The sequence below is a fragment of the Salmo trutta genome, chromosome 3 (assembly GCF_901001165.1).
Source record: "Salmo trutta chromosome 3, fSalTru1.1, whole genome shotgun sequence".
Taxonomy (NCBI): domain Eukaryota; kingdom Metazoa; phylum Chordata; class Actinopteri; order Salmoniformes; family Salmonidae; genus Salmo; species Salmo trutta.
The window spans coordinates 59,433,550-59,496,716 of record NC_042959.1 but is presented as its reverse complement, the minus strand read 5'-3'; the positions used below and the strand labels follow the sequence as shown (position 1 = coordinate 59,496,716).

General features: G+C 41.7%; 5 protein-coding genes across 5 annotated transcripts; 3 read left to right on the top strand and 2 right to left on the bottom strand.

Annotated features, from left to right (window-relative positions):
* The first annotated feature begins 11,791 nt into the window (after window positions 1-11,791).
* LOC115165007 (transmembrane protein 158-like) lies at window positions 11,792-13,174 on the top strand. The gene has a single exon (XM_029718007.1). The coding sequence runs from the start codon at window positions 11,943-11,945 to the stop codon at window positions 12,636-12,638; it is 696 nt and encodes a 231-aa protein (XP_029573867.1). The 5' UTR covers window positions 11,792-11,942; the 3' UTR covers window positions 12,639-13,174.
* Window positions 13,175-17,451: 4,277 nt separating this feature from the next.
* LOC115181664 (CUB domain-containing protein 1) lies at window positions 17,452-37,560 on the top strand. The gene is made up of 10 exons (XM_029743495.1): window positions 17,452-17,613; window positions 20,793-21,032; window positions 21,323-21,691; window positions 21,870-22,241; window positions 25,945-26,142; window positions 26,509-26,889; window positions 27,854-28,043; window positions 28,219-28,385; window positions 30,844-30,931; window positions 36,945-37,560. Exons 1-10 carry the CDS (start codon window positions 17,544-17,546, stop codon window positions 37,420-37,422), a joined length of 2,553 nt encoding a protein of 850 aa, XP_029599355.1. The 5' UTR covers window positions 17,452-17,543; the 3' UTR covers window positions 37,423-37,560.
* Window positions 31,362-33,836, bottom strand: LOC115181671 (uncharacterized). The gene is made up of 2 exons (XM_029743507.1): window positions 33,519-33,836; window positions 31,362-32,581 (listed from the first exon to the last, which is right to left on the bottom strand). The coding sequence occupies exons 1-2, from the start codon at window positions 33,769-33,771 to the stop codon at window positions 32,043-32,045; spliced, it is 792 nt and encodes a 263-aa protein (XP_029599367.1). The 5' UTR covers window positions 33,772-33,836; the 3' UTR covers window positions 31,362-32,042.
* Window positions 37,561-42,226: 4,666 nt separating the features above from the next.
* On the top strand, window positions 42,227-50,309 carry LOC115181657 (RWD domain-containing protein 1). Its single transcript, XM_029743487.1, has 6 exons — window positions 42,227-42,412; window positions 42,845-42,910; window positions 43,110-43,240; window positions 47,179-47,461; window positions 49,398-49,460; window positions 49,594-50,309. The coding sequence occupies exons 1-6, from the start codon at window positions 42,340-42,342 to the stop codon at window positions 49,704-49,706; spliced, it is 729 nt and encodes a 242-aa protein (XP_029599347.1). The 5' UTR covers window positions 42,227-42,339; the 3' UTR covers window positions 49,707-50,309.
* Window positions 50,310-53,721: 3,412 nt separating this feature from the next.
* On the bottom strand, window positions 53,722-59,956 carry LOC115181647 (amine sulfotransferase). The gene is made up of 7 exons (XM_029743476.1): window positions 59,682-59,956; window positions 58,007-58,168; window positions 56,258-56,466; window positions 55,663-55,789; window positions 55,320-55,414; window positions 55,025-55,205; window positions 53,722-54,392 (listed from the first exon to the last, which is right to left on the bottom strand). The coding sequence occupies exons 1-7, from the start codon at window positions 59,707-59,709 to the stop codon at window positions 54,259-54,261; spliced, it is 936 nt and encodes a 311-aa protein (XP_029599336.1). The 5' UTR covers window positions 59,710-59,956; the 3' UTR covers window positions 53,722-54,258.
* Window positions 59,957-63,167: the final 3,211 nt, after the last annotated feature.

Below are 63,167 nucleotides of genomic sequence, written 5' to 3'. Positions count from 1 at the left end.
CCTCGAGCAGGCAGTTGCCCTTGTTCATTTACTTGGCCAGGTGCCTCCATGTTCAGAAATTGTACTGGTCCTGCATGGTCAAGCTCTTTACATACATGTTTGGCAGCATTCACAGTCATGGACAGCACCTGTCAGGTAACTAAACATACTGTTTGATTGGTCATCTGAGATGTGTGAAACTCCTCCTTCGTTAGTCAAGTTCTAGTTTCACCTGACTGTCAATTGCTGTAATAAATGTATCAAATGTTCCAAGGGATTCATATATGGTATTCATGGTATTATGTTCTTGACTAATTTTGACAATTGAACAGACTATTGTGCATGTGATGACTTATACAATGAAATGACGCTGACACGTTTTGGAGCGAACAACCATTAGACTGAGAATCAACAATCAGTTTAGATCGATAAGATCTATTCACTTGGAAATTGTGCTAAATGTAGGCTACATGTACTTAATCATTTGCAAAGATGTACTGAGACATTGAGACATTTACTTAGGCATTTGCAATTTGATGAAATGAATGAGAAATTCAATTCTGTTGTGAACAATTGCCAAGTGGTTTGGAGGTTTGTCCATGTAGTTTTGAGAATGTAATTTCTGTATCAAGAAATGAGCCAAACCAATGGAGAAAAACTGTAATTGCAATGGCTGGCAGGCACGAGACGGTTCTGCTGGTTACCTTAGCAACCCTTTTATCTCCACACCAGATTATTTTCAGTTAAAGGATTTAGATTTGTGGAACGGGGAGTTAGGCGAACCAACAAACACACACGCACACATACACACACACACACACACACACACACACACACACACACACACACACACACACACACACACACACATAAAGGCTCTCCTCAAACATGTTAGAGTGAAAGATACAAAATCACTAACAACTACACAAAAACTGAAAGGCCTTCTGTTATGTCTTGCAGTATGAAAGGCCTTCTGTTATGCCTCTTTGATGTCGACTTCCATGGTAATATGATGACTGTACAGAGTACAGACTAGTGTTTCCATGCACTCCATCTCCATTACAGAAGAGATAGGTCCAGTGTGGAAGAGGATGCCTGGTCTAATCAGAGGCATTTCTCTATGAGAGATCCCCTGAGCATGCACCTTTGATCTGACTGACTCGCAGACAGAGGGAAGGAACACAGAAAAAGGGAAAATAGAAGTGAAAGATGGAGACGGGTGGGTGGTGAAGGTGATGTGTGGTGTGGTGGGCAGGATAGCGAGCGGCAGAGAAACAGCACAGAACAGAAAGGCTCTGCACTATCCATAGTCTGACGTTAGTGTGCTAAACTAATCCTGGGGTGCCGTGGCCGCTCTCCTTTCACGTTGTATATCAGAGTCAAGAGGACCACGTCCCTGCCCAGGGCACAACTCACAGGATGTGGTTATGAGGAGAAAAAGATGGAATAGGAAAATGGGTTTTTGACACTATTTAAACCGTTTCCTCCTACTGCCCTTTTAAAGAATAAGCTTCCTTCAACTGATCACTGTTGAATGAATGAATGAATGAATGAATGAATGAATGAATGAACGAACAGGACACTGGGCACATAAGTACAGTACTTATGTACATGATACATTCATGAAGGTCAAAATTCTCCTTCAATTCAAGGTGGATTGAGTACTATTCTATCATCTGATCTTAAAAAAAGAAAGAAACAAGGCCAATAGGAGGATTGTTATGAAACTATGACAGGATTGCCTAAGAGTTGTATAGATAGACAATGGATTGTATTTAGAATATTGAGAATAGGATGTCTGAGGGTCACTAATCCTAAAGTCAATCTCCATTGATGTGCTTTGATGTTGTGGTTCAATACAGACCCTTAGGTAAAGACACAAGGTGAAACAGCCTGGGAGTTCACATCACAGTGTGAGGGTGTTCTTTGTTTGGGCAAGGGATTTATCTTCCTGGACTCTGTACTGTTAAAATAGAAAGACTCAAAACACTATCATTGTGTAGTAAAACCATAAATAGTGCACTTGAACTGAGATCTGGTGTTTGGAGGGTGTTTGAATGTAAACGCAATGTAAGTGTTCTGATACACTGAATTGATTTCAAAACAGAATGGAAGAACCCTGAAACACCAAAGTGGTTCTACAATCTGAATAATTGTGTTTTTAAGAGGGTGTTGTTGTATTTTTAGGAGTGTTGTGAAAACCCTTTTTGGTGTTTCAGTGCATGTAAAAGGCAGCATCAAAACACAAAAATAATGTTTTGTTTTACTTTTTCTCTCATTCAATCAAGTGGTTTTACATTTCTAATTGGTTTCTAGCATAAATGTTGATTGATCATTTTCAGTCAATATTTTGATTAACATTTTAAAGAAGACTGTGAAATGAAAATTGTTCCTATATGGTAGACTTTGGGACTTGTTATAGGCCACAGTTGCCAGGCCCATTGTGAGATTATAAATAATGTTACAATCAAAATGATTTAAGTTATAGCAGAGCTAACACTGGTATTCCTGTGAGAAGGTACAGTTGAAGATGGAAGTTTACATACACCTTAGCCAAATACATTTAAACTCCGTTTTTCACAATTCCTGACATTTAATCTTAGTAAACATTCCCTGTTTTAGGTCAGTTAGGATCACCACTTTATTTCAAGAATGTGAAATGTCAGAATAATTGTAGAGAGAATTATTTATTTCAGCTTTTATTTCTTTCATCACATTCCCAGTGGGTCAGAAGTTTACATACACTCAATTAGTATTTGGTAGCACTGCCTTCAAATTGTTTAACTTCGGTCAAACGTTTCGGGTAGCTTTCCACAAGCTTTCCACAATAAGTTGGGTGATTTTGGCCCATTCTTCCTGACAGAGCTGGTGTAACTGAGTCAGGTTTGTAGGCCTCCTTGCTAGCACACGATTTTTCAGTTCTGCCCACACATTTTCTATGGGATTGAGGTCAGGGCTTTCTGATGGCCACTCCAATAGCTTGACTTTGTTGTCCTTAAGCCATTTTGCCACAACTTTGGAACTATGCTTGGAGTCATTTTTCATTTGAAAGACCCATCTGCGACCAAGCTTTAACTTCCTGACTGATGTCTTGAGATGTTGCTTCAATGTATCCACATCATTTTCCTCCCTCATGATGCTATCTATTTTGTGAAGTGCACTAGTCCCTCCTGCAGCAAAGTACCCACACAACATGATGCTGCCACTCCCATGCTTCACGGTTGGGATGGTGTTCTTCAGTTTGCAAGCCTCCCCCTTTTCCGTTCCAAACATAACGATGGTCATTATGGCCAAACAGTTCCATTTTTGTTTCATTAGACCAGAGGACATTTCTCCAAAAAGTATGATCTTTGTCCCCATGTGCAGTTGCAAACTGTAGTCTGGCTTTTTTATGGCGGTTTTGGAGCAGTGGCTTCTTCCTTGCTGAGCGGCCTTTTAGGTTATGTCGATATAGGACTCGTTTTACTGTGGATATAGATACTTTTGTACCTGTTTCCTCCAGCATCTTCACAAGGTCCTTTGCTGTTGTTCTGGGATTGATTTGCACTTTTCGCACCAAAGTACATTAATCTCTAGGAGACAGAACGCGTCTCCTTCCTGAGCAGCATGATGGCTGCGTGGTCTCATGGTGTTTATACTTGCGTACTATTGTTTGTACAGATGAACATGGTACCTTCAGGCGTTTGGAAATTGCTCCCAAGGATGAACCAGACTTAGAGGTCTACAATTTGTTTTCTGAGGTCTTGGCTGATTTCTTTTGATTTTCCCATGATGTCAAGCAAAGAGGCAGTGAGTTGGATGGTCGGCCTTGAAATACATCCACAGGTACACCTCCAATTGACTCAAATGATGTCAATTAGCCTATCAGAAGCTTCTAAAGCCATGACATCATTTTCTGGAATTTTCCAAGCTGTTTAAAGGCACAGTCAACTTAGTGTATGTTAACTTCTGACTCACTGGAATTGTGATACAGTGAATTATGAGTGAAATAATCTGTCTGTATTCAATTCTTGGAAAAATTACTTGTGTCATGCACAAAGTAGATGCCTTAACCGACTTGCCAAAACTATAGTTTGTTAACAAGAAATGTGTAGAGTGGTTGAAAAATGAGTTTTAATGACTCCAACCTAAGAGTATGTAAACTTCCGACTTCTACTGTAGATGTGGAACACCACCTTAGTTCATTTTAACAGTGTGGGAGGTTATATGAGCTCAAAGCAGGAGGACTGTGGGTTATTTCAATGGCTGCAATGAACCAGGATGTCATTTTATTGTGGTTGTTGGAAGGTTGTTTTTGGTTTGGAGGGGACACACAGGATAAGTGACTCAGTGGTTGGGATAAGACTCTCTTTCACCCTTCATTTATTTTTCTCTCATTCTCTCCATCTTAGTTTCACAATTATTGCATGATTCCACTTCTTTAATTTGCAATTTAAGTAATAGATCTCAAACCAATATAGTAAAATAACACAGCCATCTATTCATCAACAATTACTCTGGGATGAGCTAATGACTGACAGATTTGATCAACTCCCTCTTTGCCTTTGAATGTCAGTTCAAACACTTTCTCTGATGCCTATTTCAAACTAAAGTAGTCTCTTCTGCAAGCAGAAGTCTACCTCCACCCACACCCCTCCTCCCTCCCTCCCACCTCTCAGGCTCAACCATGACAAACAACCCATGTTAATCACACCCTCTCGCCATGTTTCAGAGGGTGGTTACGGTTCACACTCACACACACACACACACACACACACACACACACACACACACACACACACACACACACACACACACACACACACACACACACACACACACACACACACACGCGCACAGAACCAGAAGACAACCGATCACACAGCATCAGAGAGAGAATGTTCCTCCTCTGTGTGACTGGATAAAGGAGAGGATGCGGTGGGGTGGTGGGTGGAAGGTGATGGGGGGGGACTGGTCGGTTCCAACCTATCAAAAGGTGACCTTTTGGGGGACGACGTGTGATTCACGTCCACGTCGGCCGCGCTGAGAAGTGGAGGCATCGGCGCAGGCAAGAAGCAATCTCACACCGTCTTGGCTCCCACAGTCCAATGAGGAAGGGCCTGATCAGCCTCTGCCTGCGACCATTGTTCAGAGGGTCTGATAAGTGTGATGATATTCCCAGGGCCTATTTCATGTCGACAACCCCTCAGCAGGCGCCCGGCCGGCCGTGCACTGTGTCCTTCATTGATCTTTTCCCAGAGAAGACAAAGATAGAAAAAGCGGAACACGGTGGTGTGGTGAAGACGGAGGGTTCTGAAAGGCAGAAGGAGTAGAATTGTTAGTTAGTAGAGACCATAGACATCCAAGCTCATTACCATGTCAACTGTAACATTTCCCTTGGTGTTCAAGCAGGTGTGTTAACTATGACCCTGGTGTTCTTATTTGTCAGGTGGAACAGCAAGATCAGTTCTATTTTGAGAACGATTACTTCTCAGAAGCATTGTTATACAGTTTCTTACTTTTCACTAACAGTGGTCTGAATTCTGACAAACCATCATAGTACTGTATTAACAAACTGCATAACAATAAACTCAGATATAAAACTGAACAAAAAAGTAGTTTGGTACTAGTGCCTATACATCACGTGCCAGTACATGAGAAGTTTCTAATCAAATCCATCATTTACCCCAAACTATATTGCCCCATACTAACCCTTCCAGCCCACAACAACCACTGAATCTCCTGAGAGGGCCTTATTAAGAAACACAGAGACATTATAGTTTGTATCGTTCCTCTGATCTTGCCCAGTGCTATTATAACAGGTCAACATGGGAGTTCAGATTCACATCGTCTTGTTTTAATCAGTGTCTTGATGTTGTGTGTCTAATAAACAGTGCTGCTTTGCCTCATCAAGACTGATAATTCTGTTTCCTGTGAGAGAAATGAGCACCTCCACATACAGTACATAATAACACAACGCTTCCTTCCTTCCTCCGCCCGCCATCCCGCACGGCTCCTAACAGGACTCCTCGTTAGTTAATGCTACTAATTAGTGCTCCTTTCTCCTATGGATCCATCTGCAGTCTCACAGACACAGGGGGGAGGAGGAGGAGGGAAGATTGTGTGTACCCTGATCTCTGCAGATCGAAACATTTTGCTACTCACCACAATCACGGTATATGTTGGGGGCATTTGAGTCCGCCTGTCCAACTTCTCAATCTAAATAGTAATGCTTTTGACATGATTGGTTTATTTGAATCCCCATTAGCTTTCACAGGGGCAGCAGTATTCTTTCTGGGGTCCACAACAACAAAAATACCTGACAAGTAAGAAAACACTGATAGACAGTCACACGAATGTAAAATACATCGATATACAAACAATACAACAATAACAAAAAATAATGTATGTGTTAGAGTGTCGGTGTGTTGGTTTGTCAGTCCCCTCATTTATATTGGTGTTGTCACTGTTGTTTTTTAAGGCATGTACAAATGTAATCATATCAAACCTCTCATTCACTGTATGAGTACACAACCACACCAGCCACATTGTCTCACGTCAGATAGCGTCCCTCCTCCACGACGCTCATCCCTCAACCGGTGCAGGTGGAATCAACGTGCTATCTGATGTAAGACAATGCACCAGACATGCAAGTAGCTATAGAAACTAACATAAACCCTAACCTGAACACACATCCTACCAAGAGGCACTTTTCAAGTTTCTCCTAAAGATAGAATCAGATGGACATTAATAATATAACTCCTCTCTAAATCTCTCCACTTCTAAATTGTCCCTCATCTCAACCAATAAGTAAAGGTCAGCTGGTTACCATGGTGATGGGTCAGGGGACTTGCCTTGCCTTTGTTGGAATGAAAAGGAACAGCGGAAGTAAGAAGAATCAAGGGACTCAGTCACAAGGCTCAGATCCACAAAAGGAGTGAGAGCATGGAGGATGTGAAGACAAATTTATCCAATAGCCAATATCTAACGAAACAGGTTGTCTGTGTGAGCCTATAGTACAGAGAAATACTGCCTGTCTGCTCCTGCACAGTCAGAGTGGATGGAGGAGAGACCAGAAGCCACGAACAGGTCTCTTTTTAGCAAGGTCCCCGGTAAAAAGAGATACATTTTGAGAAAATGAATCTTTTATACATTCTACTTTGGCACAAGAGAGACTTTTATCTCTGTCCCATTAGCATTTTTGGCGCTGAAGCAATTTACATTTTTATAGCATAATTAATGAACAAGAAAGTAATTTACATTTTCGCTCCATTCGCCGGGCACATTGTCTGTCTGGAGCATATTTGATATTTGGAGGGGGATGTATTTAGGAATGTGTGGGCGAGTTTGTGTGTCATTGTCTCTGTATTTGTGTATGTCGATCAGTGTCAAGCAATGGGTGTGTGTGTGTGTGTGTGTGTGTGTGTGTGTGTGTGTGTGTGTGTGCGCGCGCATTGGGGAGGAGTGTGTGTGGAAGTTTTCAAGGAAAAGATGGAACAGAATAGGCCTTAATAAACAACAGGGGAGGAATAGAGGACGAGAGGTGTTTTCAGGTGCAAATTGAGGCCAGAGGCGACCTGTCTTTTACTTCAGCTGGTGCTCACATCAAAAGGCTGGAGGCAGTCCTTCACAGCAAATTAAACCATTCAAGCAGCTCAAAGGGAAATATAATTCATACAAGTGTCATACATATTCCCGACAAACATAAAAAGAGAAAGTGTGTCATTAATGTTTAGCTTTTTTCCCTCTCCAGGTTGATGACCCTTGTGATGGTTAACCCTGTAAAGCCGGGATCTTATCTTTTGAAAAGGGCTCTCACGTTGATAGTGGTTTTCTGGCTTAAACATTAAAGGGAAGTTAGAATAAGGAATATCCCATATAACATTAATGTATATCAGTGAAAGAGAGCGACCTGGCTCTATGTATTTTACTGGTTTGTGACTCACTGACATCGTCCCTGGTTAGAGGGGAAAAAGCAGCCCAAGAGTTAACACACAGGAACTTTATTTAAACACACCGAGGAAGATGAATATGGGGATGCACATGGGAATGTACATTGGGATATAAAGTGGGAATGTACATTGGGATATAAAGTGGGAATGTACATTGGGATATAAAGTGGGAATGTACATTGGGATATAAAGTGGGAATGTACATTGGGATATAAAGTGGGAAAGATAGTGGAATGGTATACTGTTAGAAAAAAGAGTTCCAAAAGGGTTCTTCGGCTGTCCTCATAGGAGAACCCTTTTGGTTCCAGGTAGAATCCTTATTGGTTCCAAGTAGAACCGTTTTGGGTTCCATGTAGAACCCTTTCTACAGAGGGTTCTACATGGAACCCAAAAGGGTTCTACCTGAAACCAAAAAGGGTTATTCAAAGGGTTCTCCTATGGGGACAAACGAAGAACCCTTTAAGGTTCTAGATAGCACACGTTTTTGTACTTAGAGCATAGTGGTTCTGTAATGGACAGAAACAGAGGTAATTAATACACACATACCGAATGAATACACCAGGGCACAAATGCATAGATACAGAATCTTACAGAATATAGCAGTAGTAAATGTGAAAGGACTGTATAGATTGCATATGCCATCTGCAGAGTATCACACAGCACAGTAAACTCAACATACAATAGACAATAATAGTAACTAACTATGAAGAACAATATACAAATGTCACACAACTCACTTTGGGCACCCACACCATCCCACAAGTCCAGAGATATGAGTGAGTCCAGTTGTTGATGGGCAGAGACAGATGTTGCTCTCTGCCACTGCTTGAGGGAGACAGTATAGTGTGACCTGCAGAGTCAAGACGATGGGCAGATGTCCGGACCTCTAGTAACCTCCCTAGCGATCTACCAGGGCACAGGTCACACAGGTCACACAGGTCAGAGGGAGTTTGAGACGCAGGTTTCTGTTACCCCCTAGAGTCTAGACTCTCAGGCTCCAGTCATGGGGGATGGGGAGTGGAGTGTGGAGCTTAGAGTTGTGAGGTGCTGATAACAGTCACCGGCAGGGAATTCGTAACAATCCTCTTTACTTTATTTGACCCTGAAATGAATGTGATTTATGCATACCTGTGGTCTAAATGATTAAGTGTTTTGTGGGGTAAATTATATCTGTTTTGAAACTGTCAACTGCAACAAGACAAGCAGTCAGGATGTGTTTTTTTCTCTTCAGCCAGGCTTCAAGCCAGACGTGATATAGACGTCCAGGGGACATTTTCCATTGAACTCTGTGACACCGCTATGTGTGTGAGCGTAATCTAATCAGGTCTGTACAGAACCTGAAGGCACAGAACAGAACAATAGCCTACATGGTGGCAGAGGGGAGGTTTCGGACATTGTCACATGCCAAAATAGCACAGGTGTGCTAGTAAAATATGTAAACGTTGATTAAAGCGCCACAGAAAAATAAAATCCCTGCCAACACTGCAGCCAGCTGTGTCCCAGTAACGTGGCTGTAATTCTAAATCAGGTTTACCCACTCACAAAATGGAGCTGTTCCTAACATATTGAGGTTTATTGTATTTTCCAACATCAAATAGAGTTAAAAAGCAATCCTATGTGTCACAGAACAGCTGAGTTACCCTCACAAGGTGTCCTACCTGCGCTTATAGAGAGAGACAGATGTTTACTGATGTGCCTGGCTACCTTTGAGTGCACCACAGCTACATTTCCCAGTAGAATTTGCCAGTAATGTTCCTTCATAACGGCTGTCTGTCACAAACTGTATATAGCCTTGTTATTGTTATGTCATTTTCTGGTGTTACTTTTAGATAAAAAAATAATAATACTTTCGTTTATTTAGTAAATATTTATTGAACGGCAGGTGGTTAAGGGCTTGTAAGTAAGCATTTCAGCTTACTTACAAGCGAATACAGCATTTTGTTGTATTCGGCGCATGTGGCAAATACAATTTGATTTGATGTGATCCCTACACTTGACATTACTGAGTCTGCTGGTGGTAACACATCTAAACATGCACTCTAAGAAGTCTGACTGGGGCTGAAATAGAAATAATTAACACTAAATACATTATCATAAAGAGAGAGCATCTAACTTGATTACTTCCCCTTAAGGCAATTCATCTGCATTGATTTGATATGCCTTGCTCCTGGCATCCTAAGCTTTGATTTGATATGCCTTGCTCCTGGCATCCTAAGCTTTGATTTGATATGCCTTGCTCCTGGCATCCTAAGCTTTGATTTGATATGCCTTGCTCCTGGCATCCTAGGCTTTGATTTGATATGCCTTGCTCCTGGCATCCTAAGCTTTGATTTGATATGCCTTGCTCCTGGCATCCTAAGCTTTGATTTGATATGCCTTGCTCCTGGCATCCTAAGCTTTGATTTGATATGCCTTGCTCCTGGCATCCTAAGCTTTGATTTGATATGCCTTGCTCCTTGCATCCTAAGTTTTGATTTGATATGCCTTGCTCCTGGCATCCTAAGCTTTGATTTGATATGCCTTGCTCCTGGCATCCTAAGCTTTGATTTGATATGCCTTGCTCCTGGCATCCTAAGCTTTGATTTGATATGCCTTGCTCCTGGCATCCTAAGCTTTGATTTGATATGCCTTGCTCCTTGCATCCTAAGTTTTGATTTGATATGCCTTGCTCCTGGCATCCTAAGCTTTGATTTGATATGCCTTGCTCCTGGCATCCTAAGCTTTGATTTGATATGCCTTGCTCCTGGCATCCTAAGCTTTGATTTGATATGCCTTGCTCCTGGCATCCTAAGCTTTGATTTGATATGCCTTGCTCCTGGCATCCTAAGGGGGATTTCATTGCCATCTTATGCTTGTGTAATTACCATCAACTGGTGTGCACACAGACTCACCCTGAAGAGGCATTTGAGGATAATCAATAGATTGACTAATTCCGTTGAATGAGCACCAATTATGGGACTCTACCTTCTCATAGAATGGAAGAGGTGGCGACAGACCAGGAATCACTGATGGTGTGGTCGGGATTTAAAACAAACAATGGAGAAGTCTATTTTTGTTTATTTGCAGATGTATTCCCTATTATTTACTATAATATAGGTTTATTGTTTTAAATATGGCTGAACAGTCTAGCATGGGAGCCTTCCCCTTCAGGACTTCTTCTTAGTAAGGCTTCTTGGAGTAGGGCGAAGACAAGTTGGCCCTTGACGCTGATCCTGGGTCAGTTTAGCATTTTCCTCACTAATGGGGTCGGGCGAGGGGAAGCTGATCCTAGGTCTGTACCAATGGGGAACGTCACCCTGGAGCGGAATTCTCCCAGTCCATTGTCTGTGGAATTCATGAGTTGCTGTCCGCTTCAATGGTGCTGAATCTCGAATCCGCTTTAGCACCATTGAACATTTTACTCTTTTGACAAAGTAAAAATTTTAGTCATAAGGAGACATATTTTCCTGCATCACAATTCATATTACAGGCCTAGGGCATAGGGACTCAGTTGCCCAAATAGAAAGCAATAAGGGTGATATGTTTTGGAACAATCATACATTACACAATAACTTATCCATCCCAGGGTTGCAGATATCCTACAGGGAGGGAGGAAGAGGAGGGGGAATGCCTTGTATCTTCCTCCCACCATGTCCCTGAAGCACGTATTAAGTGAAGAGAGGCGCGAAGGTTGCAATGCATGTTCCCAGATAGGGCAACTCCTCCTTTCCTTCCTCACACACCTGAGAGTACCAGGGTCCTCGCAGCACACCACAGCCTATCTCTTGCATGCAAAGTAGCGCCCAGTAGCAGTTTGGCAAGAAGCCAGTTACTTTGGGAACCAAATCTAGGGCGGGGGGCGCGCACGGCGCGTGTGACGGGCAGCTGACGTTTCCAACTGTCCTCTCCCGCAACGGAAGATGCACACTATGGATGTTTGTGTAAGCGCTGGAGACGGCCGTTTTCTGCATTTTATTAACGACGGACACGCCTCGTCAGTTGCCTTGCATCCCCACGGAACATCATGCGAGTAGGAGCGACGCACCCAATGCCATGCTGAGCAACTCCCCGACTTTTCTGCTGGCCCTGACCACCGTAGCCGGACTACTCCAGCGGTGCCACGGCTGGAGCGACGAGGACCTCCTGTTACCCCCCATCAACTCCACCAACAGATTTTTGGCCAACTTGGAGGTGGACGTGCACTACTCGAAGAGATCCGTGGAGGAGAGCGAAGCCTCCTCGTCAGACACTTCATTACAGCCGTTGCCACATTGCAACGTCAGCGTGCAGAGACTTTTCCCCACCTCGCTGGTGGCTCGTTGGGGCAGCAACTTCGGTTTCCAGTGCGATGTGTTTATATATACCGCCAATAACAATGGAAGGGCTTTTTTCTCTGCTGCTATCAACAGAGCCATCTCACCTGTTCTCATCGAACACCTCGGAGTCACCGGCGGCCAGCAGGAGTTTAGACTGTGTGTTGGATGTGGCATGTCACGATACCGGCGATTCGGCAAGTCAAAGGCTCAGCAGACGGGGGATCCCATCAATTTCTGCTGTGTTGACTTCAGCCTTGACGAACTAAATGGGGACAAAAGTTGGAGATTGAACCGTAAACCCATCGAGTCAACTCTTGTGGCTTGTTTCATGACTCTAGTGATAATAGTGTGGAGTGTTGCTGCCCTCATATGGCCGGTGCCTATTATTGCAGGATTTCTGCCCAACGGAATGGAACAGAGACGGCCGAGATAAAGAATGATCAAATTCTGGAGATAAGCCCCCAAGCCAATAGGCTAAAAATACTGTAGAATACATATTTCAACGTTTTTTCACATTCTAATCGTATAAAAGAATGTCCGTTTCCAATTTTACCGTTTAGAATGAAAGAGTGCATTTTTGGTTTTGGTCTATTTCCTATTGATAGGCCTTCACTATAAGAAGACCAATAGTTTTAAAGATAGGTTGTGGTATTGTAAATTTAGCCTATGTATTACATTGTCTATAGGATAGGTGCATATGTAGAGTGTGTTAACAACATTTCACTGTAAACAGTGTTTGTATGGTTTTAAATCTTTGTAGGATTATTGCCTATGGGCCTGGCAGTGGTGTAGTGGTGCCTGAAGAAGTGGGTATACTCTAATTTTGGCAAAAATGTCCCAAACGGCCCGCCCAGCGAAGGAAAGGTGCCCTGTGGGAAATATTCTATGAGAAACAATGATAATTGTTCATATTGGTCTTTCACAGTCAGGCCAACCCAAGCTGTACTGTTCATATTGGTCTTTCACAGTCAGGCCAACCCAAGCTGTACTGTTCATATTGGTCTTTCACAGTCAGGCCAACCCAAGCTGTACTGTTGATATTGGTCTTTCACAGTCAGGCCAACCCAAGCTGTACTGTTCATATTGGTCTTTCACAGTCAGGCCAACCCAAGCTGTATTGTTCATATTGGTCTTTCACAGTCAGGCCAACCCAAGCTGTACTGTTCATATTGGTCTTTCACAGTCAGGCCAACCCAAGCTGTACTGTGCAAGTAGGCTAATTGTAGGCATAATATTGAAACAGATAAATTAGTCTGTCAACTGAGTCAGAAATTCAAAGGTTTCAGATCTATTTATTTATATTCAGATTTTCACTCTCAAAGTCACACTTTGTTTTATAGAAAAACAACAAAATTGGATGTTCTAAGTCCATAACAATGCTTTCAAAGACCATAACAATGTCCATAACAATACCACATCAGGAGACTACTTTTGAGCTCTGGGAAATATCTAAGATAAAACTATTTTTGTGTAGTTAGCCTTTAATAATTCCAGTGTGACAGCACCTAGCACTGTGGTTTGTTAGTGGTGTTTCTGTAGCACATGAGATGGAGTTTACAAAACAAATGGCCACTGGATTAATGCAAATAATCCTGATATCATTCTGCCATGTAGGCATAGGCTACTTTGTAGCTAGTTAACATTTCCCAGTTTTTGGGAAAGCCTTTCTGTCTACCAGAAGACGGCTAGGCCTATCATTAGCATCACTATATTTTTCCTGTTCCTTAATTGTTTGAAACCTAGATGTTTTACTCCGTATTATGAGGCATGCCTTACCATTTCTTCAAAGTAGCCTATAGCCAAAATCCCACCATAGAAAGGTGGAGGCAATTATTTGATAAAGACTTCCTCATATGCATTTTCCTGTTCTACTGGTTTTCTTTCAACTTTATTTCATTGTCTAGCAGCCAAATGCATTATCCTATTCATATTAGCAACTGATGAAGGTTGTTGCATCTTTAGATCTCCCATAGTATCTACATTTCTTATAGATATTTCAATCTCCATCCATGAAACCTCTCACATGTGCGGTGCACATTTTAGAATGGTGTTTTCCTGCTAATTGCATTTTGGAACATTCTCGTGTAGGCCTACCGCCATGTGCCCATTGCTGCATCTAAAATGTGAAGAAATAATAGTTTATCAACATTTAACCTAAGCATTAAGAAATACACGCAATGCCCACTGAAAAAGAAGTGGGTATACGGTGTAAACCTGCGCATTCCCTCCGCTACACACACCACTGAGGCCTGCTATTGTTGTGTTTATGTAGAGACAAATTATAGTTTTTCTCATGAACTTGAATGAAAAAGTGTGCTGTAATACGTGGTGGGTAGATCTTGTCAAGAATAAATGCATAAATGTCATAGGCCTACCTGAATTTATTTTGGATGTTGTATCAAATATTTTGACGTATAGGCAACCCCTCTCTGATATTGTTTAATATTATTTATAATGTTAGATTTATCTATATAACACAATTAAAACTAAGCTGATAACATATTTGTATTTATTTGTATGAGATAACATGAATGAATAAATAAATAAAATGTATTTGTTTTACATAATACGGAGGTGAGCAGACCTATTTATTTTGAACTAACGGCTTCGTGACCGATTAGGCGAATAGACTAGGTCAGTGAAATGTGCTATGGCCTGTAACTGAAAGAGAAACGACAACGCTCCATTCTCTGTTTAAAAGAGCTTCAGGGAATAGCAGCTGGGAATTTGCATTCATCTTTCAAATGTGAGTAGGCGATGAGAATATTTAAGTAAGCAAGTTGATGTGCTTATGTGTTTCTGAGTAACACACAAACCACTGTGTACAAACTGGTTGAATTTGTCAACATATGGTGACATGGAATCTACAGCTATTGATTCAATTCAACTCAGGGTTCAACAAAAAATAGACCATACATATAGGCCTAGGGTTTCATGCTTTGGTTGAGTTCAAATTTAATCTTCAAATGAATAATTGAAATCTTGTGTTGGACACGTCTCCATCTCAACCAAAAAGCATGGTTAAAGAGTAGGACTAAATCAAATCAACTTTATTTAAAGTGCATTTAAACGTTGATTAGATTAGATTTAGTCTTATTATTTAACTTAGATTTTTGTTTGAGATGGAGACATGAATCCAACATATAAATGATAAATGTTTATACAAACTGGACATTGAATTGTGTTTGGTTGTCAACGCAACCAAATATCAACATTTGAAGGACATGTATCTTCTGTTTGGATAGTTCCATCTGTGCCACTGAATAAGTCTGCCTTTGATTCCAGTTTGTCTGCAAATGTATAATTTCTATGTTGGATTTAAATCGCCATCTCAACCAATAATCAAAGTTAAAGAATAGGACTAAATCAATCAACCGTTAAATGCACTTTAAATAAAGTTTTATTGGATTTAATCCTATTTAACTTTGATTATTGGTTGAGATGGAGACGTGAATCCAACATATAAAATATTAATTTGTAGACAAACTGGAATTAACGCCAGACTAAGTCAGCGGCACAAAATATAAATCTCCTTCAAATAGTGATATTTGGTTACGTTGACAACAAAACACAATTCAATATCACTTTTGCGATACAGTAAATAGCCTATTAACTTGTCGATAAAGTTAACAAACTGTATATTGGATTCACGTCTCCAACTAAACCAAAAATAAACGTTAAAGAATAGGATTAAGCCAGTGGCTCAGAGGAAACTATCAAAGCATTCGATATCCTTTAAATGTTGATTCTTGGTTGTGTTGTCAACCAAACACAATTCAATATTACTTTTGTAATAGAGTAAATAGCCTACAATTAAGTATATCTTACAAACTAATGTAACAGAATTTATTCAACCTTAAAATGAGTAGCACATCCATGGTCACAACGTGAAGTTAGCCTACTGTAGCTATAAATGGCTTCTTATGTCATCATAGAAAGTGTGCATGTTCAAGATAGCATGCAAAGGTTGCAGGTCTGTGGAGATCTTCACAATTGCTATAATAATCTGTGCAGAATTTCGAACAGCATTGATCACTTGCACTATGCACTTTCATGTAATCTCAGCTGCAATCCAGGTAATTTGGTTGTGCTATGAGATTTAGCACAATGATTACACATTAAAATATCTGACATTGTACTCCCATTTGAACTTTGCTGTGCTTTTAAATGGTTGAAAGTGGAGTGATAACACATTTAGATGACAACTAAATAAAAAACTCATCGTTTTTTCATTGGAATTTGGTTGTGCTTTTAAGATGGTTGAAAGCACAGTGATACATTGGGAATTCAAACAAATTCTGACTGACTTTTTGAGTGGGTGAATAAAGACTGAAATCTCATTGATCAACATCTCAACCAAATATTACCCACATTTCCACGTTGAAATGACATGGTGTGCCCAGTGGGAAGCATTCTTGTTAAATTCTGTTTGTGAAAGGAGAGAAGAATCTCTCTCAACAAGCTCCTTGCACCCCCTTCTGTTGATCCTCCTTGTTGCTCCTGTTCACAGTCATTATCCCCGTCATAGTTTATCCTCGCAGGGAACACTCCTGCATCTCAGGCCCTCACCACCATCTCTCTGGTGAACTCACGGATAGTCAATAACATTGCTTGTTCAATCTTGTTACTTTCACTGTCAGTCCCAATCCCCAGAACTTTAGCTATTGCGTTGTCTAGGAACTTCAGCTATTGCGTTGTCTAGGAGTGTCAGCTGAATTCAGCACATGGCTCTAATGCATAGATGGTATGTGTGCTATATTTGCCATGTGTGCTTGGGTGTTACAGAAAAATGGCTTCTGCTCTGCTGGACAATCTAAGATGGCATTATTATTGAGTTATTACATAATAACAAGTCATTGATTTCGACTTTTGAGCACCGCGTAGTCTAATGATGATCACCCTATTTTTAATGAAGTTGAACTTGTTTGGTAAAGAAAAACGACAGTTCATGGTGTGGCCAAATGATATGTGTCATTGGTCCAGTGAAGCTTGCTATCGAGGTCTAAAAGGCTAGATTTAACTAAATACCTATCAGACCTCAGTCTGTTCATTTTGTATTACGTTAAAGCTTATTTTTCTAGAAACTTTTTTAAAAAACGGCACCGAGTTCAAATATGTTGCAATTCTTCAAGCAACAACTCACCTGTCAAAATGACTGCAAGAGGAACGCCTTACCTGAGACGTGATGTCACACAGCAGGACAGCAAATGTAGGTGTAACCCATTTTACTCAAAGCGAAAGAACTACACGGAGGTCCAAAGCCGTAGTCGCGACTTGTGCCAATTTTAGTTCAGTTATATAGCTTATCGTTTGAGATACCGACGCTGAAAATAAAGGCATGACTTTATCAACGGTCGGCTGGGCTCTGCAGCTTTTGGGGATCGCGTACGCCGTGTTCGTTCTATCAGGTAAGTCACCGCTTATTCAGTTCCATTACATTACACATAATAGAGGAGTTTGTTAAGAGCCGCGATGCTCGGTTCGAACGATAACAAGCGTAGCTTGCGGTACGGTTTTGGAAGCATAAGGACCTTGTCTTTCATTTCGGCTAAATTGATACACATCTTTATAGGGTTAGATTGAAGACATAGTGGACTACCTGTGCTAATTAACCCTCCTGTGGTGTTCGTTTCACGTTAAATTCATTCTGTGTTCCCGGTCCAAAATTACCGCCCATTTATAGCTGATTATAAATCCATAATAATACATATATTATCACATAATGTTGTGTTAGATCTTTTTATCAACTTAAGTTCTTGTGAACATTACAAGTTTTGAACTTCTATTTGCTATTTATGGCCTGTAGGCCTCATTGTCCTGAGCTCATACAACTCGTTTTTGAGTAAAAAAAAGCATAATGTATGGATTATTAAGACTATAATAAATACTCAGATGAAACATATTGTGCTATTTATCACAGACTACTTTGTGTCAAAGTTTAACAAGGACTCTCTCCTCCTCACCAGTGTCATGATCAAAGATATGATCATGAGCCTCACATACAGTAAATCGTTTGGTCATTGTGCTGCCACAGAATGAAATGTGAGCAAGGCCTCAAAAAAGCTTTATATACCAGACCTGCAAGAAAAGTTCTATATATTATTGAAACAATGTTGCAATTGTTTGTGAGAATGCCAACAGATGTGGTTCCCGTGGGGGAAAGATTCTATTGGGGAAAAGTTCCCGTGTGGGTTGCCATGGAAGCCAAGAAGGGGAGTGAGGTGTGTGTGTGTGTGTGTGTGCTCAAACACACATGCATGTTGGGGTCTGGGAGAGGAAGTGTGTCTATCTGATGAATGGGCATGTGTCTGAACTCAGTTTTATACACTAATTGTAGTCTCACCCATTCATTTCTAATGACCGGTCATTTTTGACCAAGAACACCACAGGTGTACAAAAGTGAAATAAAACACTCAACATTTTATGAAAATCATCAAAATGTATTTTGTGTGTTCAGATGCCTTGTGTGGAATAAGTCATGGAACCTTATGACAATCGGATTAAATGAACTACATTTTTCAGAGAGAAACTTGTAAATGGGTCCAATTTGACCGGAACACAGCAGGAGGAACTATCTTCTCCAAACTCCTGTGTGTAGATGGAAGACAGATGCCACAATACTGTCTGCTGCAGCTGTGTTAAAACCAATGAAAACAGTGTACAGTACAGGAAGTTTCTATTTTAATGTGATATGAAATTAGAGGGATTTATGTTTCTAAAACCATACCGTAATTGAGATTCGATTCACGTTTAGATGGAGTATTTGGCTGTTTTGGCTTCCAGAGCCAATGCACCATTAAACAGAACATGTAAGGTTCTTGGACTAAGGAGTAACATTCGGCTCCTTTAGTCCAATATAGGGCTAGTCACTGCTGAGTGTCAGTAAACAGAATTATCATTTTAAGGTTTTGTTTTAATTTGGTAATAGTTTTAAACATTTAGAAGTGAACCGTAATACATTTGTGATTATTGTGATTCTGTAAAAAAAAAACATTTTTAAACTGAAGAATAGGGAAATTATTTTAGTTCCTTTTTATTTCATGACTAGGTCATTGTAATTGTCCCTTTACTATAAAGATTGAAATGTAGATATGTATACAATGAAATGTTCTATGAAATGTTTCCCATGATAAAACTTACTGATGGACACTAACAGTATTATGAAGTTGCAGGGATATTCTTGAATTGGAAGAGGATGTATTCTATAGGTAGACTACGCATTCAATAATTGTTGTTGACACTGGCACAAACACACACAGACAGTTGAAAGGCCAGTCAGTTTCCTAAAACAAAAGTGTGTAGATGGGATGCAAATGACAGACAACATAGATGTTGACTGGCCCATGTTGTGCTTTATGAATAAACATAGGAAAACATCTTTAATGCATGAGTCTGGTTCAGTGGAGAAATAGGAATGATGGGAGGACTGTTGAATGCATCGGTTCTATCCAGAGGCCAACTAAGGAAATAACTTCCAAGTCATCTAATATTTTATTAGGATTCAGGTGGAACAACTGCTTATCAGTTTCTATATGTAGACCAGGGCCACTGAGTTTGCATTGAAGATTACGGGGGGGGTATTTGCATAGGTCAGACAATAGGATCAGCATCAAAAAACAAGGAGGACGAGGATCAGGCACTCTTCATATATTTAAAAGGCCTTAGAGTGCCTTGGTCCTCCTTGTTTTTTTGATGGCCAATTAACCCCTTTATCAAGAGCACTTACAATTTACAAATATCTACTATTATATTCAAGCAGCACATCCCTTTGTTCTTTTTTCTACAATCTGTAGGATCAGTTTGGTTTGTAATGATATAGCTAGGTAGGCAGAATAATGTTTAGTCAAGCCCCCGTAAGTTGTGGCTTACACATCTTATCTCATTGTCAACAGTGACAGCTGGACTGTAATAGCTGTACATGTAACAGTGAGGGACAAACAAGGCTTCCCAGTAACATCTCCAATGTCAAACAGTCACACAATCAGATTATATCTTGGCTATGTTACTAGGTAAGGTTTTGGGGAAAGCATAAGTCAGACAGATAGAAGGAGAGAGAGAGCGCTTGTGTGTGTGTGCTTCAGATAGAGAGGGAGAGACAGATGAAGAGAGTGATTGTCTAAAGATAAGAACGTTTACGGATACAGCCTCACAGATATATGGCAGTCTGAACTGTTGAACGACCAGGCCTATGTTTGTTCAGTAGGCCCTAGCTCACAGACGTGGGGCTGGTTAGTCATACAGGAAGTGGAGCCAAGCTGTTGACATCGATCATCTCCCTACACACTCCCTCAGTCATATGAGACTTTTCTAACACGCTGAAGCAAAAAAAGGACATGAGGTCAGGCTGAGAAAAACATCAGTTGTCTTTTCTGTCTACTGAGTAGTAGTTCTACATGACAGCCAGAGAAAAAAAGGACATTGTTTTGTATTCTAAGACTCTGTTTATGTTTTGTACAAATTAATATACTTTTGATAGAGGTGTGGTTATGTAAAATACCCATGTGATATAGAACAACCCTGCTTCCCCAACTGATGCCACTCTTCTACCTTAATTCATCAATCCCTTCCCTGGTTGTTGTTCATTCAGAGGGTGTGACACTGACCCTCACCCCTGACCAGGGCACAACTCTCAACGTCAGCCAGAGTTCAGAGCGCAGCAGGGGGTCAAAGTGTACTGTATGCACCGGTACAGGCTTGAAGAAGTCCTGCTCCAGGGCTGGACGTGATTATGTGGTGCTGCTGACAGACCCCAAAGCTGCTGTGAACATGAAGTTCACCTGCACCAAACCAGAGGAAGTCTTCACTGTGGAGGTGGTCAGGGAAATAGGTAAGAACTCTCTATGAAAAATATAATGGTGGTGGTTCCATGGTATTTAGAGTGTCCATAGTGTCCTTAGACTGTCTATAGCTTGTCCACATGGTGCAGAAATACAGTGTCATTACAGTATAGGCACATTGTGCACTGTTGTTATATTGCTATTACATAGTGTTTACAAGAGGGATACCTGTGTGCATTTTCATAATACATACTCCATATGTGACTGTGTGTGTGAGCATACCTGTGTGTGTGTGTCTCTCTGTATTGACTTCCTCTAACTCCTACCCTCCTTCCATCAGATTGTACCACAAAGTCCTGTAATGGAGACATCACCCCCATTGAGTCTAGAACCGGAACGCTTCCACTCCAGAACTTCAACCGTACCTTTATCTGGAACCTGAAGGCCCCGGTTCCACGGGCGTTCCATTTGGACTTCACCCAGATGGGGCTGAGACAGATCCTGCCCTCTGAGAGATGTCCAGACCAGCACACGTATACCCTGCTAGCCCTCCAGAGGACAGGGGAGGCTGCCATCGGGACGTACTGCAGGAACGGCAGCGTCTCTGGGGCTCAGGTCTTGAACCAGGGCAGGCTCTCTCTGGAGGTCACTGGAGGACGGAAACTGATCCCCACCATGTTCAACCTGTCTGTTGGAGAGGAAATCAAAAGTGAGTTGGTCAGACAGTGGTTTCAGATAACTGACATAAAATCACATTGTTTTCATTTCATTAATATAAATGGATTACTTATGTCTGTATGTTTTTAGTCATGGCCACAGACATGATTTAATGGACCTGGTTAACCTTGTATTTTCTGACACTTCATCAACATATCATTGTCCCTCAGCACTTGCTGTCCTCAAAGTGACTTTACCGGAAGGGACGTCGTCTTCGGAGTTCCTCTCCCCAAACTACCCGAATAGTTTCCCTGACGATGACCTGATGGAGTGGAAGTTTGTGGTCCCTCCCAAACACAACGCTACGGTTGTCTTCCTGGGTCAGACCCAGCCGCAGTGCCTGAAGAAGGAGCCGGCCGTGGAGTATCGCCACAGTAACGGGCAGTTCGCGGTGGTGAAGAAGCTGTCGGACCCCCAGCCGGCCCAACGTCGGGACTCCTTCTCCCTGATCCTAAGGAACTGTGAGATGAACAGGATCGGAGACGGCTCCACTGGTCTCTCCCTCCGCTTCAAGGTTTCAGCCAAGAGGAGGAGTCTTCCAGGTCACTACAGGACACTGAGTACAATAAACTAGATGGCTTTAGAAAACTTTTACCAAAACCATCCTTGAGTATCCCCAGCAATTTGACTGACTTTATCTTTTCCATTACCAGCATGCCTGATTCAACTGGTCAACTACATCAAACTCTTGATTACTTGAATCAGGTGTGCTGGTACTGGAATAGGGAAGTGGAATGGCTAGGTGTTCTCCAGGAATGGTTTGGAAAACACAGCTTTAGTAAAAAAGGAGAGGATGAATCATGTGTGAGTTTGTGGAAAGCCCTGCTCTTTCCCTCTCAATTCCTAACACGTATGAACACAGAAGGCAATCTTTTCCATTCCAGCCATTACATTGAGGCAATCCTACTATAGCTCCTCCCACTGAGACTCAACTGAAGTCACGGTACCTGCAGTGCATTCGGAAAGTATTTAGACCCCTTCACTTTTCCCACATTTTATTATGTTACAGCCTTATTCTAAAATTGATTAAATCGTTTTTTCCCCTTATCTATCAACACACAATACCCCATAATGACAAAGCAAAAACAGGTTTAGGCGATCACAGCCTCGAGTCTTCTTGCTGATCCTCTCAAGTTCTGTCAGGTTGGATGGGGAGTGTCGCTGAACAGCTATTTTCAGGTCTCTCCAGAGATGTTCGATCAGGTTCAAGTCCGGGCTCTGGCTAGGCTACTCAAGGATGTTCAGAGAATTGCTCTATTCATCTTTCCCTCAACCCTTACTAGTCTCGCAGTCCCTGCTGCTGAAAAATATCCCCACAGTATGAGGCCTCCACCACCATGCTTCACCTTAGCGATGGTATTGTCCAGGTGATGACCTCCCTGACCAAGGCCCTTCCACCCCGATTGCTCAGTTTGGCCGGGCGGCCAGCTTTAGAAAGAGTCTTGGTGATTTGGTCTTTGCTCTGACATGCACTGTCAACTGTGAGACCTTATATAGACAGGTGTGTGCCTTTCCAAATCATGTCCAATCAATTGAATTTACCACAGCTGGACTCCAATCAAGTTGTAGAAGCATCTCAAGGATGATCAATGGAAACAGTAGGCACCTGAGCTCAATTTTGAGTCTCATCGCAAAGGGTCTGAATACTTATGTAAATAAGGTATTTTTTTCTAAAATGTTTTAAATGTACAAACCTGTTTTTGCTTTATCATTATGGGGTATTGTTTGTAGATTGATGAGGAACAAATGTATTGTATCCATTTTAGAATAAGGCTGTAAATGAACAAAATGTGGAAAAGATGAAGGGGTGTGAATACTTTCCGAATGCACTGTATATTAGCATTTTTTGCTCATCTTGTCCAAATTATTATAAAGTATCATGGGATGGGTGACCATCCCTTTAAGGCCAATTGTTGTGTAGTGTCACATGTATTTAGATAATGTAGTAGTAGTGGTAATAGCTAATGTAGTTGTACAGATCCAACATATTCCAATTCATTATAATAACATGGAGCTTTTAGATCAGCGGTAATTTGACAAACCACTCTGTCTTGTGGTTAATGTTTACAACCACAAAAGGGGATTACTGTAGCTTTTATATACAGCCGAAGTCGGAAGTTTACATACACTTAGGTTGGAGTCATTAAAACTCGTTTCTCAACCACTCCACAAATTTCTTGTTAACAAACTATACATCTTCTTTGTACAAGTAATTTTACCAACAATTGTTTACAGACAGATTATTTCACTTATCATTCACTGTATCACAATTCCAGTGGGTCAGAAGTTTACATACATTAAGTTGACTGTGCCTTTAAACAGCTTGGAAAATTCCAGAAAATGATGTCATGGCTTTAGAAGCTTCTGAAAGGCTAATTGACATCATTTGAGTCAATTGGACGTGTACCTGTGTATGTTTTCAAGGCCTGCATTGAAACTCAGTGCCTTTTTGCTTGACATCATCGGAAAATCAAAAGAAATCAGACAAGACCTCAGAAAAAAAAGTCTGGTTCATCCTTGGGAGCAATTTCCAAACACCTGAAGGTGCCACGTTCATCTGTACAAACAATAGTACACAAGTATAAACATCATGGGACCACGCAGCCGTCATACCGCTCAGGAAGGAGACGCGTTCCGTCTCCTAGATTTGAATGTAATTTGGTGCAAAAAGTGCAAATCAATCCCAGAACAACAGCAAAGGAACTTGTGAAGATGCTGGAGGAAATAGGTACAAAAGTATCTATATCCACAGTAAAACCAGTCCTATATCGACATAACCTGATAGGCTGCTCAGCAAGGAAGAAGCCACTGCTCCAAAACCGCCTGTAAAGGGGTGCATAACTGGTGGCAGGGAAGTCAGACGCAGGAGAGCAGAACTAGGTAGTAGCCGGAGCAGTTTAATCCCAAAAAACAACGGCATAAAAATACAACAGAATATGGGTACAAAAACCCGACGCGCATCAGTAAACAAGTGCACAAGCACTTACAATAAACAATCTCACATAAAGACAGGGGGGAACAGAGGGTTAAATACACAACAAATAATGAGGGAAATGGAAACCAGGTGTGAAGGACAACAAGACAAAACAAATGGAAAATGAAAAGTGGATCGACGATGGCTAGAAGACCGGTGACGCCGACCGAACAAGGAGAGGAAATGACTTCGGTGGAAGTCGTGACACCGCCATAAAAGATCCAGACTACGGTTTGCAACTGCACATGGGGACAAAGATTGTACTTTTTGGAAAATGTCCTCTGATCTGATGAAACAAAAATAGAACTGTTTGGCTATAATGACCATTGTTATGTTTGGAGGAAAAAGGGGGGACGCTTGCAAGCCGAAGAACACCATCCCACCTGTGCAGCACAGGGGTGGCAGCATCAGGCAGCATGATGTTGTGGGGGTACTTTGCTGCAGGAGGGACTGGTGCACTTCACAAAATAGATGGCATCCTGAGGGAAGAAAATTATGTGGATATATTGAAGCAACATCTCAAGACATCAGTCAGGAAGTTAATGCTTGGTCACAAATGAGTCTTCCAAATGGACATTGACCCCAAGCATACTTCCAAAGTTGTGGCAAAATGGCTTAAGGACATCAAAGTCAAGGTACTGGAGTGGCCATCACAAAGCCCTGACCTAAATCCCATAGAAAATTTCTGGGCAGAACTGAAAAAGCGTGTGTGAGCAATGAGGCCTACAAACCTGACCCAGTTACACCAGCTCTGTCAGGAGGAATGGGCCAAAATTCACCCAACTTCTTGTGGGAAGCTTGTGGAAGGCCACCCGAAACGTTTGACCCAAGTTAAACAATTTAAAGGCAATGCTACCAAATACTAATTGAGTGTATGTGAACTTCTGACCCACTGGGAATGTGATGAAAGAAATTAAAGCTGAAATAAATCATTCTCTCTACTATTATTCTGACATTTCACATTCTTAAAATAAAGTGGTGATCCTCACTGACCTAAGACAGGTAATTTTTACTTGGATTAAATGTCAGGAATTGTGAAAAACTGAGTTTAAATGTATTTGGCTAAGGTGTATGTAAACTTCCAACTTCAACTGTATACAGCTTTTAACAGTGCAGATTGCCACTGGGGCAGACTTTTGGTATTCTTCTTCCTAAATGTGAAATCCTTGTCTTAATTCTACTGTGGGCCTGCATGAGTTATAGTAAGTTAGTCAGTGGAAGTTGATGTGCAGCTACATGTATTTGATTTGTTACTGTGACATACTTTGCAGTGTTGTGCAACGTGGACCTGAGGAAAGAGCGGAGGCTTTCCCTCCATATTGAGAAGACTAACCTCATGTCTGACTGTGAGCTGAAGCTGAACTCTGTCATCCAGGAGAAAATCACTGTTCCCTCAGGGAAGATCTCTCAGCTGTCCTTCCAGGACTGCCCATGTCAGGAGCTGCTACTGACCGCCACCAGAATCATTGGTAACTAAGGCCTAACTAGCAACACTGCTCTGCTCTGAGTTATATCACCATAAGCATTATTATTAACACTATGCTGCTCGCCCAGTCACTAACCTCTCATTGTGTTGGTCTGGCTTGAAGTCATAGAAGAATAACATGATATACCGTTCAACATGTGTGTGAGTGTGGCCTTAAGCCCTAACTAAACAATCACTGCATTTCAATGCTACATTTTTGGCTTCCCTAACACTTTAAACAATATCTGGAGTGTGGTAATTAGGATGAACAAATACTTTGTCCTTCTTGAGATCCTAAGGCACCACAAACTCATGGTATATATTCAACTTTATTTTGGTTTGTATCCTTTACCTCCTCTCCATTTCTCAGAGTGCCATCAGTGGAGGGGCTGCCCAGCAGCAGCAGCCCCTGTCCCTCTGACGGCGCCCGTCCTGGAGAGGTGTCTTCCCGCCCCCCTGGGCAGTGTCACCTGGATCCTCCGTCCCCCTCAGCATGGCACGGTAGAGCTCCTGCCCACTACTGGCAACCTGAGACAGTCCCTGCCAGAACAACCCTGCAACGGCTCTGTCACTCTCACCGTGGCCGAGGACGATGACGGCACCACCGTGGGTCAGTTCTGCCCTCAGGGAGCCATACGCAAAGTCCAGGTCCACACCAACGTGTCCATCACAGCCTCAACCATGGGAGGGAAAGAGAGGTGGCCATTCTCACACCCTTTACTCAACATCTCCTTCACCAGGGAGATTGCAGGTAACATGTTTTAATTAAAGGTTTAACTGTGTTATTGTGAAGTGGAAAAGTCTAGGAGCAACAACAGCTCAGCGGTAGGCCACACAAGCTTACAGAATGGAACCTCAAGAGTGCTGAAGCACGTAGCACGTAAAAAATCGACTGTCCTCGGTTGCAACACTCACTACCGAGTGAGTTCCAAACTGCCTCTAGAAGCAATGTCAGCACAATAACTGTTTGTAGGCAGCTTCATGAAATGGGTTTCCATGACCGAACAGTTGCACACAAGCCTAAGATCACCATGCGCAATGCCAAGTGTTGGCTAGAGTGGTGTGAAGCTCACTGCCATTGGACTCTGGAGCAGTGGAAACGCATTCTCTGGAGTGATGAATCACGCTTCACCATCTGGCAGTCCGACGTTTTTATTTTTTTCATGGTTCGGGCTAGGCCCCTTAGTTCCAGTGAAGGGAAATCTTAAAGCTACACCATACAATGACATTGTAGATGATTCTGTGCTTCCAACTTTGTGGCAAAGTTTCAGCATGACAATACCCCATGCACAAAGCTTGGTCCATACAGAAATGGTTTGTCGAGATCTGTGTGGAAGAACTTGACTGGCCTGCACAGAAACCTGAACTCAACTCCATTGAACATGTTTGGGATGAATTGGAACGCCGACTGCGAGCCAGGCGTAATCGCCCAACATCAGTGCCCAACCTCACTAATAGTCTTGTGGCTGAATGGCAGCAAGTCCCTGCAGCAATGTTCCAACATCTAGTGGAAAGCCTTCCCAGAAGGGTGGAGGCTATTATAGCAACAAAGGAGGGACCAACTCTATATTAATGCCCATGATTATGGAATGAGATGTTCGGCGAGCGGGTGTCCACATACTTTTGGCCATGAAGTTACATCTTTAATAAATTGTTTTATATAAAAGTAGTACTGTAACTGCAAATATGTTATTCTCCCCCTGATGTACATACAGAGAGATACATCTTCACGGTATACCCAATGAAAGGAGTACCAACTCTCCTGGCCACCCCTAGTTGGCCTGTGGGAATGAAGTCCTACTCCACTGTGTCCTGGATCGTCGATGTCCCCTCCAAGCTGGAAGCCCACCTCATGTTCGACAACATCAGCCAGCCTAAGTGCAGCAACCGCCACACTGGCATCAGGTACAACTAGAATAGTATGGGGTACCTGAGACGTCCTCTCTAGGTTTCTTCATTCTAGGGAGTTTTTCTTGGCCACTGTGGTCTTGCTTCTTCCTTGCTTGGTCTTGGGGTCCAGGCCAGATTACTGTAAAGCGCTTTATGACGTGCTGTAAATAAATACATTTGATTTGATCAGGGTGCAGATCCTGGGCTCCCTGGAGGAGATGTACAGCCGGAGGGAGGACGAGGAGGCAGGCAGGAAGATCACCATCTCAGAGAGCTTCTACCTCAACATGTCCAACTGTATGCCTGAGAGAGGAGACTTCAGCGTGCTCACACAGATCACACTGCACAAGGACAAGAGTGAGTGACCAACTGTGTGCAGCAGTTATCATGATAAGCAATGTTGTTCTATCTCCTCTCACTCCCTTCTTCCTCTTGCCCTCTCCATAGGTTGTTTGTTTAAAGTGAATTTGAAATTGCAGTGAAAATCTAACGCTCCATGTTTCTCAGCATTTCCCTATACTATTCTGATATTTTGTTCATTCTGGTCTTACTACACTGAATATACTAAACATTAGGAACACCTTCCTAATATTGAGTTGCACTCCCCCCATTTTGCCCTCAGAACAAACTGAATTCATTGGAGCTTAGACTCACTCATTAGGTAGGATTAGGCAGCTGCCTATGGCGGCAGATTGACGAGGGTGGCATTTTCTGAGGTAAACTGACCATTTTCTGAGCTAAACTGACCAAACAATGACAATTTTTCTCAACCAGTGGCATATGGCCTTTATTTTAGGTGTGCGTTGATGCCGCCCTTTGATAAGCAGTGCCCACTTTGTCAAAGGCAAGGGCGCAAAATATTTAGCTTGTCCATTCCCAGCGAGCCTCTCCGGGGTTCTGTTGGAGAGACGCATCACTGCTCTGCACCAACATTCAGTCCAAAAAATGATCTAACATAAATCATGTAGCAGATATAGGATATGATAGAAAGAGTATGTGGCCTTTTCTGTAGCCTACAGACTGGAGATAAAATGTATGATAATGTAATGAGACGGACACTTTTTACATCATACAGGTTTCTCCCATTAAATAGCCTAATCTAAATGGCGCTCAATCAAATAAAAAATGCGCTGTCATGTTAACAACATATCCTAAAAACAGGATAGGTCAAAGTTAAATGGACAATATGGAATGGACAATCACAACTGTTTTCCAGGAGTTTCAACCCATTGTCGTGATCAGTGGTTTCAATTTTGTATCCCTCCATTTTTGACAAGCTGATCATAACAAAAAAGTACTTTTGCATTTCACGCTGTGCAAATAGGCTCACGATAACTCCTGATAAAGTTGGTACCTGATATTCAGAGCTTAAATAGCCAAATTGATTAGTCACAGGAATCCGTACTAATGAAGCCAATGAAACGGCCTGTTTTACAAACAGTGGGCCTAGCACATGGATGGGCATTCATAAAATTCCATTGGGGGCCACATGGTAGGCTACACCCCAGTAAGCACAAGCCGACGTCTTTTGGAAGTCTTTTTTTTGTTTTACAAACGTTAGGCTTACCACATAGATGGGCATTCATAGAATTCAATTTCAGGCTACACCTCAGTGAGCACAGAAGCACGGAACAACACCTTTTGGGTGTCATTTTGTGGTGCAGTCCGGATCGGCCTTGATTTACAAATCCATTGATTTTTGATCCAATCCAGACCAAATCTTTTAGACGTTTTTTTCTCGCTTACTGGGAGTATTCTAGTTTTGATCTCGCCTAGGGCGTGTGGTGGAATTATTCTAATCAACGGAGAGACTTTTAGATTTCTTCAAAACAATTTAACTTTATTATTTAATTAGTGCAGTAATGGAGTTGGTCAGTAACTCAACCAGCAGGACTAAGCCACAGCATTTTAAAGCAAAGTCCATCCTCCTGGATGTTCATGACAAATCACAGATGAGAGAATGTATACGAAGGTACATTGTGCTCTCATGCAACAGACATCACGATTACATCGCAACAGGTTTCTGTCTCAAGGTCGTTTACTGCTTGTTTATACAGAAATACTAATGTAACATAGACACTAGGTCTTTCCCTAAAATTATTAAGTTCAGTGTTCATCTGCCATATGGGAGAGAAAAAGGAGCTAGGGTCTCCCTGGCACCGACAGACAGGCACACAGACAGTAATCATGGAATGGAATGTTGTCCTATCACCAAGCCATCGTAAATCTACTGTCAGTGTTAAAATCTCAGCGGCTCCTCTCAGATACATAGAGTTCTAAGAACACTGTTCTGTTGCCTATTATATATAACAGACAGTGTGAATGTACTGATATAGGGATACATTCTAATATAAAAGTAATGTGATTAACAATGTTGTAATTCTACGACAGGTGGCAGAACGGCAAGGACCGGCCCTGGTTGAGTCAAGTTGGCTGGATGTCCTTTGGGTGGTCTTGATAACCATGGGAAATTGTTGAGCTTGAAAAACCCAGCAGCGTTGCAGTTCATGACACAAACCGATGTGCCTGGTACCTACTACTATACCCTGTTCTTGCCCAAGGCTTAAAAATACTTCTTTAACCTGTCTTGTCCCCTTCATCTACACTGATTGAAGTGGATTTAACAAGTGATATCAATAAGGGATCACAGCTGTCACCAGAATTCACCTGGTCAGTCTAAGTCATGGAAAGAGTGTTCCTAATGTTTTGTATATTAAATGTTATCAGCCTCCGATTTTGAAACATTATGTTAGTGAGTGGGTTGATAATGGGATATCAGTGAATACTGACCTGTGTGTGTGTTCCTTTTCCTAAGACCTGCTTCTGACCAGCATTCTGAGTGCGGTGGCAGCTCTGCTGGTTCTCATGGTGGTTGTGTTGGCTGTGGTTTGTGTGGTGATCAAGTAAGTGAGCTAGCTACCTTTTCTATAGCCCTTCATGATAAATGTTGGGATGGTTTCTCAGACAGATTCATCTCCAAGAAAAAGTAGGAGCGTATTCCAAAACAACCATAAGTGCTCTTGCAGAGGAATGGTAATGCAGAAGTTATAACCACAACTAGGTGCTAACTAAGGACACCCTGATGAAGGCCTAAGACAATACACGTTGGTGTATTTTAATGTTTTAGCTCACGTTGAAGGCTTTTTAACTTTCAAAGTGTCTGGCCTTTGATTTTTTTATGTCACTTAGCACCTATTTGTGGTTAAAATTTTTCCTATTCAATTAGAGATTAATATCGATTGAAAGTGTTTTTTAGTCCAGGATTAGGCTTAATCTGTCTGAGAAAGCGTCCTTTTGAGTACATATGGCAACTATGCATTAGAAGACGATTCGTGACACTCTCCATTCAATAGTTTATTTGATATAAAAAAATGCATTTCAGTATTCAGACCTTCAGCAGACCAGCATTGGCCTTACTCAGGCTTCCTTTACTAGGATATGGAACTGAAACATTTTATCAGTGATTTCTTCAGCAAGAACGCTGTAGTGTTTTAATCAAGTTTGATTACGACAATATAGGCTACTCCTCCCTCACGTTCACATTGTTTTTACAATGTCAAAATAAAAAAAGACTGCTTGTAAAGGCATAATATGGACAGGCTCAGGCCGCAGGTCATAGGCCCAGGTCGGGCCGGTCTTCAATTTTCCAACCTGATCAAGAGTCCTGGTGTGAGTCCTCATATGCAATGTCAGACCCTGGCGAGTATCGAAACGTTTCTTACACACAAGACAGCGATCCAGTTTCAGTTTGTGATTGCTCATATGCTCTTCCAGCAAAACCTCCTCATCCTCTGTGAAACATATACCACAGATGTAACAAGAAAGTGATCCTGTACGTGCAACGTGAAAATGTAGATGTTCTTTCAAACTTTCTACAGACTCAAAGGTTCTTCCGCAGATACCACACCGAGATAGCGGTGTATGTCTATGGGCATGAATCACTAGATACGTCACGGTGATAAGGTTTTGCACATATTCTACAATGACGAACAGCATTACTGGAGATACGGGATTTCAGATGGGACAACAGACATGGAAGCTTGGTCCAGCTTTAGTCTGTGTTCTCTTTGACTTGAGTGGAGGTCCTTCACTCCCCATCTGATCAACACTTTCACCGCTCTCACTCTGAGTTTCAGACCAGTCTGAATTGACTGCAGATGGGGGCTGAGAGTCACTGTTACTGAAGAACTCCGTTTTAATCTGTTCAATTTGTGTTGTGGTGCTGGGTAGCTCATCCCTCTCTGTGTTTTCTTCACTTTGGGTTAAAATTTGGTAAAGATGTGAGGACTGACTTGGGTTCTGATTATAGTCACATTTTACTCTGGCAGTAGATATGAAGGTTTCTGTATCAGCAGAATCATCAGTATCATCAGTATCATAATCCATCGCTTGAAGCTGCTCTGGTCCCTGACTGATGACCCATAGGTCCTCCTGTTCCACTTTAATCTGAGAAGGGTCCTCCTGCCCCAGACCGGGACTACAATCCTGCTTGCAGTACTGCTGCTCAAGGGGAACCTCCTCTTCGGAGATGGAGAGAGTGAGCTGCTGGAGGTCTGTAGGAAAAAGAGCATGACATACTTTGCTAGTACATTGGCTAGTACATTCAAATGCTGAGATGTTGGCTTACAAGAAATGTGTTCTAGCCAGATACATGTAACTTTTGAGCTACACAGTAACCACATTTCCTGACAGTTTTATGCAAGTCATACCATTTATATATAACACAATAGCTGTGATGGAAACTGGAAGTTTCAGTACAGTTGTATAAATGCCTACAGATAATTTGTTCGTTTGACATAGTGTGATCTTTTTGTGTCGGTAAAATAAATGATGCGATAAAAGGCGGTGCAAACGCCTTTATACGCAAACATTGATATAATAAACACATCTAAGTAAATTTGGAGTCACGAGATTATAAAGTGTATGGTCGTCTATGACTCGTGAAACCATGCAGTTTATTAGGCAACAGATGAAATGCATTATAAATTTAACAGTGTGGTGAATAATATTGAGGGTCTTATTCTAATGACTTGATGGATGCTTGACAAATAATAATATTCTCGCTATTTTCCATAATAATCTCATGTAGACTAGTTTACCCGGACAGCCTGTAGTATAGGCTTTATGCGAGCTGTTGGCTAGAACACACGTGCCATGATCAGAGTAGGCACATTTTCTATTTAAAGGGACAGTTTGTGACGAAACTATTGGTAGAGTTGAAAATGTGATGGAAACATATTGAACTTTTGATTTTTATGAAACCTTAAACGAAAAAGTACAGTGTGCACTACGTCACGTACACCGTTTGGTAGAAACTACTGGTGGTGAAAATTCGAATTTTCTTAATGCAGATTTTAGAATGAAAAACGCATGAAAATCTGTCGCCAATTGGATGAACATTTAGTGATGACTCAAATTGAAATAATCAACATGCCTTAGCTATCTGTATAACATGATGGTTGTTACAGGCTTAGCTAATAAGTAACGCACCTTCTAGTTTCTGTAACTTTATTTCTGGTTTAAGAACAACATCCAGCAGCCTCTGTAGCCGGGCGTTCTCTTCTTCCGAACGGGACACTTTTTCCTGGTACTCTGCTATCGTTCGGTCTTTCTCCTCTTTTGAACGGCATAATTCTTGCTGGTACTCTGCTATCGTTGTTTCAACTGCCCCGAATAGCTCATCGACAGCCGCTTTTAATCGCATGTTAAGCAACATTCTCAATGATTTTATGTTAGGCAACATTTTGTTAGTTAACTAGCTGCTAGCAAGTGTTTTTCCTGTTCCACGTGCCCTTTTTCTAAACACATTTTTACACTATCACCACCTGCTGGAGTGGAGTGTTGTGGAAATACATTTATTTATTTAACCTGTATTTAACTAGGCTATGTGTATTTTACTTGTACTGTAGCTTGTCTATATTAATATAGCTACACTCCGAGGTATTTTCAATAAAAAAAAATGGTAATAAGGGATTACTTGTATGGCGCCGGTAAAATGGGTTTTTGTTTGTTAATTTGCGTTGTTTGTAACCTTTTTTTAAACTTATTTTGTACACAATGTTGCAGCTACTGTCTCTTACGACCAAAAATAACTTCTGGACATCAGGACTGCGATTACTCACCACGGACTGGCAGAATCCTTTTTTCCTTTAACGAGTCTGACGCGAACAATATACTGCTTTCTCGGGAACACTAAGACAGCATTGAATGAGCTGTATTCCGGCATAAGCAAACAAGAAAACGCTCACACAGAGGCGGCACTCCTAGTAGCTGGGGACTTGAATGCAGGGACACTTAAATCCATTTGACCAAATTTCTATCAGCATGTTAAATGTACAACCAGAGGGGGAAAAAACTCTGGACCACCTTTACTCCACACACAGAGACGCATACAAAGCTCTCCCTCGCCCTACATTTGGCAAATCTGACCATAATTATATCCTCCTGATTCATGCTTACAAGCAAAAATTAAAGCAGGAAGTACCAGTGACTAGATCAATAAAAAAGTGACCAGATGAAGGAGATGCTAAGCTACCGGACTGTTTTGCTAGGACAGACTGGAATATGTTCCGGGATTCCTCCGATGGCATTGAGGTGTAGAACACATCAGTCATTGGCTTCATCAATAAGTGCATCGATGACGTTGTCCCCACAGTGACCGTACGTACATACCCCATCCAGAAGCCATAGATTACAGGCAGCATCTGCACTGAGCTAAAGGCTAGAGCTGCCACTTTCAAGGAGCGGGACTCTAACCCGGAAGCTTATAAGAAATCCCGCAATGCCCTCCAACGAACCACCAAACAGGCAAAGCATCAATACAGGACTAAGATTGAATCATACTACATCGGCTCTGACGCTCGTCGGCTGTGGCAGGGCCTGCAAACCATTACAGACAACAAAGGGAAGCACAGCCGAGAGCTGCCCAGTGACAGTAGCCTACCAGACAAGCTAAACTACTTCTATACTCGCTTCGACGCAAATAACACTGAAACATGCACGAGAACACCAGCTGTTCCGGGAAGACGGTGTGATCACGCTCTCCGTAGCCGATGTGAGTAAGACCCTTAAACAGGCCAACATTCACAGGCCGCAGGGCCAGGCAGATTACCAGGATGTGTACTGTGAGCATGCACTGACCAACTGGGAAGTGTCTTCACTGACATTTTCAAACTCTCCCTGTCCGAGTCTGTAATACCAACATGGTTTAAGCAGACCACCATAGTGCCTGTGCCCAAGAACACTAAGTTAACCTGCCTAAATGACTACCGACCCGTAGCACTCATGTCTGTAGCCATGAAGTGCTTTGAAAGGCTGATCATGGCTCACATCAACACCATTATCCCAGAAACCCTAGACCCACTCCAATTTGCATTCGGCCCCAACAAATCCACAGGTGATGCAATCTCTATTGCACTCCACACTGCCCTTTCCCACCTGGACAAAAGGAACACCTATGTGAGAATGCTATTCATTGACTACAGCTCAGCGTTCAACACCATAGTGCCTTCAAAGCTCATCACTAAGCTAAGGACCCTGGGACTAAACACCTCCCTCTGCAACTGGATCCTGGACTTCCTGACGGGCCGCCCCCAGGTGGTAAGGGTAGGTAACAACACACCCGCCACGCTGATCCTCAACAGAGGGGCCCCTCGGGTGCATGCTCAGTCCCCTCCTGTACTCCCTGTTCACTCATGACTGCACGGCCAGGCACGACTCCAACACCATCGTTAAGTTTGCCGATGACACAACAGTGGTAGGCCTGATCACCGACAACGATGAGACAGCCTATAGGGAGAAGGTCAGAGACCTGGCCGTGTGGTGCCAGGACAACAACCTCTCCCTCAACATGATCAAGACAAAGGAGATGATTGTAGACTACAGGAAAAAGAGGACCGAGCACGCCCCCATTTTCATCGACGGGGCTGCAGTGGAGCAGGTTGAGAGCTTCAAGTTCCTTGGTGTCCACATCACCAACAAACTAACATGGTCCAAGCACACCAAGACAGTCGTGAATAGGGCACAACAAAACCTATTCCCCCTCAGGAAACGTAAAAGATTTGGCATGGGTCCTCAGATCCTCAAAAGGTTCTACAGCTGCACCATCAAGAGCATCCTGACTGGTAGCATCACTGCCTGGTATGACAACTGCTCGGCTTCCGACTGCAAGGCACAACAAAGGGTAATGCGAACAGCCCAGTACATCACCGGGGCCAAGCTTCCTGCCATCCAGGACCTCTATACCAGGCAGTGTCAGAGGAAAGCCCTAAAATTGTCAAAGACTCCAGCCACCCTAGTCATAGACTGTTCTTTCTGCTACCGCACGGCAAGCTATACCGGGGCACCAAGTCTAGGTCCAAGAGGCTTCGAAACAGCTTCTACCCCCAAGCCATAATACTCCTGAACACCTAATCAAATGGCTACCCAGACTATTTGCATTGCCTCCCCTCTCCTCTCCCCCTCTTTTACACCACTGCTACTGTCTGTTGTTATCATCTATGCATAGTCACTTTAATAACTCTACCTTCATGTAAATATTACCTCAACCGGTGCCCCCGCCCATTGACTCTGTACCGGTACCCCCCTTTATATAGTCTCGCTATTGTTATTTTACTGCTGCTCTTTAATTACTTGTTACTTTTATTTCTTATTCTTATCTGTATTTTTTTAAACGGCATTGTCGGTTAGAGGCTCGTAAGTAATTATTTCACTGTAAGGTCTACACCTGTAGTATTCGGCGCTGTTGACTAATAGATTTTTATTTTATTTTGTCATGATATGTGCACACATACATAGGGTCTTTATATAATTATTGGACTTAATAAGTGTGACTATTTAAGACAACATAATTTGCTCTCTTTACAGTAGCCTACCTTGTGTGTGATAATGTGTTTTGATCTCCCTCCTGTTGAGTAGGAAGAAGAAAAGGCAGCTGTCTCACCAAGTGTCCACCTACAACCCCAACGGGACCAGCTTCCTGCCAGGGCACAACGGGAGGTTCCCCAAATCACGAAAAGACAACGAGTCCCACATCTACGCCTCGATCGAGGACACACTTGTATACAGCCATCTCCTGCGAGACGGGGCAGAGATGGGTGTCTATGGAGACCCGGCTGTGGATGTGTACCAGAGCTTTACTGGGCCCACAGAGACTAAGCCCCTCTCTCTGGGGACAGCCACTGAACGTCCAGAGGTGGGCATCTACCAGCCTTTTGTGCCCCCATCCCATATTGCCCCACCCATCCCCAATAGACCCTTAAGCCAAGCCCAGCAGCCTATGGTGGACAATGAGCTGTACGGCTCCAGAAGCAATTGTGACACCCCTGTACAGTCTCAACCTAACAATATGAACACAGAGCAGGCTCCAACGGTGGAGCCAGAGGCTCATGACTGAAAGGGAGTGGACTGTAGGTTGGGGGTATATGCCAAGCACAGTACCATAGCCCTTCTATTCATAGCATGTACAGTACCAGTCAAGTTTGGACACACCTACTCAATCAAAGGTTTTTCTTTATTTTTACTATTTTCTACATTGTATAATAATAGTGAAGACATTAACTATGAAATAACACATATAATCATGTAGTAACCAAAAAAGTGTTAAACAAATTAAAATATATTTTATTTTTCAGATTCTTCAAAGTAGCCACCCTTTGCCTTGACAGCTTTGCACACTTTTGGCATTCTCTCAACCAGTTTCATGAGGTAGTCACCTGGAATTCCTATAAATTAACAGGTGTTCCTTGTTAAAAGTTAATTTGTGGAATAAATGTTCTTAATGCATTTGAGACAATCAGTTGTGTTGTGACAAGGTAGGGGTGGTATACAGAAGATAGCCCTAATGGGTAAAAGACCAAGTCCATATTATGGCAAGAACAACTCAAATAAGCAAAGAGAAACAACAGTCCATCATCACTTTAAGACATGAAGGTCAGTCAATCTGGAAAATGTCAAGAACTTTGAAAGTTTCTTCAAGTGCAGTCGCAAAAACCATCAAGTGCTAGGATGAAACTGGTTCTCATGAGGACCGCCACAGGAAAGGAAGACCCAGAGTTAACTCTGCTGCAGAGGATAAGTTCATCAGCCTCAGAAATCGGTAATGAACTGCACCTCAGATTGCAGCCCAAATAAATAAAGTTCAAGTAACAGACACATCTCAACATCAACTGTTCAGAGGAGACTGCGTGAATCAGGCCTTCATGGTCTAATTGCTGCAAAGAAACCACTACTACAGGACACCAATAAGAAGAGTTGGACCGCAGAGTGAAGGAAAAGCAGCCAACAAGTGCTCAGCATATGTGGGAACTCCTTCAAGACTGTTGGAAAAGCATTCCTCATGAAGCTGGTTGAGAGAATGCCTAGCATGTGCAAAGCTGTCATCAAGGAAAAGGCTGGCTGCATTGAAGAATCTAAAATCTAAAATATATTTTGATTTGTTTAACACTTTTTTGGTCACTACATGATTCCATATGTGTTATTTCATAGTTTTGATGTCTTCACTATTATTCTACAATGTAGAAAATAGTAAAAAATAAAGAAAAAACCTTGAATGAGTAGATGTGTCCAAATGTATGTGATTCACTGTAATTTCTTAGAATCTATTGTCTGTCAAAGAAGCCCACATTGTTTGATACAGTTGGTAGTGTCATGTGTTTTGGCTGTGGGCACCTTTTCACTGCATAGTGAAAGTGTAACTTTTTATGTCAGCAGCACCCATGCTAAGTTTTTATGTCCCAAATGTTTGCTTTCAATTTATTTGAAGGGTATGTACAGAATGTTGATTTTCACTGAATGTTGTAATTTAAAAAAATGTAGTTTGAACAATAAGGACCAGTTTCATTGATGTAGAAATCCTAGTCTTGGACTAAAAAGCAATGTTTCAATTGATTGCTCCATTGAGCATCCTTTTTTTAAAGGAATGGGTTTAATCTGGGTCCTGGAAACTGACCCTCAACTTTTAAATAATTTACTTTTGAATGAATGATAATAGAGATGAACATACTATGTGTATTTGTATATTTCATTAAGTTTACAGTGAATGTGTAGGAAGATAAAATGTAAAGGTGAAAATTGATTATGTCAAAACACTATTTTTTACACACATACACACACACACATAAATCATAGTTTATTCGTCATATGCACAGGATACAGCGTAAACGGTGAAATGAAATGAAATGCTTACTTGTGAGCTTCCTCAACATTGCAGAAATAATCAAATGAGCGGTAAAACTAACGCAGTCCAAAATACTGTCAATAATAAAAAAAGGAGTTAAAAAAATAAGGTAATAAAAATATACTGTGAATATACTACTGTATGTCAGTGTACTGTTATATACAAGTAAGTAGTAAGTGAATAGTGACTAGTTAGGAGCAAGGTAGAGTGGTAAATAATAAATAGGTGTGTGTGTTGTGTATGTGTGTGAGAGGGAGAGAGAAGTGGGAATGCAGAGATTCTGTGCAAATAGTCTTAAAGTGCAGGTAGACAGCCACCAGGGGTTAGCTGTTCAACAGTCTTATGGCCATGAGGTAGAAACTGTCTCTGAGCCCTGATGCTCCTGTACCGCATGCCAGGCAGTAAAGGAGTAAACAGTCCATGTCTGGGGTGGCTGAATTCTCTGGCAATCTTCCGGGCTTTCCTCAGACACCGCCTGGTGTAAATTTCCTGTAGGGCTAGGAGCTCGCCCCCAGTGATGGACTGGGCAGTTTTCACCACCCTCTGTAGATCCACGTCCGAGGGCGTTGCAGCTGCTGTAGCAGGCGATGATGCAGTCAGTCATAATGCTCTCGATGCATTTCTAAGGTCCGCTAGAGGGTGCTATTATTATCCTGACGTCAAGTAATAGCGCCCTCAGCGGACCTTGGGGCTACTCTCAATGGTGCATCATACACACAGACACACAGACACACGCGTTCACAATGGCCTTTTCTCATTTGGGTAAAAGTCCATCCTCTTTCCTCCATCCTCTCTGGCCAATTCTTTAGTAAGCAAATGGAAGTGTCCTCCCCTTCTCGATAGCCACCTTTCGTCGAGGTTAGTCATGTGTATCCTATCTGTAGTCCTTCGCGGAAGAGTTTTGAAATCTGCCACAACCCCTTTGAATCAGCTATTGTTTTCTCGAAGGACAAAAGCATGCAAACATTTAAAAACAATATGCTACTTATTTTATCTTTAAAATCGCTTGCACAGCTAGCTAAATACATTTCTATCACTTCACACATTAATTTTACACATTTATCTGTAAACGTAATTTGCCTGATGACATGCAGTGGAGAAGGACTGTCTCATTTCAAACAAGCACTTTTCCATTCACGTTCCCTTTCCTTGTCTCCTCTCCTCGATTACCTTTGACCTTTTTTAAAAGGAGGGGACAGAGGAACAGTGGTGTAGTGGTGCCTGGAGAAGTGGTATACTCAAATGTTGGCCCAAATTTCCCAAACGGCCCGCCCGGCGAAGGAAAGGTGCCGTGTGAAAAATACTATGAGAAAGTGACATAAAATTATAAATCCCGTATTGGTCTTTCACAGTCAGGCCAACCCAAGATGTATTGTACAAGTAGGCTTATAGTAGGCCAACTATTGATAGATAGATAAATTAGGCTGTCAACTTAGTCAGAAATTCACAGGTTTTAATAGAAAAACAACTAAATTGGATGTTCTAAGTCCAAAACAATGCTTAAACCACATCATGAGACCACTTTTTTTTCCGGAGTGTAGTTATCCTTGAATTAAAGTGTGCAGGCACATAGCACTGTTTGGCTAGCTTGTTAACATTTAAATGACAAGGTTTTTGGGAAAGCCTTTCCATCTACCAGAAGACGGTTAGGCCTATTGTTAGCATCGCCATATTTTTCCTGTTCCTTAATTGTTTGAAACCTGGACATTTTACTTCATATTATGAAGCAGGTCTTACCTTTCTTCAAAGTAGCCTATAGCCAAAATCCCACCATAGAAACATGGAGGCAATAATTTCATAAAGACTTCCTCATATGCGTTCTGCTGTTCTGTTGGTTTTCTTTCAACTTTCTTTTATTGTCTAGCGGCCAAAGGCATTATCCTAGTCATATTAGAAACCAATCCCATGATAGATCCTGCATCTTTAGATCTCCCCTCTCCTACATTTCGAATGGATATTTTCATCTCTGTTCATGTGCGCATTTAAGAAAGATGTTTTCCTGTAAATTGCATTTAGGAACAATTGCATGTAGGCCTTACTGCTGTGTGCACATTGCTGCGCCTAAAATGTGAATAAATAATAGTTCATCAACATTATAAGCTAAACATTCTGATCTGTTCGATCAGCTTTATTAATTGATACGGCGTATCCCTCCATTACTTTGTATACCCAATGCCCACTGAAAAATAAGTTTGTATATGGTAATACAGCATATGCCCCCCACTACACCACTGCAGAGGACGGAGGAGAGAGGATGCAGGATTTGAGCAAACCAATTGAGGAAAGGCCAATGACTACAGTATAAAGCAAAAGGCCAATGTCATGGCCTTTTACGAATTTACTAGACTAAAATAATCTATTGAAGAAAAGTATAAACGTTTCATACATGATACCGAACTAATAATACTAATGAGTAGATAATAACCTAAGAGGTTTGAACAGAAAATGTATCCGTACCTAACAGATATAATTGCATAATTAGCCATTCGATGAGTAAACTTTGTCAAACCAACCTTCTGCGATTCAGAGTGAGAACTTAATTGCCGATGTAGTCGATCAACAGCGGGCCCACAGACAGATATTTCAATGGATGTATAAATGTGAAGCATCCTCTCACTACCAAATATGGTAGTGAGAGGAAGCCCACTGGCGCGCAGTGGGAGAAGATGTTACAAGATGGATTTTGGCCGACATTCTGCAAATCTTCTTATCAATTAAACATTTGATCTCAATACAGTTTTCTGTTCCCAAAACTAGAATCTGTTATGAACAGAACAGACTAAGTCTTGTAGACTCCGCCCTTTGCAAACGTTTTACAAAATCACGCTGTTTAGAAGGAGTGCAAAGTCGAATTGAGTTATTGCATAAGTGCACTTCACATGGTAGGCGTTCCCTAACGGAAATATGAAAAAATATACTGGAACGCGCCAATAGGATAGCGCTAGCGCGTGCTTGGCTCTGCCCATCTCCTTGCTTGTTCTGCCCACTATGACTATTTTGTTCCCATTGGAAATGACAAGCTATGTTCTATCTTGGTTATATAAAAGTCTTTGGTGGGCCCTTCTTTGAGCACGCATACGTCTGTGCCCGGTTGGTTAACTTTGCTAGCTCATTGATGGACCATAGTAGAAGAAAATGACAGATTACGCTGAGGAGCAGCGAAACGAGCTGGAAGCTATAGAGTCAATTTACCCGGACTCGTTTACAGGTTAGTTTTCTGCGAGTCTGTCTCGGTTGGTTTCCAAGCTGGCAAACGCTAGCTAGCTAACTCAGGTTAGCAGTGTGGTGCCAATTTAGCTGGCTAGCTGGTTAGCAAGCCAACAACCCTCAATATCTAGGAGAAATTGTCTTAGCTATCACATAATGAAACGCCCTCGATCACCACACACTCAAAGTTAGTCAGTGCCACTGCCCTGTTTAGCTAGCTAAACAAACTCAACTGCACTGACAGTGCCATAGAGTTAGTCAGGCTCTCCAGCAGGTGAGTTGATCAGAGTCAACATCTTCCACTTTTCCATAGCGAAATTATTTTAGAGCAACGGGATCCACTTTCTGTTAGAACTTTTTGATTTTCATTCATTTACATAACAATGATGTGACTGCTCTACTGACTTTCATATTTGTTTTGGCCCTCCTGTAGTGCTATCAGAGGTGCCCACCAGCTTCACCATCACTGTGACATCGGACGCAGGGGAAAACGATGAAAGTAAGAAGTAACCTAACCTATCACTCTCTTGCCCGAGTCTTGTGTAGATCTGTTGGGCTATACTAGCCTGGTCCCATATGACATGACTCGTCAGTCGAGTTGTCTAATTAAAGCACTTATGGATCTGGGACCAGGCTAGGGTTCTACTACATTTTATTGTTTGTTTATTTGTTAACCTAATGCCTCTGTGTTATTGTAGCGATTGAAGTGACGCTACAGTTCACCTATGTGGAGAAGTATCCCGATGAGGTGCCGCTGTGGGAGATATACTCCCAGGAGAACCTGGAGGATTCAGACGCAGAGGGCATCCTCACCTTACTGCAGCAGCAGGTATGTTACACGCATGCGTAACATACACACACTCATTCATAGGGCTGTTACGGTGACCATATTACTGAGTCATGATGGCAGTCAAATTCCATGTGACAGTTTAGTCACTGTAATTAGGCTTCTCCAAGCTCTGATGCTGCTCATGGTCATTAGTAGCCTATCAAACTTGCTAACTGCCTGGTACTCCGCACTCTATTGTTCCTCAAATCACTGACATCAATGCAAATGTAACCGGAAATCAAATCAAACACTTCATGAGAGCTGATGAGCTTATGTTACGCAACGTTTATATAGGCTATGCAATTGCGTGAGAAAACAGAGTCATGGCCTCTAGTAAATAGAGGAGGATCCCATCAGCTTTCTATAGGCTAGGCCTACTATATTTATTTATCAATCTTCCTAATATTAAGCACATTGCTTCTCTTTAAAACAGGAGTATAGCCTACCTGGCTGGCATGAAAACGAACCACGGGAATAGCATCCTTCCATTTGCTATTTAAGTGCAAAAATGACATGTTTTTTTTCTGCTGCCCCTGTTTTGAGACAGGTGCATAATGGTCCATTTCAGAACAAATTTCACACATATTATTTAGTATATGTAAAGACTAAATTAAATCAAGAATATTGTGATGGGTGACAATATTAGCCTATCACTTGTGAATTATATATTATCACTTGTGAATGATGTGATAAGATGGCGCCGAAGAGGATGGCTGCCGTTTTACATTCCGTAACCAATGGCGCTATTTAGTTTTTTGTGTTTTTGTAACTTTTCAACTTATTTTGTACATAATGTTGCTGCTACCATCTCTTATGACCGAAAATAACTTCTGGACATGAGAACTGGGATTACTCACCACGAATTGGAAGAAGCTTTTTCCTTTAACGAGTTCGATGAGAAAGATACACTGCTCTCCCGGGAACAGGCCCAGATCCCCATCATTTGAGTGAAGAAAAGAGAACGCAGATCCGGCTGCCTTTTGAGAATCCGAAGGCGAGCGAGTAAACTCCCACTGCCATCAATTCTACTTGCTAACATGCAATCATTGGAAAATAAAATGTATGACTTACGATTGTCCTACAAACGGGACATTAAGAACTGTAATATCTTATGATTCACTCGTGGCTGAACGACGACATGGATAATGTAGCGCTGGAGGGAGTTTCAATGCACCGGCAGAACAGAGAAGCTACGTCTGGTAAGACGAGGGGTGGGGGTGTGTCTTTTTGTCAATTATAGCTGGAGCGTGATGTCTAATATTAAAGAAGTCTCAAGGTATTGCACCTTATGATAAGCTGTAGACCACACTATCTACCAAGAGTGTTGTCATCTATATTATTCGTAGCTGTCAATTTGCCACCACAGACCGATGCTGGCATTAAGACCGCACTCAACCAACTCTATAATGCCATAAGCAAACAAGAAAGTGCTCACCCAGAAGCGGCGCTCCTAGTGGCCGGGGACTTTAATGCAGGCAAACTTAAATCAGTTTTACCAAATATTTACCAGCATGTCACATGTGCAACCAGAGGGGGAAAAAACTCAACACACAGAGATGCATGCAAAGCTCTCCCCCACCCTCCATTTGGCAAATCTGACCATAATTCTATCCTCCTGATTCCTGCTTACAAGCAAAAACTAATGCAGGAAGTACCAGTGACTCGCTCTATACGGAAGTGGTCAGATGACGCGCATGCTACGCTACAGGACTGTTTTGCTAGCACAGACTGGCATATGTTCTGGGATTCATCCAATGGCATTGAGGAGTACACCACCTCAGTCATGAGCTTCATCAATAAGTGCATCGACGACGGCGTCCCCACAGTGACCGTATGTACAGTTGAAGTCGGAAGTTTACATACACCTTAGCCAAATACATTTAAACTCAGTTTTTCACAATTCCTGACATTCAATCCTAGTAAACATTTCATATTTTAGGTCAGTTAGGATCACCACTTTATTTTAAAAATGTGAAATGTCAGAATAATAGTAGTGATTTATTTCAGCTTTTATTTCTTTCATCACATTCCCAGTGGGTCAGAAGTTTACATACACTCAATTAGTATTTGGTAGCATTGCCTTTGAATTGTTTTACTTGGGTCAAACGTTTCGGGTAGCCTTCCACAAGCTTCCGACAATAAGTTGGGTGAATTTTGGCCCATTCCTCCTGACAGAGCTGGTGTAACTGAGTCAAGTTTGTAGGTCTCCTTGCATGCACATGCTTTTTCACTTCTGCCCACAACTTTTCAATAGGATTGAGGTCAGGGCTTTGTGATGACCACTCCAATACCTTGACTTTGTTGTCCTTAAGCCATTTTGCCACAACTTTGGAAGTATGCTTGGGGTCATTGTCCATTTGGAAGACCCATTTGCGACCAAGCTTTAACTTCCTGACTGATGTCTTGAGATGTTGCTTCAATATATCCATATAATTTTCTTCCCTCATGATGCCATCTATTTTGAAGTGCATCAGTCCCTCCTGCAGCAAAGCAACCCCACAACATGATGCTGCCACCTCTGTGCTTCAGCTTGGATGGTGTTCTTTGGCTTACAAGCATCCCCCTTTTTTCTCCAAACATAACGATGGTCATTATAGCCAAACAGTTCTATTTTTGTTTCATCAGACCAGAGGACATTTCTCAAAAGTTTGATCTTTGTCCCCATGTGCAGTTGCAAACTGTAGTCAGGCTTTTTTTATGGGGGTTTTGGAGCAGTGGCTTCTTCCTTGCTGAGGTTATGTTGATATAAGATTTGTTTTACTGTGGATATAGATACTTTTGTACCTGTTTCCTCCAGCATCTTCAAGGTCCTTTGCTGTTGTCCTGGGATTGATTTGCACTTTTCGCACCAAAGTACGTTCATCTCTAGGAGACAGAATGCGTCTCCTTCCTGAGCGGTATGACGGCTGTGTGGTCCCATGGTGTTTGTACTTGCATACTATTGTTTGTACAGATGAACGTGGTACCTTCAGGCGTTTGGAAATTGCTCCCATGGATGAACCAGACTTGTGGAGGCTGCAGAAGACATGGATTTTTTTTTAGGGGCATTATGGCCACACAAAGGGGATGCAGCCGGGAAATTCGAGGCATTATCAAGTGCTTGTCAAATTGTGAAAGAGACTGATTAAGTGTTTACAGCCTACACAAAAACAATGCAGAGCTCATGCCTTTCATGCGACTTTTTTCAAATCATCTTTAGTCGCATCATGTAGCCTTAGCATGTATAAAAAAAATCTGAACAAATGTTGGGCTATATGTATCACAATTAAAGTTACATAAATAACTCTAAATTAAGCATATAGGATTACCTGTTTCTTTGTTAACCACTCATCACAGAATAGCCGCATGTGCGCACTTGCTCAAATCATTTGGAGAAAATACCCTTTCTATTTTATTCAGTTTTGTTTAATTGTATTCTTCATACTATAAAATAATGCCATGGAATTCTAAGCAAATGCTAAATGAACTAGTGTAGCCCACAGCCATATGGCATAGCCAGATCAGGTCCTAACATAAGGACAATGCAGAATATGCTATTCTGTTCTTCTGAAATAGATTACATTTTCTTCATATCATGTTTCTTTAGACCTGTCTAAAAAAATAAATGGATTTATTGTGATGGTGTAGGCTATATTACATGGATTTATTTTACTTTTTCAAATGTAGATGTTCCAAGGGTCTGCATCAGTGGCTTGTAGGCTATGCGTGGAAGACGGGAGATGCTAAATGTGTTTGTTAATTAACGGTCAATTACCGTGAGACAGCCAGTGATTGTAAAGCAAATAACTGCCAAACAGCCCTACTCACTCACTCAGTCTGTTCCACCATCCTTGCCTTACTGCAGCTCTGTATGTTTGTTTGTCTGTCAGTCTCTCAGCATGTCTATTCAGCCTTACTCGGCAATGAGAACGCTTACATCTGTGTTTTTATTTTTCTAGGCTGAGGAAAACCTTGGAATGGTGATGATATTCACCCTAGTTACAGCAGTTCAGGACAAACTGAACGAATTAGTCGACGAGATAAAAAACAGAAGAGAGGAAGAGAAGAGGCGAAAAGAGGAGGCGGCGGAGGAGGCTGAGAAGGTGCTCTTCCAAGGAACAGTGGTCACCATCGAGAACTTCCTGTCATGGAAAGCCAAGTTTGAGCTGGAGATGGCTGAGTTGAGGAGGAAACGGCAGAAAGAGGAGGAACAGCAGCAGGCTGGAAAGATTAAACTCACAGGTATGTGTCTACCCCCCCCCAAACCCCTCTTCATCCCCAGCCAAGAGCCATCTGGATTAGGGTTGAATGGTGGGAACCTGGTTACTGGGATTTACACCCCAAAATCACTCCCTTTTCCCAGGATAAATAACTGCGAGACACTGGTAAATTATATTCAATTATTTATATGAACAGCTTGGCTTGAAATGGAACTGTTAAATTATATGCGATGTCTAAATCTGGCTTCTCTATGGCCTCTGTATGATAAATCATCAGTGCTCAGGGTGGGGACAGACAGCCCATCTCAGTATGGAGTACAGTTCACAATGCATGTAGACCTATCACTTTATTATGGTAACTTTTCTTCTAGTGATAGGTAGGCCTACATTTGCTGCAGCATAGTCTATGCTCCAGTAATGTAAAGACCAAATGCATGTCTATTTTACCCTTCTCCATCTGGCTTTTTTTTTTTAACAGGCTGTTTTAAACAGCAGCTATCTCAAATATCATTGCTTTAAATCAGTGCACTCTGTCAGTCTCTCTCTCCATCAACTCTATTCAAATTGCATCCAAAATAGATAATCCTGTTCTAGATGTCCTAGCCTACCTCTTTCAGGTAATAAATTCAATGCAGTATTAGCCTTATATTTAGCTAATTAATGATAGGTTATGCATAATAATCTTCTAATTTATAGCCTCTGTCTCTTGCGCAATAAGCACACATCAGTGTGCCGCTGGCCTCTCTCCTTTCCCATGCAGGAAAAGCTAGACTAGAATAGCTTGCTGGACACGATTTTTCGTAGCATTTATTATACCAATAGACTATTCGAAGAGACGCAAGCTCTTGTTTACTGAAAGTTGAATACAGCAGCCAATAAACCTCACGGGTAGTTTGAAATAATAGTCAATGTGCGCTGCCTGTAGGCTATAGCAGTTATTTGTTCAGACCCATAACCATTCAATCTTCGTGAAGTGAAAGCCTTCTACATCTAATTCTAGTCCTGTATTATTCAAGGATGTCTTTAGAATGATGAAGATAATGCAGACTTTTTTTTAACTTGAAAGTGAGGAAGGAATGAATCAACAAGAGGTAGGCTAATAACATTTGGGGAAATATTATGAAAGGTATATATGCGTCAGCCTACTAATTATACAAGCAGACCCTATTATATTTCATTCAAATTCGCTATCCTATACTTGTAACTTTTACTGAGCAGCACATGCAGCCTACGATGTATTTTAATGTATGGCTCATCAGGCTCAGGTAGCATCAGGCTTGAATTTTCAATCAAATCCAGACAGGCCTATATATATGCTTTTGAATGGCACTTCCGGTTTTGGCGGGAAATAGCTGGTTACCGGGAGAGAAATGATTTATTCTCAGGATGGAACATTTGTAAAATACCTGGAAAATATTCAAGCCTAATCTGGATGCTATAACTCCGCCATCATGTACAGTCAAAACATGAACCCAAGTGCTTCAAGTTTCTGCATTTGTTTTATTTAACCAGGAGAAGTCCATTGAGTCTCTTTTGCCAGGGAGACCTGGCCAAGAAAGCGGCAGCAGTCAATACAACATTACAAAATGTAAAACATACAATCAGCACAACACGATCCAGTCTACAGGAAACATTTACACTCCTCCTGAACATAGTTAATTACATGCCTCTAGTGCACAGTAGGAAAAGGTAGTCCTAACTTGGTAATGGCCCTGGGGGACTTTAAGTAGCAACCACCTTGATGACCATGTCTGGTAACTGCTAGTGGTGAAGGAGAGCATGCTACAGAGGTAGAGGAAGTTTGCCCAGAAGGATTTTATATGAACACATACCAATGTAGCTGTCAGTGCATGTAAAGTGAGGTCCAGCCCACCATTTGAGACAAGGTTCTCAATGGTTGGTGAGCGTCTTGGCATTTGTACATGATTAACACGTAACACATTTTTTTTCTCTACCAGGAAAAAAGCTATTTGAGACCGATCACAATCTTGACACATCAGATATACAGTTCCTGGAAGATTGTAAGTATAGTGGAGTGATACAACTGTAATGTGTATGTTTGTGCGCGTTTGCCTGAGGTAAGAGAAGTATGGTGATTTAGCGAGGTGATCTGTAAAAGGTTGTACAATAACTTTGCTCTTCCCTCCCGTTCAGCTGGAAACAGTGTTGAAGTGGACGAGTCCCTCTTCCAGGACTTTGAGGAACTCGACCTGGATGAAGACGACCCTGACTTTGACCTTCTGGCACTGGGCAGTGATGAGGACTGAACTAGGAAGAAGAGAAAGATGCCATGGGCATGTTCCAGGCAGACGTGTTTTCAAATACTATTTAGAATCTTTAAAATACTTTGAGCATTTGCTCTAGCCTGCCTGGGGTGCCAGATGAGTGGGGATTGCAGTGTTGTGACTATTTTATTGGTTCCATTGCGCCTGGCAAACTCAATCAAGCCCAGAAGAAAGCATTTGAAATGATTTGAAATAGTATTTGAAACCAGGTCCGGTCCCAGATCATGTTTATTGCAGTCACGTTGTGCCGCACAGATTCAGATCCCCCAATGCCTGGAGAAATGTTTTGCATCTCAGGAACAACATTGATGTGATATAGAATTCTTCTGAGATGCGCAGCACGACTGTAATATTTACGACTTTGAACGCAACCGATACTAACAGGAGGGGATCATCACAGGAAGGGGAGTCACAGTATCTGACCAAGCCCAGAGAAGAAAGACAACCAATAACACCCACATTTATGTTCTAAACATGAACTATAACTCCATTTGACTGTAAACACAATCACCTCAAGGCATTTATACACCCTTGTCAATGAATTGATTTATACCCTGATGCCATTAAAGATCCACTATGCAGAAATCTCTTCACCATTTCCTGGTCACAAAAATTCTAGTTTGCTAAATTTCAGTTTGTGACAAAACAAGTATAGTGTAGAGAATCATTGTACCATCTAAACCACTGTGAAATGTCTTTTCCATGAACAAAAATCTTGTATTGTCAGCTGGTGTACAAAACCGAAAGTAAAAGATACTTAAACAGGTAGCATAGAAATAGCGCACATAGAACAGATCTACTGCTTCTTAGCCTTGCTTTCAATGAGAATGAAAGATCTATAACTCGCATTTGTGAATTTTGTGTTAAGTACTTTTCTTGGATGTGGGGGACTAAGGACTTTACATTGCCATCACTTCATCTAGAAAAATAGGGAATAAGTGCTTGCTGGCTTGGAATTCACAAGGCAGTTGTAGAAACCCTGACTGACTCACAGAGGGCAGCAGCACATTTTGTTATGGAACATAACCTTCAAAAGACACTGTTGGTTGAATTCACTGTTTCCTTATTCAATCACCATATAGCTAAAATGAGTCAAGACAATTGCTTTAAAAATATATATATATTTCAATTCTTTAAACTTTATGAATACATTTTTTATACACATTAAAAACCGACAAACATTGTGGGTACAGCGCATGAGAAGTTACTGTACACTTGCAAAACTATTTTTCCCTCTGTAAAATAGAAAACTTAATTTACATTTTGGATTGATTGCTACTACACTGAATGCAACATGCATTCGTGGATCAGACAACCAGTCAGTATCTGGTATGACCATTTGCCTCAGAGCAACTTCGCATAGTTGATCAGGCTGTTGATTGTGGCCGTCGGAATGTTGTCCCACTTCTATTCAATGGCTGTGCGAAGTTGCTGGATATTGGCAGGAACTGGAACACGCTGTCATATGTTGATCCAGAGCATCCCAAACATGCTCAACGGGTGACATGTCTGGTGAGTATGCAGGCCATGGAAGAACTGGGACATTTTCAACTTCCGGGAATGTGAAAATCCTTGCAACATGGGGCTGTGTGTTATGTTGAAACATGAGGTGATGGCGGCGGATGAATGGCACGACAATAGACCTCAGGATCTTGTAATGGGATCTCTGTGCATTCAAATTGCCATCGATAAAATGTATTTGTGTTTGTTGTCCGTAGTTTATGCCTGCCCATACCATAACCCCACCGTGGGGCACTGTTCTCAACGTTGACATCGGCAAACCACACAACGCCATACATGCTGTCTGCCCGGTACAGTTGAAACTGGGATTAATTTGTGAAGAGCACACTTCTCCAGCATGCCAGTGACCATCGAAGATGAGCATTTGCCCACAGAAGTTGGTTATGACGACAAACTGCAGTCAGGTCAAGAAACTGGTTGGGACAACGAGCACACAGATGAGCTTCCCCGATGATTTCTGACAGTTTGTGCAGAAATTCTTTGGTTGTGTAAACACAGTTTTATCGGGTGGCTGGTCTCAGACGATCCCGCAGGTGAAGAAGCCAGATGTGGAGATCCTGGGCTGGCGTGGTAACACGTGGTCTGCGGTTGTGAGGTCAGTTGGACGTACTGCTAAATTCTCTAAAACGGAGGTGGCTTATGGTAGAGAAATTAACATTCAACAGCTCTGGTGGACATTCCTGCAGTCAGCATGCCAATTGCACACTCCCTCAACTTGAAACAGGTGGATAGATTATCTTGGCAAATGAAAAATGCTCACCAACAGGGATGTAAACACATTTGTGCACAACATTTGAGAGAAATAAGCTTTGTGTGTATGTAACATTTCTGGGATCTTTTATTTCAACTAATGAAACATTTTTGTTCAGTATAGCTTATACAGTGAGGGAAAAAAAGTATTTGATCCCCTGCTGATTTTGTATGTTTGCCCACTGACAAAGAAATTAGTCTATAATTTTAATGGTAGGTTTATTTGAACAGTGAGAGACAGAACAACAAACAAATCCAGAAAAATGCATGTCAAAAATGTTATAAATTGATTTGCATTTTAATGAGGGAAATAAGTATTTGACCCCCTCTCAAATCAGAAAGATTTCTGGCTCCCAGGTGTCTTTTTTACAGGTAACGAGCTGAGATTAGGAGCACACTCTTAAAGGGAGTGATCCTAATCTCAGCTTGTTACCTGTATAAAAGACACCTGTCCACAGAAGCAATCAATCAGATTCCAAACTCTCCACCATGGCCAAGACCAAAGAGCTCTTCAAGGATGTCAGGGACAAGATTGTAGACCTACACAAGGCTGGAATGGGCTACAAGACCATCACCAAGCAGCTTGGTGAGAAGGTGACAACAGTTGGTGCGATTATTCGCAAATGGAAGAAACACAAAAGAACTGTCAATCTCCCTCGGCCTGGGGCTCCATGCAAGCTCTCACCTCGTAGAGTTGCAATGATCATTAGAACGGTAAGGAATCAGCCCAGAACTACACGGGAGGATCTTGTCAATGATCTCAAGGCAGTTGGGACCATAGTCACCAAGAAAACAATTGGTAACACACTACGCCGTGAAGGACTGAAATCCTGCAGCGCCCGCAAGGTACCCCTGCTCAAGAAAGCACATATACATGCCCGTCTGAAGTTTGCCAATGAACATCTGAATGATTCAGAGGACAACTGGGTGAAAGTGTTGTGGTCAGATGAGACCAAAATTGAGCTCTTTGGCATCAACTCAACTCGCCGTGTTTGGAGGAGGAGGAATGCTGCCTATGACCCCAAGAACACCATCCCCACCATCAAACATGGAGGTGGAAACATTATGCTTTGGGGGTGTTTTTTCTGCTAAGGGGAGAGGACAACTTCACCGCATCAAAGGGACGATGGACGGGGCCATTGAAAATGGGTCGTGGATGGGTATTCCAGCATGACAATGACCCAAAACCCACGGCCAAGGCAACAAAGGAGTGGCTCAAGAAGAAGCACATTAAGGTCCTGGAGTGGCCTAGCCAGTCTCCAGACCTTAATCCCATAAAAAAATCAGTGGAGGGAGCTGAAGGTTTGAGTTGCCAAACGTCAGCCTCGAAACCTTAATGACTTGGAGAAAATCTGCAAAGAGGAGTGGGACAAAATCCTTCCTGAGATGTGTGCAAACCTGGTGGCCAACTACAAGAAACGTCTGACCTCTGATTGCCAAAAAGGGTTTTGCCACCAAGTACTAAGTCATGTTTTGCAGAGGGGAAATAGTTATTTCCCTCATTAAAATGCAAATCAATTTCTAACATTTTTGACATGCGTTTTTCTGGATTTTTTTGTTGTTATTCTGTCTCTCACTGTTCAAATAAACCTACCATTACAATTATAGACTGATCATTTTTTTGTCAGTGGGCAAACGTACAAAATCAGCAGGGGATCAAATACTTTTTTCCCTCACTGTAACTAGCTTATTAAGTTATCTAGGGTAACTTGTAACTAAGGCAATATTTTTTCTGGATCAATAATGGGCTTAGGTGCTGGGCATGGCAGTGGCATGAATTTTAGAAAACAATTTAGAGGCCCTCATCTTTGCCCTTTTAAAGCAAATTCCCTGCGATTCTACATATTCTGCCATGGAGCCAAGAAACATTTTCCGTTTTAAAGCAAATTTTCTGCAATTCTATACATTTGCGATGGCTAATTCTGTGTTATTTTGCTCAAACATGAAATCTGTAGTGCTAAATTAATTGTTTGGGGATTTTTCAATTGTCCCTGACTGTCTAGCTTTTATTTAGGTGACTGTTCGTTTTCAAAGGTTCTATTATGTAAGGGATAAATGCCCACGTTCTGTACATCATAAACAAGTATTCAACAATGCTGTGGTATAAAAAAAGGCATTTAGTCTTAAGTTTACAGTGAAAGCATTTTCCATCCTGAAAAAAATTGTTTTTCTTTTTACACTGTTTGGACTTAGGTGACCCGAAAAAATGCTTAAATCCACCCAAGGATTTAAAAAATCCCTGCAAGACGTGACTAGGATGTCATCACGTGGCACTATTGACGTCATTGATGTCCCACGCAAAGGAGAGGGGCAGGTCCCTCATCTTCTCCTGGAAGACACTGTCAAATCTCTCGCTCTGTGCAACAGTGAAATGGTTCTTCCAGTCCCCAATGGTCCCTGTGTGGATGGAAATCAGTCAATAATGTATAAGAGTATTAAAGGGCAATTCCACTACTTTTCATCTCCAGCACAATACCAGTGTACATATGTGAAAATGGCACATATATAAACATCTTAAGGTTAAAGTTCTACCCGATAACATCAAATACTACGAGATTCGCGGTGACGTGGGGAGCAAGAAAATACCCTCCCTCTGGCTAGAAACTTGTAAATCACAGTTTCTTACTTTTAATCCTACCCTGTGATGTCACAGATTTAAAAAAGAATAGGACCTTAGCTTTTTAACATATGTAGACACTGGTATGATTCTAGAGATCATGAATATGAGGTTGAAAAGTGGCGGAATTGCCCTATAAGATAAAAAATGATACATTTATTTGTTCTTTAGGTTTGCACAAATTATAATCCAGATGGTTGTATATCTATCGGAACATTGGTTCAGTGTAAATGTGTGGGGGCCTGGTGTTACAAGTACAGTACTGCAAGCCCTTTGTGGTTGCCCTTGGCTTGATTAAGGATGCAATAATATGCAGCTTGTGCAATCCTCATACCAAAGTGTATTGATAAGGAGACAGGTGACCATTCTGTTATCACATTATATTATTATTTAGAAGGTGTGACGTGCATACCTTTTCTCATAAACGTGCCCTTGTTGTGGTCAAGCAGGGAGTCGGGCACCGTCTTGTAGTTAGCCTGCGGGTTCTGTTTCATGGTTCTAAAGGTGCTGTGTTCCACCACACTGGCCATCTGCTCCTCTGTCAAATCCTTCCCTAGAAACTTGCACATCCTCTCCACCATGGAGCGCAGGTCCTGCAACACACACACTGTTCATGCTTTGAGACTCATGTAAACTCACAAGCAAACTCAGAGTACAGGACAGGACGGACAAGTAGATGGACAGGTAGGTTTTGCAACTGTTGGTACCTTGATCATCTCTTCATATGTGATGTACAGGAAGTTCATGTTGTCTCTATTAGCGTACCACGTCTTGATGTGCTCAAACCAACAGTTCCCAAAAACTGCAACACACACAGCAAAGACTCAAATGGATACTTTGCACAGTTGAACCTAAGGATACTACAGATGAAAGTGTTTAGAAGGCTTTCGACATCATTCATTTCAAAATAATCACAATTAACTGACTTGACTGTAAGCGTAAAGCATTGTTGGCTAGCGCCAACTCCCCATAGAAAACAATACTTGGCTTTGCACATCATGTACGAAATTCATCGTCCTTAACAGGACCAACAGCTCACATTCTACTTACCTTTCCCTTCCATGAATTTCTCAAAGAAATCATTGAAGTCCTTTGGCGTCTCCAGCATGGCTGCATATTTGTGGAAGTGGTAATAGGACACGAGAACATCCTTAGGGTTTCTGGCCACATAGATCACCTTAGGAAAGCAAGGTCATACTGCATATCAATAGATTGACTATAAAAAACGATCCATCAATATCAGTAGTAATACTTTAATGAAAGTAATCCTGAAGATAATGACAAATAGTGATAATAGACTTTGGGTAACACTTAAAGCCTGCAGGTATTATGCATTCTAAGACTTATAATAAGCATGTATACCGACCATTTGAAGTATTTTGATACACAGAGATATATATAATATTAAAAGTCTTATAAGGCATTATAAAGGCTCATACATACAGTGGGGGAAAAAAGTATTTGATCCCCTGCTGATTTTGTACGTTTGCCCAGTGACAAAGAAATGATCAGTCTATAATTTTAATGGTAGGTTTATTTGGACAGTGAGAGACAGAATAACAACAAAAATATCCAGAAAAACGCTAATTATGCTAAGTGCTAATACCACAGAATAATACCCAAGTGATCCATGCATTCCACTGACCTTTCCCCTCTTTTGTCTGATGGCGAGAGGCATGAACTTGTACTGCAGGTGGGTGACCCGTAGCCTGGGGGAAGGGGCAGCGTTAAACTCCTTCTCACTACCAATCAGCTCGATCCATGGGACGAGCTGCGCGTTGAGATGCTCTGTGTTTGGAGTGACGTCACCTTTGGCTTCTATGAGAGTCAGAATCTGCTGCATCCAGATCGTCCCTGTCAATCACAGCAGGGTGGACACTACAGGTCACCCAGAGGTCATTTCAATTCAATTTAAACTTCAATTGTCCATTCAGGGACAATGTGGCATGTCAGTCCTACCATACAATGTACAATACTGGATAGCTTGGCCCTTTCACCTCAGGGTTCTGTGAAGGCCAGTCAAGTTCTTCCACACCGATCTCGTCAAACCATTTCTATATGAACCTTGCTTTGTGCACAGGGCATTGTCATGCTGAAACAGGAAAGGGCTTTCCCCAAACTGTTGCCACAAAGTTGGAAGCATAGGATCGTCAACAATGTTAATGTACGCTGTAGGGTTAAGATTTCCTTCCACTGGAACTAAGGAGCCTGGCCCGAACCATGAAAAACAGCCCAATACCATTATTCTTCCTCCGCCAAACTTCAGTTGGCACTATGCATTGGGGCAGGTAGCAGTCTCCTGGCATCCGCCAAACCCAGATTCGTCCGTCAGACTGCCAGATGGTGAAGTATGATTCATAACTCCAGAGAACGTGTTTCCACTAATCCAGAGTCCAATGACGGCGAGCTTTACACCACTCCAGCCTTAGACTTGTGTGCAACTACTCGGCCATGGAAACCCATTTCATGTTGCTCCCGACGAACAGTTTTTGTGCTGATGTTGCTTCCAGAGGCAGTTTGGGACTCGGTAGTGAGTGTTGCAACCGAGGACAGACGATTTTTACGCGCTACGTGCTTCAGCACTCAGAGGTCCCATTCTGTGAGCTTATGTAGCATACTACTTCGCAGCTGGGCCGTTGTTGCTCCTAGACGTTTCCACTTCACAATAACAGCAATTACAGTTGACCAGGGCAGCTCTAGCATGGCAGAAATTTGATGAACTGACTTGTTGGAAAGGTGGCATCCTATGATGGTACCGCGTTGAAGTCACTGAGCTCCTCAGTAAGGCCATTCTACTGCCAATGTTTGTCTATGACGGTTGCATGGCTGTGTGCTCGGTTTTATACAGCTGTCAGCAACGGGTGTGGCTGAAATAGCCAAATCCACTAATTTGAAGGGGTGACCACATACTTTGTATATATAGTGTATTTGAATGTGGACATTGTCCTGCCTACCGTCACTGTGCTACTCCTACTCTGATACGGTGCTTATGGGACATGGGTCTGTTACACTTTAATCTAGCCTGGTTTAAACCATTGTTTTCAGCCAAGGGGAGAATAACAGGGCATGCAGCATTCCACCGAACGTAAGGATGCGGGCAAGTTTCTGCGCAGGAAGATTAGCAAAAATACCAGTTTTGTTGGCTTAAAACAACTAGGACATTTCTTTCACTTATCTGGGCTACTGGACTGATACAGGTCGAGAACAGAGCCCATTAACAGATAAGCAAAGTAAACTCACTGAACGAGATCTACTCAGTTGACTCAGTTGAGCTGATAAACTGTGTAAGAGGACCTTATAGGAAGAGATAAAAAGAGGTATGCAGGCATGTTTTAAAAGCGGTAAACAACTGGCTATTCTAGGTAAGTACATCCATGCTGCCTCCAGGACTCACCTGACTTGGGATAAGTGACGGCGAATATGTCTGAGTCTCGGATCTCCCAGTTCTGGATCTGGTCGACCTCGTCGGGAGAGTGGACCCCATTGATCAGGTTGAAGTTCCGGTGAGGAACCAGCATATAGTCCAGAACCTGGGGATCAGTGGAATCCAAAGGATCTGAGAAGACAAGACAAAGGCCTACTCATTCAAACAGTCTGGATCTATGTATGTAAGCATTAACACACAACAGGGAACAACCATACACCCGTGTGAGAAGGCACGAGGCCGAAGTCCTACTCATCTAGAGTTGAAACGCTGTGCTTAATTAGACAAAAATCTGAAATAAACACCCAAAAAGCCCAGTAAATAAGGTTGTTATTCCAAACAAATGTTTATATAGCTATCAGATCACAGGGAGTCAGGAGGAAGCCAAGTGGAAATGTTTAAAGGGACAATCTGGGATTGGAAAAACAACTGGTAAACAGCTGAGGGTTGGGGCTGGAGAAATGTAAACATAAACAGAGTCATGGATGCAAGTACTGAGCATTAATGATATCAACAGGATAGTTATGAAACCATATAGGGTTCGTTTAGAATAACATTCTTTACAAACAAGATTCTATTTTAGGTTCTGGTGGGGGAAAACAGTTGACCTAAACTCATGAGGCATTTGCAAGTTATATTCTTTATGAAGCAATGGCTACATGCCATTAACTCAAAAGTCCTAAAATGTATGTAACAATCCCAGATTGCCCCTTTAACAAAAGGAGACATTTAATAACATTTAAGTACCTATAAACAAAGCCTGGGTACAAAAAAAAGTATTCCTACGAAGGACTAGCAAATATTGCAGTAAAGATAAATGGTGGGTTTGCTGTGCAACAATGCAGTTCTAGCTGTAAATCATAGAGGGGCAGAGAGCATGTTGTTCTGTTCACAGGCTGGTCTGAATCACTGGTGAAAAAAGTTGCCTAGTTTGTGTCCATCAAGCTCAAGCATTGGCCACCATTCATGGTCCTATGTAATCCTTTCTATCTCTTAAAGGGTGAGACAGATCTTGCATGCAACAGTGCATAATATATATATATATATATATATATATATATATATATATATATATGTATATATATATATATATATATATATATATATATATATGTATATATATATGTATATATATATACATATATATATACATATATATATATATATATACATATATATGTATATATATATATATATATGTATATATATATATGTATATATATATATGTATATGTATATATATATATGTATATATATATATGTATATATATATATGTATATATATATATATATATATATATATATATATATATATATATATATATATATATATATATATATATATATATATATGCATATATATGCATGTGGACAGTAATGTACACTTCAGACATGCAAACATGTCTCACTGAGAGGTTCCAAATATTACAACAATAACAAAATTACGCACCTATGTATCACACAGAGAAAACAAACGAATTACTCGTTTCTAACTATGCCACTCAGATTCTGGTATAACATTCAATTAACATGATAAAATGGCAATACAAGGGTAGGCACTGTATTCTGCAATAGGCAATATAGCAACCTCTTTGAACTCCAACTATAACTCCACGCACTGCACAGAGAGCGCAGTATTCCCTACCTGTCTTTGTGCGGGTGGAACTTGTCATTGTATGCCAATGTGACAAAATCCACAGTCGGTGTAGGCTATTATGAAATCCCTGGCCCCAGGAAGTTTCTTGCAGTCAATTCACTATTCTTAAAAATAAGGGTTTATGATGGATAGCGGGCAGAGCGAAGTAAAATTCGCTCTGTGTCCAATGCGCACCCGAATATCACCTACTGTGCCAATAGAAGATGCGCGGAAGACAAACCGCTGGGTTTTTAACTCGTGTCGTGCTCGAGGAATACTGACCGCCTATACAATTTAAGCGCGTTCGCGCACGCAGCAGCAGTTTTTTTCTGCGCGGGCGCACCTCAGATTGATTTGCGCTTTTTAAACACAGCGTTACAGACTCCATGCAATGTGCCATATTTTACATCCCCCATGACCGATGAGAAACGGGAAAACGATTTTGATTAGGCTACAGAGGAAATCCGCTGTTCTTAACTAGTTTGTTTTACTGAGAAAATTAATTGAGAAACGTTTTTGTGAGACCAAATTCATTTTTGTTTTGTCAACATGTTGCGCACTCACGCACACACACTTTCCACCCTGTGCATCAGAGAGGGCACCACACGTACTAGAGTGGTGTGGTGAAAAATTATTCTGGGGCTGTAGTCTTTCCTGTTCTGGTAACCTAACCAGGTATAACTCAGGACCTTATACGGTATGCCGTGATTAATCTGTTGTAAAAAGGTTTAAAATGGGCTATGATGGGACCAGAAGTTTTCTAATCAAGTCACATGGTTTAAACAAACTAATGTCCTTGGGGAAGATGAAAACACTGCCAAACTGCAGCAACCTTGTAGTTTACATATTAATTATATTAAGACTAGGGTTGTTTACACAGACAGAGAAAGCAACATGATTGGACAAAGCTTTCTGTATGCGGGTTTGTTGCGTCATATTGTCCCGCCCTATGCAACTCTAGGCCTAATTAAAGATTTACTCAGTCTGTTAGCTATTGTGTTTATTGATTCATTCCAGTTAATCATTTTGGATTGAAAAAGCCTAGGTAGTCTAGTCAGTCCAAGTTTGAATATAAACCAAATTTGATCCAATTCACATTTTCTCACAAACAAATTGGCTATAAATACACCAAGTTACCTCTTCCTTCACCCTGGCCAGAGACAGGGCACATAGTAGTGATCAGACTGGAAAATGATATTGTTTCCATGCAATACAGCATGTCATATCGCTAATGTTTAAGTGTATAGGTTGATACATTTATGGAAGAGTTTTTGTTTGTGTCTGTCTGGTGTGATGTGTTATCAGGCTTGCTAAATAAATTCCAGAGGAAAGTGGAGACTGCCTTAAACTTTGTGCATTGTGCCCAGCCCGCGTGACCTGCGATGTCTGTGAACCTGATTGGTTAAGGCATGCAAAGAGCCTGTAGCAGCGCTCCAGTGTGACTGAAAGAGATCTTGTCTTCTAGTTGACAATTCATGAGGCAAATCGGTCTAAAATACATCACTTTCCCCCTCTTTTTAACGTTTTGCGTTGATATATTTTATTAAACTAAATCAAAAATGGTTGTGGCAAATGCCATCTCTCCACGTTTTCGGCCCGGCCCTGTCATGCATGGACCCTAATACTTCTGATGGATTCATATTTTGTTCGAGGGCAATAAAGCATAAAAATAACCTTTCATCAGTTTGTGAAATGTCTCTAATATGACAGCACTATATGTCCAATACATACCTATACAATACATATTTATTCTCTGTAGTACTGATAAGGACATGCGTAGTCGCAATCCACACATCTGTCAGTTATCAGTGAGCTGTCACATTTCTGAGGGGGCATGGACAGGAATCAGGACAGAGGCTTGGAGGAAAGAATGTACCAGAGAAGAGTTCCTCCAACCAACCCACAGACTGCGGTCCTACCAGTTCAATAGTAATTTAAACATTCCAGTCGGTGGCCTGGGAATAATCTGTATTACAGAATGTCCTTTTCACCAGCAATTTTTGCTTTTTATCTGTCCAATTCTCACAGTAGTGATCGTGTTGCCAGGTGACTTGTCAGGAGGGTGTGAGTGAGGGTGTGTGTCATCTGTGTTTGTGAGAGAGTATATGTGTGTGTGAGTGAATGTCAGTGTATGTGTGTGTATCTGTTCCACCGAAGCCGCACGTACCCAGAGGGCCCCGGCCCCCAGATACTGTAAGATAAAATCTGCAGTTGCGGAATGTTCCTCCTCAATTAGAACAGGACAGAAGGTTAAAGTGTGACTCAACACTAAATCATAAGTGGTCTCTATGTCTTCCCATGTAACCTGACTCATGTTTGAGAAAGGGGAGAACTACTTGGTCTTGTTTTCTGATTTGACAATACATGAGGAGGGGCTGGTCTATTCCTACTTCTAGTGAAAGACAGTGTGGGGCAAAGATGCACCAGGTGTGTCTCTCCATGAATGGACTCCGTTAATGTTTGTGTGTGTGTGTGTGTGTATATACATAAACTCAGCAAAAAAAGAAACGTCCCCTCACTGTCAACTGTGTTAATTTTCAGCAAACTTAACATGTGTAAATATTTGTATGAACATACGATTCAACAACAGACAAACTAAACAAGTTCCACAGACATGCGACTAACATTAATGGAATAATGTGTCCCTGAGGGTCAAAATCAGTATCTTGGCCTCGTGCCTTCTCACACAGCTGGAGGTGTATGGTCTTGTCCTGTTGTAGGAGGAAATTGACTCCAATTAAGCACCGTCCACAGGGTATGGCATGGCGTTGCAAAATGGAGTGATAGCCTTCTTCAAGATCCCTTTTACCCTGTACAAATCTCCCACTTTACCACCACCAAAGCACCCCCAGACCATCACATTGCCTCCACCATGCTTGACAGATGACGTCAAGCTCTCCTCAAGCATCTTTTCATTTTTTCTGCGTCTCACGAATGTTCTTTGTGATTCGAACACCTCAAACTTAGATTTGTCTGTCCATAACCCTTTTTTCCCCAAATCTTCCTCTGTCTAGTGTCTGTGTTTTTTTGCCCATCTTCATCTTTTCTTTTTATTGGCCAGTCTGAGACATGGCTTTTTTTTTGCAACTCTGCCTAGAAGGCTAGCATCTCCGAGTAGTCTTTTCACTGTTGACGTTGAGACTGGTGTTTTGCGGGTACTTTTTAATGAAGCTGCCAGTTGAGGACTTGCGAGGCGTCTGTTTCTCAAACTAGACACTCTAATGTACTTGTCCTCTTGCTCAGTTGTGCAACGGGGCCTCCCACTCCTCTTTCTATTCTGGTTAGAGACAGTTCGCTCTGTTCTGTGAAGAGAGTAGTACACAGCGTTGTACAAGATCTTCAGTTTCTTGGCAAATTTCTCTCATGGAATAGCCTTCAATATTCAGAACAAGAATAGACTGATGAATTTCACAAGAAAGTTCTTTGTTTCTGGCCATTTTGAGCCTGTAATTGAACCCACAAATGCTGATGCTCCAGATACCCAACTAGTCTAAA

Bases quoted from the DNA above. Each gene is read 5' to 3' on its own strand.
- LOC115181664 (XM_029743495.1), top strand. From the start codon at position 17,544: ATGACTTTATCAACGGTCGGCTGGGCTCTGCAGCTTTTGGGGATCGCG. The intron at 21,692-21,869 runs GTGAGTTGGTCA...ATTGTCCCTCAG, and splicing joins TGTTGGAGAGGAAATCAAAA to CACTTGCTGTCCTCAAAGTG. The intron at 28,044-28,218 runs GTACAACTAGAA...TGATTTGATCAG, and splicing joins AACCGCCACACTGGCATCAG to GGTGCAGATCCTGGGCTCCC.
- LOC115181657 (XM_029743487.1), top strand. From the start codon at position 42,340: ATGACAGATTACGCTGAGGAGCAGCGAAACGAGCTGGAAGCTATAGAG. The intron at 42,413-42,844 runs GTTAGTTTTCTG...GCCCTCCTGTAG, and splicing joins TTACCCGGACTCGTTTACAG to TGCTATCAGAGGTGCCCACC. The intron at 42,911-43,109 runs GTAAGAAGTAAC...GTGTTATTGTAG, and splicing joins CGCAGGGGAAAACGATGAAA to CGATTGAAGTGACGCTACAG.
- LOC115181671 (XM_029743507.1), bottom strand. From the start codon at position 33,771: ATGTTGCCTAACATAAAATCATTGAGAATGTTGCTTAACATGCGATTA. The intron at 32,582-33,518 runs GTGCGTTACTTA...TTTTTCCTACAG, and splicing joins AAAGTTACAGAAACTAGAAG to ACCTCCAGCAGCTCACTCTC.
- LOC115181647 (XM_029743476.1), bottom strand. From the start codon at position 59,709: ATGACAAGTTCCACCCGCACAAAGACAG. The intron at 58,169-59,681 runs GTAGGGAATACT...TTGTCTTCTCAG, and splicing joins TTCCACCCGCACAAAGACAG to ATCCTTTGGATTCCACTGAT. The intron at 55,415-55,662 runs GTAAGTAGAATG...TGTGTGTTGCAG, and splicing joins GAAATTCATGGAAGGGAAAG to TTTTTGGGAACTGTTGGTTT.
- LOC115165007 (XM_029718007.1), top strand. From the start codon at position 11,943: ATGCTGAGCAACTCCCCGACTTTTCTGCTGGCCCTGACCACCGTAGCC.